The 67,463-nt window shown below is 43.3% G+C and overlaps 1 protein-coding gene across 2 annotated transcripts; it reads right to left on the bottom strand.

The window, feature by feature from the left end:
- Positions 1-8,654: 8,654 nt before the first annotated feature.
- On the bottom strand, positions 8,655-38,726 carry LOC147901424 (uncharacterized). Of its 2 annotated transcripts, XM_087375410.1 has the most exons (4): positions 38,618-38,726; positions 38,026-38,496; positions 9,583-9,818; positions 9,313-9,491 (listed from the first exon to the last, which is right to left on the bottom strand). In XM_087375410.1, exons 1-4 carry the CDS (start codon positions 38,652-38,654, stop codon positions 9,456-9,458), a joined length of 780 nt encoding a protein of 259 aa, XP_087231536.1. In that variant the 5' UTR covers positions 38,655-38,726; the 3' UTR covers positions 9,313-9,455. The 2 variants fall into 2 exon arrangements, with proteins under 2 accessions (XP_087231535.1, XP_087231536.1); XM_087375409.1 differs by having other exon boundaries at positions 8,655-9,818.
- Positions 38,727-67,463: the final 28,737 nt, after the last annotated feature.

Genomic DNA, 67,463 nt, shown 5'->3' with positions numbered 1-67,463 from the left:
GTGCCCATACTATTATAGTTGTGATGGCATTTAGACCGTTTCACAAATCCCTTCTCTGAAAGGCTGTGTCATCTTATGCGACGCCACCCAGGTTGCTGTCCAAGTTCATGGCCCTCATGTGGATGAGGTTCTTGGACTTCATTGTGCATTCTTAGAATTCCACAAACACAGCATTGTCGCAACACGATCCATGTTGCTTGAAAAAAGGCCCACAGGAGAGTTCACTATCAATAGTTTTGGTTCCGTGACAAAATTTGCTCTAAGAGTACATAGAGAAGATGCTTTCCTTAAGTGCTTACTGGTTGTAAATAGCTGCCTTGCTCTTGGGATTCCTTGCTTCCCTTGGTTTGTTTGCCATGCAGCCATTTTATGTTATTTCTATTCCATTCCACATACATATCCTCGCTTTGACCGGCATTATTGTATAGCCAACCACAGTCCTAAAAGCCTACCTCCACTGTGAAAAAATTCACCTATGGAAGTTTTTTTAGATACATTGTGTGCTACATTGGTTCTTTCTTGTGTTTCTATTTCTGTACTCTTTCATTGTTTATAAAAACATCAATCGCATGTATTTATTTTGAACAAAAGCTCCACTTCTTGTAGTTTGCATGTATGAGTTGCATTCTACAAAGGCCTTCTTTTGGACATGCATAAAACAATTTCATTGCTCTTTCCACCGTTGTATACAACATTTGAATATACTGGATTGTTTATACAAAGAACAAACCTTCATAAGACAAAACATCCACATTCTTAACAACCCACTATATACAATTTCTTGGCCCAAATGTGGACTCAAGAATTCCTTTGGGCTGTTAGAACGGCGCATGTAATGAATTCTTCATCAGAACAAATCCACAAGACATTGACTTGTTCTATTCTTTGGTGACTCTTGTTTGGCCTCCCTGCTCTTATGATTCCCTAGTCTCCTTGTTGTGTTTTTTATGCCAGTATTTCATGTTGTTTGTTTTCAACGTACACATCCTCACTCTGATTGACATATTGTGCAGCCAGCTGTACTTCTACAAGCCTACCTCCACACTGAATTTTTTTGCCTATGGAAGTTTTGGTGCATGCTTTCTATGATACATTGGTTCTTACTCATGTTTGTTATTCTATACTCTTTCCTTGTTTATTAAAATGTCGACCACATGTTTTTATTTTGAACAAAATCTATGCTTCTTGCAATCTCCATGCATGAGTTGCATTCTATCAACTCCTTCTTTTGCACTTGCATAAAAGAATTTTGTTACTATTTCCATCGCTACATAAAACATTCGAATATACTAGATTTTAATACGAATAAGAAACCTTCATAAGAGGAAGACATTTAGTTTTTCCACAACCCAATACAACTTATTAGCTCAAACATGGACTCAAACATTGCTTTAGAGTGCTACAATGCCACATGGAATGAAGTTTTTATCAAAAGAAATCGACAAAATACTGACTTGATCTCTTGTTTGGTGGCATCTTTCTTGCATACAACTACGACATGATCTTTGACATCCTCCAGAGCAATGCTACCAACTTTGACTACACTCACAACATGACATCCCATGTAAGGGAAACAATGCTCAAAATTGTTGACAATGGCAATACATCACATGTTGCCTTGATGCAAGCACTCCAAAATTGCGATAGTTGCCGTTCTTTGTTGTTTGACTACCTCACAACATTCTATCATGCATTTCATGATTCCTTCTCTGTCCTTTTATATGATGGTCACTCGGTTGCCCAGGTAATGGAATTCAATAATCCAACGCAAAAATAAAAGAGTATGTTGTTAATAAATGAGTCAACTTCTCCAGTAACAATTTGGCCACTCATCCCCAAAAAGAACAAAAGGACATACAATATTTGGACAGGAGAGGATGAGGCACAGTTGATGCAATGTCTACAACAAAACTCAAAATTGCCGACGAGGGCTGTGGCTGAGCTTTATAACAACACCCACCAATCCAACAACCACAATATTAAGGCAACATGCAATAATATTTACAAAATGAGAATGGCACCTTATCGGCCAAATGTTTTGAATAGAATTGAACATGAATTGGATTGTATAAAAAATACCGGCCTTTCTAATAGCAAGACCTCGGAAGAATTACTTTGTCATGACAATATAACCATTTAAAACAAAAAAGAGACATCTCAAAACCACAAAGAATATGCCTTTCCAAAATTAACGACACGCCGAGCTTCGCTTGCTCTTCCTGTGGATGCCTGACCTTTAGAACAAAAATGAAACAAATCAACATAGAGCCTCAAGTTGTTGTTGAAGACACAAACATGTTTGCACCAGTGCCGCCTGAAGGAAAAAGCTATGTATGTTCATTGTGTTATGGCCAAATTTGACTCAACAAAATACCCAGGTTCTCCAAGGAGAAAATGAAAATGTCTGCCACCTGAATAAATACATGCACCCTTAATATAATCGAAGAACACATCATTTCTGTGAGAATACCCTTTGCACAAATCAGATAGCTAACATATGAAGGACAAGTTGGTCTTCATGGTAGTGTCATCAACGTTTTTGCTGTCTTTGATAGGGCACAACAAGTACTCCCAAGATTTATTAGTGATAGTGCAATAGTTATGGTTATGATAAAGTGATGACTGCAATATGACCACAATTACATCAGCAGCTTGGTCTGCCCCACTGTGACAATGCATGCATTGCAGGAAATGCTAACACGCCGCTTTACTTAAAGAACAATGTTAGGTTGAACAACAAATGGCTTCAACACATGTTTGGACTTCTTTGTGATGACCAAGGGCCATAACAAAAGTCAGCTCTGAAAGAATACCATGACATACAATATGATCGTGATACATACACATTGGTTCATGGCCTATATACAAGACAACAAGTTTTAGGCTTTGAGAATAAGTCGATCAAGGTCTTCTTACAAGGAATAAAGTAAGCATGCTTGCTAAATCTATCGTTGTATAAAAGTACATGCATCATACATTGGTACATGTGCTACACCTACATTGTACAATAGTACCTACATCGTACATGCGTCGGACATGCATAGTAGATGTTCCGTACAGGTGTACCTACACACGGTGGTTGTTCCATACAGGTGTACCTGCACACGTACATACTTTTGTACAATTGTACATGCAAGCGTACCTATCTTTCAGACACATGTACTTGTAAATAGTTGTCCGTATAGCTTGTACCTACCCATACAGGATCTGCACGTGCGAACATCCAATAGATTGCCTACAGCCATTCAGGTTGTTTTGGCATTGGCTGTGAACCAATTTCTTGCTTGCTACAACCCATTTTGGGTTTCACTGTAGTCATCTACAGACATTTGTAGTTTTGGGGCTTTTGAAGGACATTGGCAAATTTGGGGCTTTCAGTTCTTTTCACTTCCTTTGGTTGCAATTTATTGCAAGACATTGGAGCTTTGGATTTTGGTTTGAAATTTCTTGGTCAGATTGCAGGACATTGAGTCACATTTATAGGACATTGGGTCAGATTGCAAGACATTGGGTCATATTTGCAAAATCTCAGCAAAATTTGGGGCTTTTTTGTATTTGCCCTCTTTTTGGCTTCTTTGCCCTCATTAAATTTGGGGCTTTTGCCAAATTTGTTGTTTTTTGTAGTGGACATTGCCTGACACAATTAGATTTGGGTCAAATTTGCATTTGCCCTTTGATTTGGGCTAGAAATTTGCAGGACATTCATATGCAGACATTTGCTCTCATTTTTTTGGACAGCCAGCTCTTTGTAGTGATAGCCTTGAGGCTTTTGTGTTTTCAGGTCTTTTCTTTTCAGAGTATCCCATTTGCAATGGCTGGCAACAATCATGATTTGTTTGGCATTCTTCGTGAAGATAAGTTGGATGGCACCAACTATCCGATGTGGTCTTATCTTATGAAACATATTCTTGTTGCAAGGCATTTTTTGAATATTGTTTCTGGGATTGATATGAGGCAAGCCAATGCTACAGTGGCTGCCCCTACTGCTGGTCCCTCTGCAGAGGGTACTCCTCCTGATGCTTATCCTCTAGCACTCCTGTTACTGCTCCTCCAATTCAGGAACAAACAAGATGGGATGTAAGAGATGCAAATGCACATTCCTGTATTGCTTTGTCATGTAAGAGAATCATTATTCCACACATCCGGTCATGCAGGACAGCAAAGGATGCTTGGGACAAATTGGCTTCTCTTTATCAGATTCTTAATGAGGCACGTGCTGCATATTTAAGAAGGCAATTGTAGGAAGTCAACATGAACGAAGGTGACGCTATGGATGCATACCTCACAAAGGTCAAGGACCTCATGGAACAACTTGCCAATATTAATGAGGTGGTGCCCAATTCTCAGCTTGTCAGTACCACATTGAATGGGTGATACATATCAAGGATTTGCTACAACCCTTCGATTAGTGGCCATGGGTAATCCTGATCACTAATCCTTTGATCAGCTAGTCACTTTGCTTTTGCAAGAAGAGCAAAGTCGTGCTAATAGGCAAGCTACAATTCCTGATCATGCATTTGCTTCACAGCTGACAGGAAAAGGCAAGGCTTTCAAGCCTATGGGCAAGCCTAAAGATGCGCCTAATAGTGGCAATTCCTCCAATGCATCTAAAAATACAGTAGATAAGTCAAAGAAGAAAAGATGCAACTATTGTCGCAAGCCAGGGCATGAAATTCTAGAATGCAGAAGCGCATTGCTTCGGAGAAAAAGAACGCAGGATTGACAATTAATGCCTCACATGCAATTGAATCCCACGAGCCAGTAGATGCCCCACATGCACATGCTCTCCAGGATGATTGGGCATGGCTTGTCCATTACTCCTTTGATCCTCCCTCCCAAGTTAATGCATTCTTTACTCCTAATGATGCTCAGTCTTGGTATTTTGATAGTGGTGCTTGCAAGCATGTCACATCTTGCAGACAGTTGTTTCTTCCTTAGCTAATGCACCTCGAGGGGGGACTGTCACATGTGCTAATAATGCTTCCTATGCTGTAAAAGGAATTGGAGATGTGCAGCTCACATCCATTTCAAGCCATCCTGTCACTTTGACAAATGTTCTTTTTGTGCCTGGAATTGAAGTCAACTTGATTTCAATTTCAGCAATTACCACTTCAGGTTTCAGAGTGATTTTTGATGGATACAGATTTTTGGTATATGATCTTCGTGATGACAATGCCATAGTTCAGCAAACAAGATCAACCTCTTGCTGCTCAGACAAGATCAGGGAATAGACAGATGCATAGTCACTTTCTTGAGTTTGCACTCCTTGCTACAGCTTGCAATGAAGAGCCTTTGTGCCATAAAGATGCTTTTGACAGCAAAGAGTGGATGGATGCAATGAGAGCTGAGCTACAATCTATTGCCAAAAATGACACATGGGAATTAGTAGATCTCCCTTCCAGCAAGCATGCCATTGGTACCCGGTGGAACTATAAGTTAAAAAGGAAATTTGATGGCAGCATAGATCGACACAAAGCCTGTCTTGTTGCAAAAGGGTGTGCTCAACAACAAGGCATTGACTTTGAGGAGACCTTTACTCCCACTTCCACGATTACTACTATTAGATCTTTTATTGCCATTGCAGCCCATCACCATTGGCAAGTGCACCAACTTGACATCAAGACTGCCTTTCTTCATGGGGATCTGTAGGAAGAAGTTTATGTGACACAACCTCCTGGGTTTGAGGTTGTTGATTCTGAAAACAAGGTATGCCAGCTAAGAAAAGCCCTTTATGGTTTGAAGCAGGCACCGAGGGCATGGTATGCTAAAATTCATGGACACTTACTATCCCTTGGTTTTCACAATAGCCCCACAGAGCCCACTCTTTATGTCTGTGGGAGTGGATTTGATTTTTTGTGCTGATTTTATATGTGGATGACATGCTGATCATAGGCCCTGATACTGAGCATATTGCAGCTTTCAAGGCTGATTTGCAGCAAGCTTTTGGAATGTCAGACATGGGACAACTGCACTATTATTTGGGCATTCAGTTTGCTCATGTTAAGGGGGGTATCATGATGTCACAGTCCAAATATATTGGATAGCTCCTTGATCATTTTTAGTTTGAGCCTTACAAGCCAATCTCTACGCCAGTGGACCCTAGCTTCAAATTTTCAGCTCATCATGGGAGCCCACCATGTGATATCACTCTTCACCAACAGGCAGTTGGATGTCTCACTTACTTATGCCACACCAGACTTGACTTGCAGTATGCAGTATCCCAGCTCTGCAGGTTCATGCACATGCCCAGTTCACAGCATTGGTAGGTAGTGAAGAGAGTCTTCAGATATCTCAGAGGCACTCAGGATTTAGCCCTCTTCTATGGTGATCAGGGTTCACTTACCATGCTTGCTTACACGGATAGTGACTGGGCAGGTTGTTCCGACACCAGAGTGTCACATACTGGCAATTGTTTTTTGCTTGGCAGTTCATGTATCTCTTGGCTCATCAAGAAGCAACCAGCAATTGCCACATCTAGCAGTGACGTTGAGTACAGGGCAGCCTTCACCGCTATAGTAGAGTGTGTTTGGCTTCGACAGTTACTTACAGATCTTGGTATTCACTAGATATCCTCCACTATGGTCTACACTAACAACCAGAGTGCTTTGGCCATTGCGCGTAATCCAATGTTTCTTCTATCCAGTTGACGTGACGGCCTTTGAGTCTCGACTCTTGTACCTGCTTCCACACTCACCGTACCTACAATTGTATCACAAGACCTCTGACAAGCTACCACATGTCGTAGACCATATCATTCATGTCATCCTTATCACCAAGGAGAGCCACCTTCCATTTGAGTTTGATAAAAACATGCATATTACTTGGCCTCCATTTCCACATTTCCCTGGAGACTATGCATTCCCAAAACAAGTGTAAGAGAGTCTCTTTAAATCTATTGCACAACGGGCAAAAAGGGTTAACTCTTGGGTTCCACTTAGATATTTTGGCTCTGACTGAAAGTTTTCCAACTATCACTCTCCACATCAAAAGATTGAGCTTGAAGGAAGGAGTTTCCTTCCAAACTCTTTTTACCGTCAAGAGTCCACACATCAAGCCTATCTCAAGGGGCATGAAGCCTCGATTACCAGCTCTAGAGTTGAGGATACTCACAAATCTTTAAAGTCTTTCAACTTAACTTTGAAAAGAGGTTTGCCAATCCTCCCGATAAAACCTCTAAAACCCACTTCTTCCTTGTACAGATACATGGTAGGCCAATTGTCTCTGGTAGACCTAAGAGAAATTTTGAAAACTGAATGTCATGGTTTCCATCAAGCAATTATTGGAACTCACTCCCCATTGCACAAACTTCTCTCACAATCCCTCAATCAATGAATGACATATAGCATGCAAAAGGCAAAACCATGCGTCAAATATCCTTTAAGAACAACATCCTTGACTCGATAATGATACAAAATTTAAATCTCCATTTTTTGTGAAAAGTCTTGCAGGTGTCTGATGTAATACACTATCTACAACTGCAAGAAAGATGTGACTACATTAACAAGAACCTTTAGCTACACACACAGCTTTATAGCTCTTTGAAAAGCTATGATTCAAAAAACCACTTGCTTTTCTTCTCTCTCCCCTTTAAAGCATAGCTATACCGTATGGTTCAGCAGATTGACTCTTCCTCCCTACTAGGTTGATACAAGAGCTGCATTCAGTCACTTGTCCGGTGCATGGTCAGTTTGATTTATGCTCTCAGCTTTTTTACTTCCCTCTTGTTTTTAAGCCCAATTTAAGTTCACATCTAGGGAAGAGAAGTAGAGCTACTGCTATCAACGACTAGATGGGCTTGGGCATTAACTGCATTGAATTTCAGAAAACAAGACATTGGTTAAAGGAGCACTAAGGTGCCTATTATTGCACTTAGAAGCCCCACACAATGATAGAACAGACTCACCTAATTTTGCAACATTGTCATGGACTTCTCACACTACTTGGCCAGATGCTCTTGATCAGAAAGAAAGTTTCCAAAGCTGAAAATAATGTGAAATATTACATTTTGAATGAGAAATATTACATTTTATACTATGGTCTACACCCACTGTTGGGCGCTGATGACGTCAGTGGGGATGTCATAGTAGCGAGTCCCTGCTATGCGTGATGGAACGTATGGTTTTCAATCTTATAAGTGACTGTCGTGAGATTGAAACTGCACTATTTTGTGTTTTTAGAGGATGAGTTTGGGATTGTTCCTGGATTCATCTAGGTATTTGCATGAGAAAAAATTGGAAAAGAAATGCTTGGAAAGAAAAATGAAACCACGTACAGTCTTGTGGACTTGTATATATACCTTTGTAAGACTAGAATAAGTCCAATCATACAAATTTAGAAATTTTGTTGTTCTAAAGATAAAAAATCTACAAAGAAAATAAAAGAGAAAATGAAAGAGAAGAAAAAAGAGGTAAACAAAAACTTTTATGAAAAGCAAAAGGAAGACATACTTAGCAAGCAAAGCAACACTTATGTCGTCATCAGTGCCCAAGCATAAGCAGCTATACTGGGTTTCTAAAGACCCGCGGAGTCTCTTGTGGACTTGTATGTTTAAGTATAAAACCCAGCCCTATCTCCTTTAGAATTTCAAAGCAGAGGATAATATCAAAAGAATAGATCCATGCACCATAGTTCATTCTCCAATTTTGGTATCCTGATTTAAACAATTTCAACCTTGCGAAGATAGATATTATTACATGCCTCTAAAAGAGGTTGCGAATCGCATACAAATGCATCATACAACCAAGATCAAAATTGATCTCTACACAGTTTTTCCAGTAGCAGGTTCTGATCCTCCCTCCAAACTACCAATGAAGTGTAAATGGTGCAGGCTGTGGATGCTTTACCAACTTGAATCCAGCCTAGATCTTTTTCACGACATAGCCAGGGAAATTTTTGAATGCAAGCTGTTAGCTAGAAGATCCAAATGCCAGTGCATCTCAAACTATGTATTACCATCTAAAAAAGGATGTGATTCTCAAGTAATACTCTACATCCCTTTGGAAAAGGTAGCAGTTTCACAGTCTCTGCAGCAACTTGGCTGCAACACTTCAATTCCAAAATCTGTAACTGTCTTGCAGATTCTGCAATGTTTGCAATGCTTGCATTTGTGATACCTGAGCAGTTGTTTAGCTTGAGAACTTTGACAGCAGTTGCAGATTCTCTCAATCCATCAAAACCCTCGTCTGTTAATCTGGAGCAACTCTCCAGGTTTAGTACTTCTAACAATGTACAATTTCTGAAAATCAGTTTGACTGCTTCATTAGATATGTTTCCTAACCAAGCCAGTTCTAAAACCTTAAGATTAGGACCACAACCCTGAGCAAGCACTTTAATCACTTCATCTGAGAGCATTCTACATCCATCAAGCGTCAGCAGCTCCAGATGTCTGCAGTTTCCAGCCAAACTTTTGACTGCATCATCTTTAACCTTCAAACAGCTACACAACTTCAAACTCCTCAGCTCAAAGCAAGCTTCAGCAATACTCTGGACGCCTGTGGTTCCAACTTTGGTACAATTACTCAGATCCAACATTTCCAGGCATCTACAACCCTGCGATAAAGACAATAAACCCAGGTCTCCTACCTTGACACAACCTCGTATATTCAAGGAGACCAAGTGTTTGCAGGTTCTTGAGAGAGCTTCTAGCCCTTTATCTGTGATTAGCTTGCAACCACTTAGATACAAACCCTGTAAACAAGGGCAGCCTTGGGCCAAAGCCTCCACACCTTTATCTGTTACTCGCTTACACTCTGATAAATCTATCCACAAAAGGGTAGGAAGGCCAGATCCCAATGCATTCAAGCCTATATCAGTGATTCCTGCAAAAATAAAACAATTCCTCAAATCTACAATAAGTTTAATACACAACACATGGCATGAAGGAAGAGGAGGGGAAGGGGGTAAAGAGAAGGTCTCATCTTAAACGGGCCATTCACAGCTACAACTAGAGAATGATAAATTCAATGATGATCTGCTATAAAAAAAGAAGAGCTTCATTGCTACTGCAAATTAATGCCCTCCCCCCAAAAAAAGGAAAACAACATGCATCTCCAAGCAGTGTCAAATAACATATCTGCACCTTCCTAGGAGGTTATGCCCAATCTTATATGTGGAAAACAATACTAGGTGGGACATGCTAGAGGTAAGACAAGACTTAAGAAATAAATAAAATGCACTCTAGGCAAAGTCACACAGTGTGTCATCGGTGTCTTGGTCAAAGGCCCTTGGAGCAGCCTGTGCACATTAGCATATTCCAGTAAGTCTCTCGTGGGCAGGGTTGTATATGGCCCAGAAGACTGTGATGTTGGCTGAAAGATCGTCCGAGAACAGCAACCTAATGACGATCCTGCAGCGGAATGTAGGTCGTGAAGGACCTTTTGTGAGAATAAAAGGGAGTAGGAAGCAAGAGCGAGCCAAAGCAAAACGTAGAGTGTGCAATAGAAAGATAAGATGAGTACAAGTGTGACGATAGTTTTGTCCAAGTGAAAAAACTATAATAACCCACTAATTGTGGTTAGGGGGAAAAACCTCCTAGTGAGGGAAAAGTGCCCCTAACTCATTAATTACATTGGCCACTGCCTAGAATATGCCAATAATTCTAACACCCCCCTGCAGTGCCAATGTGACGTACAAGGAAGTGATCAATCACCCAAAGGAGATAAGTTCAGGGCACTGTGAAATGCATCAAACTTCTCACGTGGAAGTGCTTTGGTGAAGATGTCTGCAACATTGTCATGTGTTGACACATAGATCATACTGATCTCCCCTGCATACAACTTCTCTCTGACATAATGATAATGAACCTCAATGTGCTTCGTGCGAGCATGAAACACAAGATTTTTTGCCACTGCTACAGCACTCTGACTATCAGTGAGAATTGGAAATGGACCCTCCAATAAGAGATGAAGATCAGCAAACAAACGACGCAGCCAAACACATTCAATTGTCGCTGTGAAAGCTGCCCTATACTCAGCTTCACATGAGGAAGTAGCCACTGTAGATTGTTTCTTGCTCAGCCAAGAAATGCAAGCTTTGCCCAAAAAGAAACAATTACCACTAGTGGACTGCCTGGTGTCATAGTCTCCAACCCAATCTGAGTGACTGTAAGCATGCATTTGCAAGTCACCCCCCTGGGAAACATCAAGCCATAAGACTTTGTGCCTTGCAAGTAACGGAAGATGCGTTTTACAGCCTGCCAATGTGTTGTCTTTGGGCTGTGCATATACTTGCTCACCTGATACTGCATACTGAATATCGGGCCGTGTATTGCACAAATAAATGAGGCATCCAACAACCTGGCTGTAAAGTGTGATATTCATTGATTCACCTGCATCATATATAGTAAGCTTCAGCCCCGGCCCCATGGGAGTGGCTATAGCCTTACAATCTTGCATGTTGAACCTATCCAAGAGCTTTTACACATACTTGGATTGAGACATAACAATGCCACGCTTGTTTTGTATGAACTGGATCCCTAAATAGAAATTTAACATGCCCAAATCTGTCATGTCAAATTCAGCTTTCAGTTCAGGCTTGAAATCTGCAATTATTTTCTCATTTGATCCTGTGAGCAGCATGTCATCTACATAAAGAATGATGGCCAAAATATCCTCCCCATCCTTCTTGATGTAGAGGGACTATTGTGTAACCCATTACTTGCCAGGAAGGTATCAATCTTGGCATACCATGCACGTGGGGTTGTTTTAGCCCATATACAGCTTTATTCAGCTTGCAAACTTGAAGTGCATTGCCCGAAAGTTCAAATCCAGGAGGTTGTTTGACATAAACCTCGTTCTGCAAGTCCCCATTAAGGAAATCTGTTTTACGTCCAATTGATGGACATTCCAAACAAAATTTGCAGCCATAGCAATAACTGACCTTATGGTGGTCATCCGAGATGTAGGAGCAAAAGTCTCCTCATAATCTATGCCCTTTTTCTGTGCATAGCCTTTGGCAATCAGCCGTGCCTTGTACCTATCAATGGACCCATCTAGCATCCTTTTCACTTTGAAAACCCATTTGGTACCAATGGCATGTTTCCCTGATGGCAAATCCACAACATCCCAAGTCTGATTTTTCTCAATGGACTGAATTCATTGTGCATGGCATGCATCCAATGCACATTATCCTTGGCTTCTTCAAAAGAGTTAGATCCTTCGTCATCAAGAAGAGTACCTGCATAAGTTGTCTCAATAGAAAGAACCCCCCCTGCATGCCTTACTGCACTACGAGTCCTGCCAGGCAAAGGTGCCTCAAGCCTACTCTCCTTGAGAGTCTGTAGCAACCAATTCGAAACTGTTTTGGCTGCATGTATCTCTTCAATCTATTGCCTCACAACTTCATCCACACCCTGTGGAGGAACAAAATCAGCATGTGGCTGAATCGGAGCATGTGGATCAGGAGGAAGTTGCTGTAAATTCTGATTTTCAGCATGAGCCTCAACTGGGGAACCAAAAGCTATAGGAAGCATCCCCTCAAAAACATCATCTGAAGAAGTTGGAAGAGTAAATTCAGCATGTGTATGTGCTGAATTCTATGAAAAGATAACATCTCTACTCACAAAAATCTTGCGAGAGGTAGGATTGTAGAGACGATAGCCTTTTCTTTGTGCACTATACCCAACAAAGATACACTTGAGTGCCTTATGTGACAACTTATGTCGAAACTCCACAGGCACATGGGCATATGCAACACAACCAAAAACTCTGAAGTGATCCACTGAAGGCTTTCTCCCATGCCAAGCCTCATAGGAAGTGATTGTCTTCAAAGCCTTTGTGGGAGCCCGATTCAAAACATAATTGGCACACATGAGGCCTTCGAGCCAAAATTTGTGAGGCAACTTCTTACTAGTAAGCATGCATCTATCCATCTCCATGAGAGTGCGATTTTTCCGCTCAACTTTGACATTTTGCTGAGGTGTAAGCCTCTCACTATAAGCTGATGTGTGATGCCTTTCTCCTTCCAAAATGCCTCAAATTCATGAGACATATACTCCCCCCCTCTGTTAGTGCAAAGTGTCTGCACCGAGTCCTATCTCATTGGCCACAAAGTGTTTGAAATGCATAAACACATCTGATTTTTTCTTCAGGCCATAAACCCAAGTATAATTGGTGTAGTCATCTATGAATGTAACATAATAGAGAACCACCAAAAGGAGGTGTCCTCATGGGACCGTAGACATCACTCTATATGAGCTGTAATTTGCGAATAGCTCTTACTGCACCATCCTTTTTAAAATGAAATCTATGCAGCTTACGAAGGATGCATCCCTCACATGCATGAGGAGGAGGTGACTCCAAAGGAGGCAATGCATCAACCATAGCATGCTTTTGAAGTATCATCAAGCTGCCATAGCTCATGTGCCCATATCACGCATGCCATGACTCCGCATTTTGCATCGCAGCAATGGGAGTGCTCACTGAAAGCGCAAGATCGGATCTTTTCTCATAAATGTCAAGCTGAAAAAGACCCTGATACAAAGTGCCAGACAACATCAAAGCATAGTCAATTTCTTTGTCTCAGACTGCACACTTAGCATCATCAAATATGACCTGAAATCCTCCTCAATTGAGAGAGGACACTGAAAGTAAATTCTTCTTTATACCTGGCACATAAAGAACATCAATAATTCTGAAATCTCTGCCATGCATGGAGGTGGATATGATGTCACCCACTCCACACACTGAATAAGAAGAATTGTTTGCACATGTCACCTTCTAGTTAGCAGGTGGTGCATTCAGAGATGCAAAAAGACTCTTCCTAGAAGTGATGTGCTTAGAAGCACCACTATTAAAATACCAAGTATTTAGTGTCTATTAACACTGAAAGAGCATGCATCCTTTAAAGGGTTATAGCTGCAAGTCAAGAAAGCATACGGGTCATCCTCAAGAGTGGCTGTAGTATCTAGACTAGCCACAGGAAAATCTGAAATGCAAGACAAAAAGGCATAATGCTCTAACATCCCCTCCATCGTGTGCATTAGGAGCTGATGTATCTGAGACAGCCAAACCTAAATCCCTTTAGCTATTCGTTTCTTGCATTCACCAATGTAATGACCTGGCTTCTTACAGTAGTGACAAATGCCCTTCCTCTTAGACTTCTCTGCATCACCTTTAGCCTTATGAGAGGACTGTCCTGAATCAGCTTTATGCTGATGTGTGGGCTGATTTCCATGTTGCTTTTGCTGCCCTTTCCCTTTGGGCTTGAACTTTGAAAGCATGGCATGCTCGCCAGCCCGTGTTGCCATGTTCTTTATAAGATAAAACTCAGGAAGAGAATTCAGAGTGGTGGTAATCATCTCTGAATCCGGAATGATCTCATCTATATTCAGCAATTGTTCCCTCAAATCCTGGAGTTTTGTGAGGTGAGCATTCATAGAATCTCCCTCATCCATATGTGTATGAGATAGCTCTCTCTTCAGCAAGGAAACTCTGGCATCATTTCTTGCTGCAAACATGCTCTCTAAAATCTCCCAAGCTGCCTTCGAGGTCTTGCAAGACCGAATGTGAGGAATGATAAACCTCTTAACAAAAAGAGAAATAAATGAAAGAGCTTGTGCATCTCGTGAATCCCATTTGCTGTGGGCCAGTCACCAAAGTAGCAGCTGCTGCTCCTACCACTTGTCCTGCATTTTGACCTCTACCCTGCCTCCACCTGTAGGAGTAACATGTGTACCACAGTTTCTAGCCTTGTCTCATCTCCATTGACATAATCCCAGAGATGTCTGCCAACCAAGATGTTGCAAACCATGAAACTCCACAAGGAGTAGTTGGTGCCATATGGACACTCAACGTTGTACGCATCAGCTGTACGAAATGTCCTACAGATGTACGGCGGTATAGATTGTTAGCACGTACGGATGCCGGGCAGAACATGTGTGGCGGTACAGACTGTCAGCTGGTACAAAAATGTATGGATGACGAGATGTTGTTGTACGGCCAGCTCCCACATGCGGGAGCTGTACGGATGGTGCTCCACGGACAACTGACTTCAGTCTGTAGAGTCGTACGGGCTGTACGGATGATGGTCACCCGACGGGAGCTGTACGGACTGCTTCGTGCTACTGTACGGACTGCGGCATTAGTAGGAGCATAGGCAGGAGGAGCTTGGGGGTGAGGATCAAGTCCGGGAACTGCCTGCTCTGATACCAAATGTGAGAATGAAAGGCAGCAGGAAGCAAGAATGAGCAAGAGCAAAATGTAGAGTGTGCAATAGAAAGATAAGATGAGTACAAGTGTGAGGATAGTTTTGTCTAAGTGAGAAAACTATACTAACCCACTAACTGTGGTTAGGGAAAAAAACCTATGCAATGAGGGGGTTCTGCGGTGGACAAGGAATCTCTCCTCCGGAGGGGCCTGAGGGATGTCCTGAGGTCGTTGTCTCCCTCTCCGGATCACATGATACCTATGGGCCTCCAATCAGATCTCCCTATGACTGTGTAGTTGTCTGTGCTCGCCTCTTACAGTTGGCACGATGTCGTTGATTCTTTTTGGCCCACTTGCTCCTCTTCTTTGCCCCCACCTTAGTCCATCTACCCTCCGAAGGTTCTAGCTAGGGGGTTTGCAACTCTAGCTACTGTCTCTGAGACTCCTACTGCGTCCGCCTAGGTGGTCTCCGAGTCCCCTCCCCTCTCATGTCACTATGCTGTCCCTGTGCCTCCTAGGGGGAGGGATGAGTCTGGTGCTGGCCGGCCGCATGTGCAATCACGAGCTAGGTGCCCCAACTGTCTACACCTCAAACACTAGCCCAGTAAGCTTGAAACCTCCAGGGGTTGACGAAGAGTACCCCCCTCTAAAGTCTCCAAGAGAATCACGTCTGGGAGTGTATCCGAGCTCTCTACCATGAGTCTGAGTCGAAGAACCCCATCATCTGTCACCACTTCCGCCTCCGACTCTGCAATTACCACGAGCGTTCTGGCGGTTGGGACCTTGGAACTATTTGGAGATTCTGGATTCTTACCCAATGCCCTTGGAGTTGACCATTCTGGTCTTGCAGCCCCATAAAGGCGGCATCAATGCGATAGGATCGTGCACCCACCCTGTTCGGATCCTCCATAAAGGCGGCATCAATGCGATAGGATCGTGCACCCACCCTGTTCGGAGAAGTGGACACCAGAGCTCTTCGACATGATGATGGAGCACCACATACACCTGATAATGAATGAGTGGATGGGACCTCAGGGGATAGACCTCTGGCTCGCTCACAAAGGTTCTACATAGTTCCAACTTGGCTTCTCTTCAGCGAAGCTAGGGTCGTGGATGTAGCAGTGATCCGCTTGCCAGCGGAGACGGTTCTCTCACAGTCTCACTACTGTGGACCCTTTAACAGTGCGCTGACCTCATCGGCGTAGATGTCTCCTTTATGCAATACTGGGCACGTAGGGTAGGGATCGAGCTAGTGGCGACTCTGGTCCGTCGGCACACGGACATAGAGTACTCTCCCTCCAAACCTCCGACAAAGTCACAGAAGTCAAGTTTCTTAGAGCAGGCTCCCACGCACAGGCGAGCCTTGTTCACTGCCGCCCCTTCCCCATGAGTTTGACCGTAGTGAATAAGAATGTGCATGTCCTTCATGATCGTGCGCACAGTCAGCCACAGTATGTGATGAGACTGTGAAAAAACTGATACAATGAGCTGTGGTAGTGGAGCTACTAAACGAGCATCCACACCAATGCAGAATGCCAAAAAATGCAAAATGGCAGTACTAATTCCTAAGTACAACATAGTCATATCTCGACTATATATATCAATCTCAGCATCATCGTCCACCTCATCATAACCATCATCAGCACCATCATCAGTAGCAGAACATCAGGATGGATGAGGCTATGGAAGTGGAGGCATGAGGTCAGCAATAGAGTGCTGTCACCCCCCCAAGGGTGCAGTCCTGGTACGTCTCCTGGTCGTAGCTCTGCGTCTAACTAGGGCCACTGTGACCCCCGTCGGTCGGGCTCCAACCCTAAACAAGGAGGGGATGTCCCCAAGTATGATTTGTGAGTTAACCCTCTATCTGAGCTGTCGAGTCACAGGCTTCGGGTCACTGTCATGTTGAGGTCTTGCCTCGTGGGGGTCTATGTGATCTGGCTGAAAGAACTCTGTGATAGAGCTCTGAGAGATATCAGTCGAGGAAGAAGTCTGCTCCTGTCTCCATGCTCGGAGTATCCTATCGCGGTGTCCGAGTTCCTCATGAATGAAACCAACCAAACATCGCTGGTCTGGGTAGGAGAGGAAACGGGCCAAAACTCCATAACTATCTCTGAAGAGGCAGTAGAAACGCCCTCGGATCTCATAGTAAACAGGACACCTGAAGATGAAATGCTCATCTGTCTCAACCTCTTGCATGTCACAAAGTGTGCATATGCGCTTCTCCCTGGGTAACCGCTCTGCTCTGCCGCTCTCGATACGAAGTCTGTGTGAAGAGACCCGAAACTGCCCAAGGGAGATCCTCAACGAGTGGGATAGGTGAATTTGCGTGTATCCTGGTGGATCAATGAAACCCTCCGCTATGATATGTAAGAAGTGATCTCTGTAGAAGCCCATCTTCACTGGAAGATCACTCGGGCCCAACCAAGTCTGGAATGTGTGTAGCTATAGTAGATCCTCACAGATAACCTGGTTGACCTCGTGTGATAGGAGGGGAGAGAAAGGAGCATCCATGCTATACTGAAAAGGAGGTAGTCTGTCCATGTGGAGCCCTAGTCCTACAAACCATCTCTTTGTGCATGCATACCAGCACCTCTTGTCTCCCCCTGCTGCAAGTGCCATAGAAGAGGACAGTGCTAGCCATGGTATCCTGCTATGCCTAGATGTGTAATCCCCGTACTCCCTGACTCGGTACAGATACATAATGACCTGAAATGCAGCATCTAGCTGTAATGGGGGTAACCCAAACTCCACTCGAATGATCTGGTGAGGGACAGATGGCTTACCACGGATCATCCGTGATAACATGAGAACCTATAGCGGCTCCACCCTTGCCCACTCTGTATCCAACAAGTCTGGCCCCCAGCATGGACTGCCATACAAGCGAGTGACCATCTCACATAGCTCTCAACGCTCTCTCTCTCTCTGCTCCCACGCTCACGCTCACGCTCTGCATCACCCAGCGCCCGTCTCTATGTAGCTCATCTATGTGTAGCCCGTTGCCCTGCATAGCCCAACGCCCGTCTCTGCATCGCCCATCTCTTTGTAGCCCGTCGCCCTACATAGCCCGTCCCCCTACATAGCTCTCTACTTCCCTCTCGTCTACTTTCTACTCTTCCCGCTAGCCTACGCTCTCAGCCATTGCTCTCCGCTAGTGTACGCTCCCCGCTAGCCTACCCACTCCCTAGCCTACGTTTCCCCACTAGCCATCGCTACTCACGCTCTCCCGCTGCTCTCCCACTTACCTGTGCTCCCCTGCACTCAACCTACACCCCTCGCTCAGGTCGACTAACTCTAGTGGTTAGATTAACCCTAGTCAACTAACTCTAGTTAGTAGGCTAGTTACAGGCTAACCAGACTAGAACCAATCAGTCTGGTTAGTGTAATCAGACAGTCACTCACCCAGTTACTGCTCACACTCCCCCCCCCAAAAAAAAGAAAAGAAAAGAAAAAGTGCGTCACTTGTCATTTTCTGTTTGTTGAAGACATTCTATACCTGTTAGAAAACAACAGAAAAATCAGAAAATCAGACAAAATCTTTCCTCCGCCCCAACCTACAGCTTCGCCTCTTGCCCCTCCATTGAGCTCTCCCACTTCCCGCCTTCTTTCAGCCCCTGGGGGTACCTCGCGTCATGGAGGGGGGGCTCATGCTCCCACTCCCACTCCCGCTCCTGCACTAAGACCTGCACCGAACACGGGTCTATCAAACAAAATGGGGAAAGGTGGCAAAGATACGGATAAAGCTGCCAAGAAAGATGACAACAAAGCCAAGAAACAAACACAGCTGAAACTCGAGGATGTGAACACACGCTACAACCGCAGTGGACTTGGAGTTGACAACAAAGCAAAGGCGGGGTCCACCTCCGCCTCAGCTTCAGTTCCAGTTCCAGCTTCAGTCTCAGTTTCGGTCTCAGCTACATCCTCATCCTCACCTTCAGCGCCAGCCTCAGCATCAGCTCTAGTTCCAGTTTCAGCTCCACTTCCATCCACAGCCTCTAAAGCTACAACTACTGGCTATGATATACCCCTACCCATGACATCGATTGCTCCACCCTCCCCTAAGATAGAGGGGTTGTCAGTGACACCATCTCTCCCTTCTTCTCTCGCTACAGTTCCCTCTCCGATTATGAACCTACTTTGGAGGGGTCATACATTGTTCCGCACTACTAGACCTTTTTCTCCCCTCTGCATCTCAGTCAGCCCACGTTCCCACACCTTGCTGGGATCGCCTCCTCCAGGCCACTATAATCTCCATACCGCACCCATCTCACCCAGTTCATCACCCAGCCTCCAGTCTCATCCACACACTTTCTGAAACCTTTTCGCTCTCATTTCTCTATGAAATCTTACTCGTAAAGGACAGCAAAGACACTCTCTTTTCTCTCCCTCTCTCCCTCTCTCAAAAGAGACACTAGGGCCCAAGACAATCGTCGGGCTGGACCCCCCCGAAGGTTTTTATTCATCAGAGAGAAATCAAGTACATGAGTTCAGCGTAGAAGCTGTACATACATATATCCAAATGTAACAAAATGAATCATTACATGAGCTCTTAGGCTCCCTTTCTTGGCAACAAGCCACTCGTCAAATTCTACTTTACTTTCCTAATTACATGCCACTAAGGGCAACTCTGGCGTCTTCGAATCACTTGGTCACGCAAACCACCTCCTAGACTCTTGTTAGGCTCCCGTAGCACTTAGGAAAATAACTCTTCCTAGTACTTGCAACAATCAATTAAAGCGCACCACCATGGCACTGTTAGCGCTTTGCATGCAAATAACACATTGTGGACTAATTCTAGTCACGGTGGGCATCCCCACTGCACACATGTGCACACATAACAAATATTAAAAAATATATTTATTCTCTGGTTGACCAAAGTCAACGCTCTTGATCATAATTAAGGGGCTTTGACCAAGAGTCGAGGCACCTTAATTATAGTCAAGTCTCTCCAACCGAAGTTGGCACATCTTGGTTAGCCGTAGTTAACCCTCTTGGCATATGCCAAGTCTCGTTGACTGAAGTCAACACTCTCTGACCATAGTCAGCTCTGTAGTTCTCTGGTTAACCGCAGTTAACCCTCTTGGTAATAAACCAAGTTTCCTGACCGAAGTCAGGCTTACTTGACTGAAGTCAAGTATCTTTGACCGTAGTCAATTCTTTGACCAATAAAAGAACTCTTTGACCATAATTAACACAGATGGAAAACTCTTTAATTATGATCAAATAAATGGTCAGCTGTACTTTGACTTAGAATATTTACATTGTGGTGACATCCCCTCGGCTTCTATTCAGTTGACTCAACTGAAAAGCTTCCTTGTAAACATCCAAAAGCTGTAGATGATCGGACAACATGTCTTCATCCATCCACTTGGCATCTAATGCCGTATAATTCTTGAATTTTACAAGATACCTATAAAACTCTTTGCCTTGAGGGCCTTTGCATACAGTATGGTACATAATCTGCTCGGACTGAAGGACCTCCTCCAGCTCATCCACTTCTGGTGGATCCTCTGATACTAGCTCTGTAGGCTCTGGCCCTTGGAATTTCTTTAAAAGACTCACATGGAAGGCATTGTGAATCCTCCAATGCTCTGGCAATGCTAACCTATATGCAACCTCATTTATGGGAAGGTGATTCTGCCACCTATCCTAAGGACCAAGGACGAAATATTTGCAGCTGATCAGTTTGTGAGAGACCTCCAGACAGCTTACAGCCAAGTCCAGACAGCAATAGAAAGGTCTCAAGAGAAGCATAAAAGAGCTGGAGATCAGCATAGGAGACAGCTAGATCTCAAGGAAATACGCCTAGCATCATGTGGATTTCTGCACCCACGACTGGACGCGCATCAAGTCCATACAATGGATAGAGTTTTCTGCTCTTCACAATGCATATGAATCTCAAAATGATTCAGCGTATGGTGCCTTCATCAAACACGATCATTTCCTACAGCTTCTCAGTGCGCCTTCACGCAAAAGTGCAGTCTGCCTCAAATTTTCTGTTTGCTAGTAATCCATGAAGGAATCCCTTTGAAGTCAACTGGACAATCTGAGCGTCGATTAACATCCGGGCTTTCCTGCGTTCACAGGCTTCGAACTTTGCGTTCTTACTCTCTTGCTGGGTCGTCACAGCCTGAGAAGGCTATGAGCCTTGGCTCTGATACCAATGAAACCTTTTCGCTCTTATTTCTCTATGAAATCTTACTCGTAAAGGACAGCAAAGACACTCTTTTCTCTCCCTCTCTCCCTCTCTCAACAGAGACACTAGGGCCCAGGACAATCGTCGTGCTGGACCCCCCCGAAGGTTTTTATTCATCAAAGAGAAACCGAGTACATGAGTTCAACGTAGAAGCTGTACATGAGTTCAGTGTAGAAGCTGTACATACATATATCCAAACGTAACAAAATGAATCATTACATGAGCTCTTAGGCTCCCTTTCTTGGCAACAAGCCACTTGTCAAATTCTACTTTACTTTCCTAATTACATGCCACTAAGGGCAACTCTGGAGTTTTCGAAGCACTTGGTCACGCGAACCGCCTCCTAGACTCTTGTTAGGCTCACGTAGCACTTAGGAAAATAACTCTTCCTAGTACCTGCAACAATCAATTAAAGCGCACCACCATGGCACCCATTAATTGTTAGCGCTTTGCATGCAAATAACACATTGTGGACTAATTCTAGTCACGGTGGGCATCCCCCCACTGAACACATGTGCATACTTAACAAATATAAAAATATATATTTATTCTCTAGTTGACCGAAGCCAACGCTCTTGACCATAATCAAGGGGCTTTGACCAAGGGTCGAGACGCCTTAATTATAGTCAATCTCTCTGTTGGAAAGGTCACCTCCCCATCTGTAAGCCCCCAAATGAGGAGTGCGTGGGGGAGGGAGACCTAGGGCAGGATGTGCCCAAGAGAGAAGAAAGAGAGGGGGCTGCCACATGGGCAGCACCTCACAGGATTGGAACCTGCAGATGGCGTCAGCATGGCGAGGGTAGTGGGCAGGTGAAGTGCCTGCAACAGACCCTGATGATGGCGCAGTACAGGCGGGTCAGGACAGCAGGATGTACAGGAGTACGGCACAGGACACGTGGCTGGGAAGAGGCCCTGGCAGATATGGCAGGATGTGCAGGCCCAGATATGCAGCAGCAAATATGGCTGTCAGTGGGCAGAAGGCAGGCCTTATATAGGCTGGATCCCTACCTTGAATGGAGGGCCAAAGGGCCCTGGAAGTTTGGGCCAAAAGCCCTGGGGTGTGTGCCCTTTTAGGGCTGGACCAGCCACAGACTGGTCGGCCAGTCTGGTCGGCCAGTCTGTAACAGGCTGGTCGGTTTTTTGTCAGCCCCCTTAGAAGGCATTTTCTTGGGCCTCATCTTGGAGGTGAAGGAGAGTAGAAGGTGTGCTGCACACTCAGCTCTCAAGGGCTGAATCTTGGCTGTCTCTCAGGGCAGCAAGGTGTTGTGATCTGGACGGAAAGTCTACAGAAGCTCCAGGTGGAGCACGCGGGCTCGAGTCTAGAGATACCCAGCAAGTAGGAGAAGGACCTTGTGGTAAGATCAGAGGACCACATCATTGGTGGGACTCTGGATCTGTCTCTTTTGTATTGTGTCCATATTTGTGGACGGAAATATATATTTTGGTGGTTTCTCTATCTGGTTGGTGCATTGTCTATTGATGAGTCTGCACACCTATTGTATGGACATAAGTAAAGAAGTCTGTGATTCCACACCCACACCGCACACTGTGTGAGCTCCTGGGCATTACTATAAGTCTTCCGCTATGTGTACCCTCTATTGGGTCTTTTCTAACATGGTATCAGAGCCCAAGTAGGAGGCTCACAGGTGTGGGAGCCTGAAGGCAGGGACCTTGCTGAAGGACGACCCTGATTCAGAAGCTCTAGGGAATCAACTTCCGCGACTGGAGGATTGTGCCTTTGCGAGAAGGAGGGTGACTCAGGTTCAGTCAAGTGCGTTCAGAGTTCTCGTTTACTGAAATTGAGTTTGGTTGACTTTGCTGTGTGGTATAAACAGCAGAGATGTCGACCTCTATAGCCTCTTCAGCCCCTGCTTTCCCTTCCTCCTCCCCCAGTTTTCTCTCTTTCACTATCCCTAATTTTGGAGAGTCTGGGAACCTGGACGGGACTAATTACCCGATCTGGAAAGTGAAGATCTGGAGTCATTTAGTGGCTTGAAAGTTGTGGAAGCTGACCACGGGAGAGGAGTCGAAGCCGGAGGACATGGTGGACAGTAAAGGGGAGGTACTCATGGCAGTAGACAGAGAGGAGCTTGAAGCTTGGGAAGAAAGAGATGCCCATGTCCTGGCAATAATCATAGGGACTACGGCGGACTCCGTTCTTCCGCATATCCAATTGGCCGAGACGTCAGTAGAGGCGTGGGCCACCCTAAAAGATCTGTACGAAACAGAGAACACCTCCCGGATTGTGCTTCTTCAGCATCAACTCTACAATCTTGATATGGAAGGAGATACGGTACATAGCCATTTGACGAAGGTCAAGGTGGTGAGGGATCAGCTGGCAGCAATTGGTCAGAAGACAGACTCATGCCATCTGGCCTTGATGGTACTAAGGAGACTGCCTCGGAGTTTCAAGAGCTTTGTTACAGCTGTGACAGCAGGACAGAGGACCAAACCTCTGACGTTTGAGGAGTTGTGTCCATTACTGCTACAGGAGGAAGCTCAGGAGAAGCTCTACAGCGAGCATAAACATGACAAGGCGATGCTGGTGAAGGATTCCGCTGGCAAAGGAAAGGGCAAGCCTAACAGTGGCAAGTCCAATAAAGACGACTCTGACGACGAGGGGACTTCGAAGATAAAGCACAAGAAGAAGTGTTTCTATTGTGATACGCCCGGACATTTTGCAAAGGACTGCAGAAAGAAAAAGGCCGATCTGAAAAACAAACAGGAGTCTGACTCAGATTCAGAGGGAAAGGCCAAAGCAAATGTGGTAATCGAAGAGTTGTTCCTGGTGACATCACCGAGTGTTACCCAGGTCAGATATGTTGATCCAGAAATCACAGTAAGGATGTCTGACATAGAGATGTGGGTTGACGAGGAGTCAGATGCCTTTGTGAAGGTGAAGGACAGCATGGAGCGCTTGGTACCTTCCAGGTGTGTAGCCGTTGACACTGACACGAGGGTGGATTCCATGGAAGGCCCTGGGGTCTCATGGTCAGATGGATGCTGGAGTTCAGAAGGGGACAGTACAGGATTACACAAGCGCTTGGTGGGTGCCTCAATGAGAGTTTGCTTTCAGAGCGAACATTCAGGCAGCACAACAGTCTGGTATGTATTTGATATTCTGCATTTGAGCCTTTATAGCATGCTGTGGAGAGACTCTGCTCTTCATTTGTCTCAGGTGATAAGAGATTGGAAGGAATTGGCCTTCTGGGAAGAGGACCTGGCAGATATGGCAGGATGTGCAGGCCCATATATGCAGCAGCAAATATGGCTGTCAGTGGGCAGAAGGCAGGCCTTATATAGGCTGGATCCCTGCCTTGAATGGAGGGCCAAAGGGCCCTGGAAGTTTGGGCCAAAAGCCCTGGGGTGTGTGCCCTTTTAGGGCTGGACCAGCCACAGACTGGTCGGCCAGTCTGTAACAGGCTGGTCGGTTTTTTGTCAGCCCCCTTGGGGCCTATAAAAGGAGAGGCCCTGGGCCTCATTTTATATCCAACAGTTCAGCAGAACCAGCAGCAGACAGGAGCAGCCAGAAGGCATTTTCTTGGGCCTCGTCTTGGAGGTGAAGGAGAGTAGAAGGTGTGCTGCAGACTCAGCTCTCAAGGGCTGAACCTTGGCTGTCTCTCAGGGCAGCAAGGTGTTGTGATCTGGACAGAAAGTCTACAGAAGCTCCAGATGGAGCACGCGGGCTCGAGTCTAGAGATAGCCAGCAAGTAGGAGAAGGACCTTGTGGTAAGATCAGAGGACCACATCATTGGTGGGACTCTGGATCTGTCTCTTTTGTATTGTGTCCATATTTGTAGACGGAAATATATATTTTGGTGGTTTCTCTATCTGGTTGGTTCATTGTCTATTGATGAGTCTGCACACCTATTGTATGCACATAAGTAAAGAAGTCTGTGATTCCACACCCACACCGCACACTGTGTGAGCTCCTGGGCATTATTATAAGTCTTCCGCTATGTGTACCCTCTGTTGGGTCTTTTCTAACACTCTCCAACCGAAGTCGGCACATCTTGGTTAGCCGTAGTTAATCCTCTTGGCATATGCCAAGTCTTGTTGACCGAAGTCAACACTCTCTAACCGTAGTCAGCTCTGTAGTTCTCTGGTTAACCGCAGCTAACCCTCTTGGTAATAAACCAAGTCTTCCTAACCAAAGTCAGGCTTACTTGACTGAAGTCAAGTATCTCCAAATAAACGGTCAACTGTACTTTGACTCAGGATATATACATTGTAATGACACTTTCATGCCATAGTCCTTTGCTAGAGCACGAACGAGCTGCCCCATCAGAGACTTGGGAGAACTTGCTGATGGAGGTTTATGGCATCCGAGAGCATGAGAGGGAGTTGTGACGCTTCGCACGGGAGCATACACGCTTCACCTAGGAGCAGACACGTCTCATACAAGAGCAGTCTCACGCTATCCGACACCAAGAAGATCTTATTCAGGGGCTCAGACTGAAGATCTCGCAGCTCCAACATGAGGTCACTGCTATACGTACAGTCCCAAGGAGCACCCCCGTTGTGGAGGCACAGATTGCGAGCATGCAATCTGCCATCGAGGAGACGTCCAGATGGATCGACATAGCCAAACGGGAACTTGCAAGGGTAACCGTTTCGGCTACCCTCCTGGAGCAGCAACAGAGAGCCAGACCGGCTCTCAACATCAGAATACGTGGGACCCCATGCACTGAGGCTTCACCATTGGTAGATGCGACCGCCTTGGTAGCCACTACTTAGAGCAGCAGGACAGGCCAGTTTCAGGCGCAATCATGGGACCATGGAGCACATTCTTGCGCTCAAATGTATCATCGAGGAGGCGAGGGTATAGAAGCAGAGGGTTTATTGTTGCTTTGTGGATTTCCGCAAGGCATTTGACATGATCTTCTGAAAGAATACATCAATCCTTTGGTACCAAGCTCTGGGGGCCTGTTTCAGCCCGTATAGTACCTTCTTCAACCTGCAGACCTTTAATGGGGACCCTGGATCTTGAAAGCCCGGTGGCTGCTCTACGTATACCTCCTCCTCCAGGATTCCATTAAGGAATGCAGACTTCACGTCCATTTGATAAATAGGCCATTGGAATTGGGCAGCAAGGGCAATCACTGTCTGGATAGTAACCATGCGAGCTGTGGGAGCAAAAGTTTCATCAAAATCCATGCCTTCAGTTTGAGCAAAACCTTTGACCACTAACCTTGCTTTATACTTATTCAAGCTGCCGTCTGATTTGTATTTAAGTTTGTATACCCACTTAGTGCCGATGACTTTCCGTCGCGGGGGCTTGGCCACTAAGTCCCAGGTATTGTTCTTCAGGATAGCATCCATCTCTGCCTCCATGGCAGCCTACCATTCTGGATGGTCCTTCGCCTCCTCGAAGGTCCTTGGCTCTTCAAGCTGAGCCACCAACGCAAAATTCACGGATGGGGTCTTCTGAAGACGTTGAGACCGTCGCAATCCGGAATTGCTACTCTTAGGTATTTCGGTGACCTGAGAGTCTTCCAATGTCCGTAGGTACCATTGGGGCAACCTCTTCTGCTTCTCAGTGGGAGGAGGAACTGGAACTACTTCTGGAACATCCTGCTCTTCCTCAGTACCTTGTGGAACATCAGCTTTTGATTTCGCCACCTCTTGGATGGTCAACCTGGGGCGGGGTGGGTTCGGGGATTGAACAATCTACTCCTCCTCAATCTGAGGTTCCTTTTCCTCAAAGACAACATCCCGACTGATAAGAATCTGCTTCTTTACTGGGTTGAAGAGTTGATAGGCCTTGGATTCTTTGCTATACCCAACAAAGATACATTTTCTGCTCCCGGAATCAAGCTTGGTCCTGTCTTCCTTGTGCACATGCACCCACGCGTTAGAACCAAAAATACAAAGATGAGTGATAGAGGGCTTCTTACCAAAAAATGCCTCATATGGAGTCTTGTCCTTGACGGCCTTCGTCTTGGTCCTGTTGAGAATGTGTACGGCTGTATTGATAGTTTCACTCCAATAGGCTTTAGAAAGGTTCCTACCTCGGAGCATAGCAAGCCCTGTCTCCGTGGTGGTTCTATGCTTCCTCTCGACTACCCCGTTTTGCTGAGAAGTATGTGCTGTGGTGAGTTGTCGCTTGATCCCATGCTTGTGACAAAATGTGTTGAGCTCATTTGAGGTGAATTCTCCCCCCTTGTCTGTACGGAACGTCTTGACATCCTCCCCTGTCTCCTTTTCAACTCTGGCCTTCTAGTCCTTGAACTTCTCGAAAATCTGTGACTTTTTGGCCAAGCAATACACCCAGGTCATTCTACTGAAATCATCCACAAAGAGAAGTGAGTACCTGGATCCTGCCCAAGATGCTGTAGACATTGGGCCACAAATGTCGGCATGAACCAACTCAAGAGGTTTGCTGGGCCTTGTGGGAACTTGTCCCTGTGCTGCTTGCCTTCTAGACAAGCCCTACAGACACCATCCTTGCCTGTAATTGGTGGAAGTCCATCCACCATCTTCGACTTTGACATTTCAGCCAAGGTTCCATAGCTGACATGACCGAAGCGCTCATGCCAAAGTTTGGACTTTCCGTTGTCTTCATGAACCAACATTGCACTAAGGCGGTATAGTCCGTTCTCTTCAACTCCTTGAGCCACCATCTGTCCATTTGCTTTGGATGTCACGGTGACCTTGCCATCTTGAAAGAGAACTGCCATGTTGTTTTTGTCCATCTGACTAACAAACAGTAAGTTCTTGCAAAGGTTGGGTACATAAAGTACTCCAGAGATATCCTTCTCCTCACCCGTGGTTGTAATGAAAGGAATGCTACCGATGCCCTTTACAGGACACGTCCGGCTATCCCCAACAGAAACTTTGGAATCCGGATGTGTACTTTCCATGGTTTTGAACCAAGTCTTTCTGTTAGACATGTGCTTTGAAGCACCACTGTCAACATACCAACCCTCTTTTCCTTCACTGATTGCATATGCTGAACAATGTTCATTGATTTAAAACAACTGTGCAGTCGTCACATTGGCAGAATCATTCTTAGGCTCTTCTTTGTTCCTGGCTTCTCTCTTCCACTCACTAATGCCTTCTCGTCGGTTTGTGTAAAGAGTTTCTCTCGAGCCTCCTCCTGAAGCAGGAGTGGGCCAAGCTCCTCAAAGGTGATTGGCTTAGTCCGTTGACCCGCAGTGACCGTAGTCACAAAACTTTTGAAACTCCGTGGCAACTTGTGGAGTGCGAGCAACGCCAATTGACTCGAGTCCACCTTCTGATCAACCACTGCGAGCTGGTCCCGCACGACTTTCACCTTTGTTAGATGGTCATGCACACTATCATCCTCATTCATATCAAGATTATAAAGCTGATGCTAAAGAGTAATGATACGGGCTGTATTATCGGTTTCATACAGCTCCTTCAGTATGGCCCGCGCCTCTGAAGACGTCTCTGCCAACTGGATATGAGGAATCACAGCATCTGCTGTCATGCCAATCAGCATTGCTAAGGCTTGAGCATCCCTCTCCTCCCATGCACCGAGTTCATCTGCATCTGCTTCAAATAAAACTTCACCTCTTTTGTCCACAATGTCCTTCGGCTTCTCCTCGGTCCCAATCACTATCTTCCATAGCTTCCGTGCCAACAGATGGCTTTGGATCTTGACTTTCCAGATTGGATAGTTCGTCCCATCGAGCTTTCCAGCTTCACCAAAATTGGGAATAAATGAAGAAGGAAGATGACTGGAGAAGGAGGAAGGACCAGCAGTGGGTGTAGAGGCTTCTAAACGCTGATCCATCTTGGTGAATAGCAAACTGAAAAACTGAAGCAAAAAAGATGTACTGACCTCCTGTGCTAGCCTAAGCTGAAAACAGAATCGCCTTTCTGCCAAGGGACTCCTTCCTTCAGAGAGTGCTTTGATGAAGAAGAGTTGAGAACCTATGGCTCTGATACCATGTTAGAAATCAACAGGGAATGAATCACTCAAACCTCCACCCAAGATCTCTCCAACTCTTACACACTCAACTCCGATAGATGATCACAGATGCAACAAACACTCTCTCAGAAATAAATATGGATGGAAAGAGAGAGAGAGAGTATATTCATCCACCGGATGGTGGGCAGAAAAATAGCTCCAAGGGAGCAGTACAAAACACAGCAAAGTACTGGAGAATATTGATGAACTCTCTCTCTCTCAAACTGCTCCAGATCTGAGTGCTGAACACAGCCTTGGAAAGGGGCTTTCAGTCTTGCACTGGATGCTGGAATGAATGGAGGAGTGGGCCTTCTATAGGCACTGCCCAGGCCCCTTGAGTTGACCGACCAGCAGGGTCGGTACCCTGTCTGGTGGCCGACCACATGGGCCCTAGAAAACCGACCAGGGTTGGCCCTGGTTGGGCCAACTTGGCCTGCCACAGGCCCCTATATAAGGGTGCCCTGTGCAGCCAGTCTGCGCTGCTGCAGGAGCCTCCATGTGAGGCCTAAAGCCCTGTTTTACCTGCTGTTGCAGGCTGCAACCAGCCCGTGTGCTGGTTGCCTATGATGCCGGCCTGAGTCTCTCTCTCTCTCCCCAGCCCTCCTACCTCTCACTGCCCCTTGTCCCCTCAAATCGGGGGCTCACAGGTGGGCATAGTGAGTTTCTAACAGGTAGACCATCACTCGTCACCCCCCTTACTCTGAACTGGGTGGTCAAAACAATCATACCAAAGTAGTAAAAGACAATACAATCATTTTTGGGGGACAACCTAGGGCAGAGTACCCCTATTGACTCCAAATACAATCATTTTAGAGAGACCACTCAAGGCAGAGAACCTTTATTGACTCAACTCAAAAACACACATCATATAGAACCTAGAAATCCCAAGAATCCCAGTCATATTCTTCTGCGAGAGAGAGAGGCCGTGAACCTCAACAGTGGCTGCATGTATCTCCTCAGAGGGCTCTGCAGGTTCGGCTTGGTCTTCAGCAATGAGATTGGCACGGTGCGTCTCTTGTTCTTGTTCCTTCTTTTTGAAGCAATTAGCCTCAACATGTCGTTTTCTTTTACAAAATATGCCAATAAGTAGAGCCACCATATCATCAAACGTGGTAGTGGTAAGTCGTAGAACCTCAAGGGTCTACTCAAAATGAGGTATCCCTTGCTAAATGAGCACTCGACTCTTCATTCTCTTCCATCTTTAATCATAGAGTTTTAGTTTCAAAAAGACTTAGAGTTGGTGATTTTGTTACAAAATAAGCTCTCGAGACGATCCCAAATCTCCTTAGCGGTTGACTTGAACTTCACATGGTGGATGAGGGAGTCAGCAAAACAAAGATCTTGCATTCTTCCGCTTCTATACTTTGCGTTGTTGCTTATCAGTTGTATAAAAGTGGTCTTCCTCAACGATGTCCCAAACTCCTTCGCGCATAAGAAGCAATTGCATCTTTGTTTGCCAAGTTGGGAATCCTTCCCCCTTGAACTTCTCCATGAGTAGGGAGCTTGAAGACAAGGAAGTCATGATGGAAGAGGACTTTGTGAAGGCAGGCAACAACCTGAGGTGACAAGCTCGCAGCCGGAAATGAAGAACTAGCAAATAAGTCAGCTGGTCTAGGGCTCCGAAGTGCAGGAGCACGCTCCACGTGTGCAAGGCGGCTGATGCCGGTGCTCTTGTAGGCATTGCAGCAGCTAGTTGGTGGCTTTAGGTGCTCCAAAATGCTAACCCTGGTCAAAACACAGCACTTGTAGACGTTGGAACTGCTCGAGGGTAGTTGTCTATGCAGCAGCACCACCAAAACACTGAGTTTCACAATGGCCTCATGTGACCACACCTACAAGCCCGCCTTGAGAAATGTGCCGACCAGCAAACCAAGAAACCGCCAAGGGAACCAAGAGGGCTTGAGGTGGCTGGAAATGGAGCCTAGAGGTTTAGGTTTCGGGCTGATGAGGGAGATGGCATGGTAGGACAGGTTAGGGCAGGGCCGACCTGCTCTGATACCATGTTAGAAACATGATGTTGAGGAAGAGAGACGGTGAGAGGTAATGATACTCAAATGAAAACATAACGAAAATGAAATGACAAAGTACTCACACGACTAAAAGAGCTTGAGGCTTGATTTCATTGATGTGACATGAGAAGTACAAGGTACAAGCCTTTAGAAAATAGGCAAACACACTCATAGTTCCAAATGTATATGGGATAACTCCCAAAGTGACATGTGGCACTCACACATAGAACTACTACTAGAACTCCTAGTAAAACACACTGAAGCACACTCTTTGGCTACGATGAAGCATCACACAGCGGATTCCTCCTGTTGTTCCCACAGCACACCCATCTCCCTGGAGATCATGTTCCATCCAGAGCTGAGAGGGGTGTAAGAGGTCAACATCTCCTAATGTCAAATGGTTAGGTTAGGAAGGGAGAGAGGGCCTTGCTCATGCTATGGGCTGGCCAGCAGCAGTCCTTGTGCCGTGTGACAGCTCTCTTGGAGGTGCCTATGTAGCCCATTGTGGTGTGCCTGTGTGGCAACGTTTGAGGCAGCATACCTGCAGTTATCCAGCCCCGAGCCTGTTTGTAGGCAAAGGTGGGCCGACCTGCTGGTCGGCCACCTAGTCTGCCTGATTGGACTCTGTAGGGCAGGTGGTCAGCCCCTATTGGCTGCGTGGCAGCCCTTTATAGGGCATGAGGCTGAGGTGGCCTAGTTGGCCCGTTTCTTGCAAGAGGGGAGCCCCTTGATAGGGCTGTGTGGCAGCCCCTATAGGCTGTAGGGTGGGTTCGGCCCTAAGGTAAGTGAGTCGACCGGCCCACCTCAGGCCTGCTAGTCAGCCTAGTAGACCAGCCGACTTTTTTTTTCTTTTTTTTTTTTTTTGGGGGGGGGGGGGGTCCCTCCCTCACTGGTGGCATCTCAGTGTGGAGCACAGTTGTGCCTATATAGCAGAGGTTTCCCCCTGCAGTAGTGGAGTTTTGTCCTGAGATTCCTTGTAGTCTCTCGTCTCTCTCTCTCTCTCCTTTCCAGTTCAGTTTGTGAGTGGTTGGCTCTCTCTCTCTCCATTTCTGTTCAGATCCGCTCTACTTCTCACAACTTGTTCTAGTTAACCGAAATCAACTTTCTTTGACCAAGTACAAATTCGTGACAGCACCCACCCTTCTCTCCTGATCCTTTTTCTAGAAAAAAGATGCATCAATATGTGCAGTCCCCTCACATCCATCTCCTCCAGATGGTGTGGCAATCTTCTGTTAGAGCATGGCTAGGCTAGTAGGCAGACCATTGGTTAAGAGCCCTCATGGAAGGGAAAGAGGTGAGCCTGAGTCATCTTTTCACATTCTTGCTTGAGTTTCAAAAACTTTATTGAGTAATGAAGTTAAAGCTTTAATTGTGATATCTAGACTATTAAGCTCAACCTGACGAAGTTCATTGTAAAGAATATCATACATGTCATTATTAATTTCAGGCTCCCCTTCAGCAAGTTTAAAACTATAAGCTTGAGAAGAAGCCATAAATACATTTTGCTCTACATCCACAATTAGCCTCGCTCATAAAAAGCTTGCTTAGCACTAACTCTAAATACATGAGAGGATTCCATGATTAAATGAAGCAGATATCATAGGATACTAACCCAAGTCATAAGATTCAAACTATATGAAATTTACAACTTTAACTTTACTTGCCAATTTTCCTGTCTTGACTATAGAAAGATGCCGAAATTTTGAATTCAAAATGAGCAAGCCCACATCAATGATCTGAATAAATAGCAGCATATATAAATACCTACTACGTCTAATACTATCCAAATTGAGTTTAAAATATGCCCAAATACTTGTATGGTCGATGCAATTACTCCATCAAATAAAGGCCTTCGTCGACCTGCTAAATGTATAGGTACTTACCCGTAACGATCTGTGGTGTAAAAGCAATTATCCATTTTCTGCGCTCCACATAGGCAAACTACTTTGATAATCTCCCTTCTTTGGGTAGACAACCCATCGTAAGGCACCACACAGTTGTGTGTGATTCACAATTGCATAACATGTGACAATATTTTACTTGCAAAATTACATCAGACGATCCGTGCCCCTAGTAATTGATCTTCCACTTGGCTCGCCACTGGGACTCCTTCACAACCGAGAAGCCACACTGGCCAACACAGCCATGCTCGTACTATTAAAGTGATGCACGGTCGCATTGAAGGAGACACCCCCAGCTAATCAACACCCAATCATTTATTCATCTTGATAATCTATCAAGTAGGTGGCCACGTTACACAGATTGTCGACGATCATAAGGATTTGTCAAACAATCACCCGCTCCTTTACCACCGGCTGCAATCTATGCCCATGTTACGCACAGACAGCCTACCTCAATCATCGTCGCATGAAGCAAGCTCACACTTCACACAAGCGGCATGCCCAGTTCACAGTTACGTATTGCAGTCCCAATTCGCCATCACATGACTAATGGCACTTGTATGCATATCAATTCGTAGCAAACACAATGCACGCTCCACCGTGTCACAACTTTACACATATAACCAACTCCCCAAGGTCCCTGCTTGATGCTCTCATACTAGTGTAACAACCGCACAACTAGCATTGGATAAGATGACTAAATATGTGAACAATGGACTCGACACCCTACCTCGGCAGTTCACCTAGTGAGACACTACTAGAACCCACCAATGCACCATCTACAACCCCTAAACCCAATGGCCATTTACCAAATAGGTCCTAGCACAATTAGCACCTCTAGTTAATACTTACTACACAGATTGTCCCTTATTCCACTAATTGCCCCATTTCAGCATTATTAGCCTCTTAAGCCACTTAGGCCTACTCAATTTATGACTACTCTCTTAAGCTCCTAGTTTCCTAATCCTCCCCTTGGGGTAATTTCATACCATACTATTATTATGTAACAATAAACTCCTTGTATGGGGCTCATCTAGTTGGCTCCTTGCGAGCCGGCCCTATTCTGGAGGGGGGGATCCCTATCCCTCCAGCCCTATAAATAGAGGGCTTTCGGCAGACTCTACCTATTTCCAAGCAACACAGGAGAAGTGATTGAGCATCTAGGCTCCCTGTAGATCTCAGCAATACAATCACATCTTATTGTGGTTCTCTTTGGATACTATGTTCCGATTCAAGCGGAGACCAGGATACTCGGCATTCCATGACTACCTATTGTTTTCTACTAAAGTCAGAAGTCATTTCTTGGCTCAGTAAGAAACAGCAAATGGTTGCTCTTTCATCTATGGAGGTGGAGTACAAAGTGGCTTGCATGGCATTATGTGAGTCCTTATGGCTCAGGCAGATCCTTAAACATCATGGAGGTCCTACAAGAAGAAGTAGAGGAGATCTTTAACGACACAATCAAAGTTGCATTGCGATTGCAAAGAACCCGGTGTTTCACGCACGGATGAAACACATTGAAGTTCACTATCACTTCCTCAAAGAGCGATAATGGACGAACTGATCGAGTTCACCTATTGCCCACCAAAAGAAAATTTCACAGAGACAATGCTACAGACCTATTCACCAAGGCTCTTTCTCGTAATCAGATGGAGCATCACATTCAACGCATGGGGGTCTGCCCACATTGAGTCAATGAGAGGGGCTGTTAGAGATTACTGGCCCACTTGTGAGCCCATATGAGGAGAATGAATGGGTAGTAGATCTATAGGTTAGGCAAGAATGGTGAATAACTACTGCAATCCTCAAATAGAGGTGACTAGCAGCAAATTAGGGGTTGCAGGTCACAACTAGTAGACATGTGCCTCGAAGGCATGTAGGACTGACCTGTTCATGCAACAAAATTGCAGGTAGGGTCAGCCAGATGGTTGGGAGATCTAGTCAGCTGGTTAAATGAAAGTGGTTGGCGAGATTTAGGGCTGGAAGAGGCTCTTGCATCAATTTATGCATCCCACTGGAGTCCTCTTCACCAAGGCATGCAGGAGCACACACAGGCAACAGCTGCTAGTAGCCTTCCTCTTCTAAGAGCTGAATCCAAAATCTAGGTTAGACTGCACCCTAACCCCAATCCAAGCCTGGATCATAGACCTTCGCAAAGTGGATTGCCCCTTCAAGTGTCTCGAGTTTTTTACGCTTGATCTCGTTCTGGTAGTCTTTTGAGTGGCCTACAAACGAGGAAAAAGACAAAGTGTCTCAAAAAATATAACCGTGACCTTCTTTATAAAGGAGACCAAGGACTTTCCACTCTTATTCAGAATATATTATCAAACGTCTGGCTTGAGAAGGGCCTCACACCACTCGTTCCAAGTTGTAGGAGCGGAGGGCTTTTCCTTTAAATCCAGCTACCATGAAAAGAGCTTCCCTCGGAGATATGTCTCTAAAAAAGTAGCACGGACATGATCAAGATAGCAATTGTTCGCAAAATGTGCCTCACCCCTACTCAACCAAAAGTGCACATATTCTAGTGCAATTTTCCTCTTTTCACCTCAATATTATATATCTTAGTCGAAAAGTTTGGCATCCCATTATCTAAATGATAGGACCCATGACTTTGGTGCAGCAAGAAAACCTGTTGATACGTAGTCTGCATCAACTGGAATAGATTCTATAGCACCTAGGCATTGATCTAGACAACTTGCACCTGAGGTTGCGCAGAAGGTCCAGGGACATCTAAAGATATGCTCCCTCTCAAAGATTCATATTGATGTTTATAAGCTGTTGTTTTGAGATTGTACGGCTGTTTTGTTGGGTGACGGATTTGGACAGTCCTTCGCTTGGTGTAACATACTGCAACTGTTTGTCAACAGCTGCATTGTAGCACTGCTAGCAGGGGACAATGATGCACTTCTGGTTGTTTTGGCTGGTGCAGCAGCAGACTGTGGCTGTCTGCATTGTTCTGGTGTAGCAGTGTCAGTTTCACACAGAGAATTGTAGCAAGCAACGGATTGGATTTGCATTGGCCGTTGGCAGGGGCTATCATTTCTTATGGCTGTTAGAAATCAACTAACAGAGGGTACGCACAGCGGAAGACTGATAATAGCCCAGGAGATCACACAGTGTGTGTGTGGGAGTGGAATCACAAACTTCTTAACTTAATGTGCATCACATAGATGTGCAGACTCATCAATAGACAATGAACCAGCCAGATATAGAAACCACCAAAATAATATATTTCCATCCAAAGCTATGGACACAATACAAAAGAGATGGATCCAGAGTCCCACGAATGGTGTGGTCCTCTGATCTTACCACAAGGTACTTCTACTATCTGCTGGATATCTCTAGACTCGAGTCCACGTGCTTCACCTCGAGCATCTGTAGACTTTCTGTCCATATCCTTCTACCTTACTGCCTATGTACAGCCCAGGTAGGCAGCCCTCTGTGAGCTAAGTCTGCAGCTCCTCAGCCCAGTTCACTTCTGATCATAGCGCCAACTGGTGCTGCTCTGCTGCTCCTTCCTGCTCCCTCAAGTGCTGCTGCAAAAGATAATGAATGAGGGCCTGGAGGCCCTCCTTTTATAGCCCCCAAGGGCTGCTGCAAAAACAGACCAGGCAGGCTGCCTATGGCCGACCAGGGCCTGCCCTGGTCTGCCTATAAATGCCCCTGTGGGGCTCTCTTTTCTAGGGCCTTAAGCCCACACTCCAAGGGCTTTAGCCCTCCTTTCAAGGCAGGGTCCCAGCCCCCTTTGTCTGCCTATATAAGGTCTGGTTGGCTGGCTCCAACCAGCCCAACCAGCTCCTCCATGTGGCCGACCCCACTGCTGATCTGCCGCACCCTGTTTTGCGCCTCTGCCATGGCTCTTTTGCAGGCCCATAGCCTGCCTTTTTCCGGCACCTTTTGGCCTGCCATGCTGCGTCATGTGCCAGTTCTTTTCTGCCTCCTGTGCGCCTCTATCAGGGGCCTGTTCCAGCCCGCATATCCATGCCATGCTGCGCATCTGCCAGGCTGCTGTGTGCTCTTACCTTTTCTCTTGGGCACATGCCCTAGGTCTCCCACCCCCACTCTCCTCATATGGGGGCTTACAGATGGGGAGGTGACCTTTCCAACAATGGCTTCATGGAGGATTGTGGGGTCTCGACTCTACGACTACCCTAACAATACCAAGGGTACTTTACATGACCCTAGTTAACCTGACCTCCATAACACTAGCCACACGTTATGTCCAGACGTGGACAACAATTATGGTGTCCATTCAACATTGTGTTTTGGGGCAGGCCTTAAGGTTAAGCTACACATCACAACGAGTGGGAGTGAGCTTTAGAGGGCGTCTTGAGGACAAGCTTATATATAGTCAACTCAGTTCCTTCTTCCGTATTATACCAGCCTTGAGTATGGACCAGTACACCAGAAACCAAATTCAAAGTAAAAACCCACTCTGCCTACATATTCTTTCCTAGCGACAGTACAAGGAGCGGCACATTACTACCTTTCAGCTATGCTTCATCTCATCCACCTAGGCAGTGGCAAAAATCTGGTCCCCTTAAAAGTCCCCTTACGTTCATTGCAAAGGATGCATGCCCAAGTAGAAAGCGTGATTTAGGTTTTCTTTGTGGCCACTGTTACCAAATTGTCCGTGGACTTCCCGCAGAGGGATAGGACGCAAAGGTTCATCAACACAGGATTCTCAAGGTTTTACATTGTAATTCCAAATATTTCAGGATTGGATTCACCTGACAGCAGTTTCATTTCCCACCTAACAACCGTCTGTCATTCTGCATTGCCTGCAGAAGCATGCTAGTGCGAAAGAGGGGGAATTGAAGTACTATAATAAAAAAGGACCTACCTTTACAATGCTGTAGACTGAGCCTTTCTAGAAATCTGAAGTTCTTGCTGATGATGAGCAGATCCCCGTCGCCAACGCCTGGATAGAAAGACCTCGATACGGATTGTGCAAAGTCTAGATCCAGCACATGACTGAAGCGAGCAGCAAGGCGCTCTAACATCAAAGGGCCAGCGCGTGCTCCAAGGCGCTGCCTTTCGCTGCTCTGTAGAGTCAACCATCGCTTGCAAACAAGACCGTAATTATCCTTCTCACTCTGCGTCTGCAATTTTGCTAAAATTGCCATGAGGCTGTCATCCGTGAGCACATCATTGATACAGACATCGGCTGCGTCTGTATTAGAATCGGGACTACCAAGAACCCCATCTTCGCAGGTATCCGGATGAGTGGCGCTAGAGGACTGCCGGAGAGAAGGAACTTGAAACACGGCAGAGTTTGCTGCTGAATGCTCACAACTGCAATCCGTTCGAGAGCCTGCAGCTCCAAATATCAGGAGTTCTTAACTGTAATTTGCATTGCACAAGCAGACGACTGTTGCCATTTTAAACCTGCTTTTCTGAGCTTACCAAGCTTGTGGCAGTTGCTACAAACGTACCCGTGTCCGATGCAAGGAGCTGATGATGATCTTTCATCCTCGCGAAGAATCCCGGCTGCTTGGAGGGTAGAAGGGCACTTTCTTATTACTAGCTATGAAAGTATTGAACTCGAGCTGCTGTCTTTGGTAATGGATTTGTATCTAAAACAATGTTTGCGATCTTGTCACTTTAGAATGGACGACACGTGTAAGAGAATTGTCCACGTGTGTAAGGCCACTTACACACCGGGGCCCTAGTCAGCCAACCACATGGTGTGGCAGCGTTGGTCGTGTTATTTTCGAGCTTCGCTTAGCTTTGGGGGGCGAGATGGCCCACCCAAGGGCTTGGGCAAGGGCTTTCTTCTTGCCCATGACAAAACTCGAGCCCAAGATGTGCTGCCACGTACGTGAAAGCCACCAGGCATGGCGGTGTATCACTACTCCACCTGCTAGCAACATTTTTAATAAGGCATGGGCAGGCGGGGTTTCGATGTGTAACCACCCTAAGACAATTGTGTAATTGATGTTGTCGATCTCCAGGCCATGGGTTGTGATCAGTATGGACTTCATCATGCCTCTTTCAAAATCTCACGGCTATCCATTATGGTAGTCGACTACTTTTTCTAAACAAGCGCCACTCATTCCAGCCAAGGAACCAATGCCAAGGAAGCTAATGGCTAAGTTGTAATTTCAACATATCTTTAAGTATATCGGACCTCCCTTAGCCATTGTGTTAGACCAGGGCCCAAGGTTATTGAGTGACATATGGCAAGAATTGTTCAAGATCTCATAAACACAGATTATGTTCTCATGATCCGAACATTTGGAGATAGTCTTCACATAGATATCTTGGAGGTTTATTACAACAACTAGATTCATAGTAGCAGTACGGACTTCACTCCCAATAGGTTAGGAAGTTATCACCCCAACAACTCTAGCTTTTGGAGTAAAAAAATTTGATGGCTAATGCAGAAGAGTTATTGAATCGGTGGTTGAAAAGAATGAAGATAACAAAAGAGAGCCTATTTCAAACTAAGGTCATAATGGCAAAGTATCACAATCGCAAACACGGAAAGGTCGAGTTCTTATGGTGTTGGTAAGTGCCCGAAATGTCAAACTTCCAAAGAGCATGATGCTAAAGTCCAATCACATGTCTTATGGACCATACAAGGTACTCTATGTCATCAATGATCAGTATGGACTTTATCATGCCTCTTTCAAAATCCCATGGCTTCACAGCTATCTATTATGGTAGTCGTCTACTTTTTCTAAACAAGGTGGGGCTCCCACTAAGGCCCTGCCTTATGGAATGTTATTGGAGGTGTAAGTGTTAGTGTTTATTATGTGCAAATGTATGCAATGGAATGGTTTATCCCCAGAATATGCGAATGAGGTACGTGCTTACAGTCAAGGTTCTTTGAAAGTAGTCCATCATGGTGTGTAGATTTGTTGATTGTGGTGTTCTTTGAGAGGTATCTATGCTCAAGTCGCCATTATGGCCTCTCTTTCAACAAGGTAGCACAATCACTAAGTCCCCATTTAGAGAAAATAGCTTGAATAAATATTACAAAATTTTTTCCTAGTAACTTGTAAAAGGGAAACGAAAGGTGTAAATTGGAAGGAAAGGAAAATAGAAAAATGCAAGTGAAGGTGACTGAATAAAGATGAGAGGAGAGAAAAGAGATAAAAGAGGGGATGGACCATTAAATATGAGTGGGGACTTGGCCATTTTGGTGATATTATCACATGCAAGCTAAATGACAAAACAATTCACCACCCAGGTCCCACACAAAGTGATATGATTTAGGATCTTCAAAAAGAGACAAAAACTTGAACCTAAGATTCACTTGGATGACATCGTGTCGCACACAACTGCTTTGCATTCGTTCTGCCCCTTGCCTCTCTTAGCCCTTAGTCAATCCTCTCTCCACACCCTTTCCCTCTCTTAGCCCTCACTCAGCCCTCTCTCAGCTCTTCTTATCCTTGAATCACCAAGTGATAATAAAAAAGTGGTGATTTAAGAATTCAAAGTAGTAGGTCTCCATGATCCTCAAAAAGTGGCGATCTAAGAATTCAAAGGAGGTGGTCTCCAAGGTTCTTAACTTTCCTCCCGAAAACAATTTGGTGATTAAAAAAAGGCAAAGACCACAAGCATATTTGCCTTATCTTTGGAAAAAAAAGGATCAAATTTTGGAGGGGCATTAATTTTTGCTCAAGAATCCAAATTTAGAGCTTTTTGAACCCACATCATGCTCTTGATTTTGTATTTCTAAATTGGCTTTTTTGGTGGGCAATGGGAGTGGAAGCCCAACTATCAATGTGCACAAGTGCTTGAGTCATCACCAAGATGACATCAGTGGTGGCAAAATTTAATGCGCTACTAAATTGCTCATTAGTCAACACAAAATAGCTGAAGCCAGAGTGTAGTTTCTCCATTTAGGAACCCTGCGGGGACTTATCATGAGTAGATTGGAAATATGGAAGGGAGATATTAAGTGGAAGGGTGGCTCTATCTTATTGGTTAGGGTGCTCATCTATCCTTCCTATACCAACTCCAACTGCTGTCATGGATGACCTTTTCAGAACTCTTAAGGTTAGATGGAAGCTGAAGGATAGTAGAGATGCATGGTATGCCATGGTTTGACAAATTATGGGTTAAACAAGTTTCAGAGAAGATGTCTTGTCTTGCATGGCTTATACTTCACAAATCACTTTGGACTAATGCTAGAGGACTCGGCATAGGGAAGGGAGATGGAAAGTGTAACAAATGCTTTGACACTATGGAGGCCTTAGGGTGGTGGTGATTACGAGAGGTAGAGTTATCAACTCTAGCGAATTGGTAAGCCTATTGATCCAAGAGGAGGATAGGAGAAAAGGATAAATGGAAGACCACATTGATGGTGCACTACTGGCTAGAAGACCTTGAGTTTTTGAATGATGTTGAATGGGTAATCCATAGTTTACCCCCATCTTTGAGAGCCACAGGGTGGGGTGATTGCTAGAGGTAGAGTTATCAACTCTAGTGAATTGGTAAGCCTATTGATCCAAGAGGAGGATAGGAGAAAAGGAGGCTTCTTGCCTTTGAACTAGCTATTGCACATCCTTGAAAGACTATTGCCTCAAAAAATGCACAACATGGCGAAAGTTCTTAGTCTCAACCATAGTCAACAAAGACAATAGTCTTTCACTAAGCAAAGCCCATTTGCAAAGAGATGCGAGAACATGGTCAATGGACTCCCATACTCAAAGAGGGAGATTTTTATGAAGGATGCATTTATGGGGAAGCAACATAAAGAATCTTTTCCCAAGGATTAGGCCACAAGAGCTAAGAGAACATTGGAGCTGGTGCACAGTGATATTGTAGGCTATATGACCAATATGCCATCACTAGTTGGTAGTAAATATTTTGTTACCTTTATTGATGACTATACTAGAAAGGTATTTGTCTATACCATGAAGTAAATGTCTAAAATACTTGAAAAGGTTAAGGAGTTTCCTACGGAAGAAACTCATTCTAATTGTCGAATCAAATGTCTTCAAATTGACAATAGGTGAGAATATGTCTCTAAATAATTTACTAGGTGTCGCAAGTAATGGATGATTTTTCCTTTTCTAAAGCATAGTAATAGAATGGAGTAGAAAAAAGGAAGAACCACACCATTGTTGAGTGTGCAAGGGGCATGATGCAAATAGAGGACGTGCCTGATAAGTTTTGGGTAGAAGCAGTTTGCACAGTGGTGAGACTATACTATGAAATATATTTGTCTACATCATAAAGGAAATTCTAAACTACTTGAAAAGTTAAAAGATTTCAAGATTAGCACAAAAAATAAGTCTAGTTTCCAAATCAAATGTCTTCGATTTGACAATGGTGGGATAATACGTCTCTAAAGATTTATTGGGATTCACACATAATGGGGTACATAGAGATTTTTTTTTGCTTACAACATGGCAACAAGATGGAGTAGCCAAAGGGACAAATCGCACCATTATTTAGTGCGAAAGGAGTATGATGCAAATAAAAAAGTGCTTGACAAGTTTTTAGTAGAAGTAGTTTGGACAATGGTTCCCTACTTATGCTTATGTGATATGACACCATAGGAAGCATGGATTGGAAATAAGCCAAATTTCTAGCATCTTAATTTTTTTGGATCAACTACCTATGCTCATGTGTCAAAGGATAAGAAGGGTGAGTTTGATTTCAAGGGTGAGAAGTGCATTTTGGTTATGTATAGAAACATAAAGCTTATAAGCTATACAATCTTGCAACTCATATAATGTTTACTTCTTGTGATGTGTTGTTTAATGAGAAGGTAAAACAAGGTACTTGCCATCATGCTTATGAGGAGCCAAATGGAAGAGCAGACAAAGAAGTGGTTAACAATGCTATAAATGTAGATTTGCAAGACATTTAGAGAATATGGAATATTTAATGATATGTAACCTAGCATGAGTAAGATCATTCAATGGAATGGGGTGGAATCTCCTAGACATTATATAAATTCTCAGCCAAAGATTCATCTCATGGTCACCTCATCCAAGGAGCGAATAAGTTAGTGGACGAAGTAGTTAGAGAACACTGTCAAGGACATGAAACCTAGAAGATTGCAAACAACTTATAGGTGTTGCATGGCACATGCCAAAGATCTTGTCAACTTCTAAGAGGCAATAGATCCAAGGAATGGGCTGATGCCATGAACGAAGAGTATAATGGAATTCTGGAAAATGAAGCTTGGGAGTTGATGGAACCATTGAAGGGAAAGAATGTGATTATTGCAAATGTGTCTAAAAGGTCAAGCCTAAAGCTAACAAGCATGTGGACAAGCATAAGGCAAGATTGGTGGCAAAAAGATATGCTTGACAGGAGGACATTTACTATGAGGAGACTTTTGCCGGGTGAAGCCTTATTTTTTCTTATGCTTGTAGTATGGGATTATGCTTGCATCAGATGGATGCCAAGCCTACATTCCTTAATGGAGAACTACAATAAGAGGTGTATAAGCATTAACCAAAAGGATTTGTGGAAAAGGGCCTGAGCATTTAGTGTGCAAGTTAAAGGAGGCACTTTGTGGTAGTCCACGGGTACAGCAAGATTGATACTTATTGCAAGCAACAAGGGTTCACAAGAAATGAAATTCATCATGGAGTTATGCAAAGAGAAATGTAGATTCTCTCACAATTATTGCAATTTATGTGGATGACCTCATTATAGCAAGAAGTAAAATAAGTTGATTAAGGAGGTCAACGTTAATCTTTGCAAATAGTTTGAAATGGATGATTTGGGATTCTTGCAGTATGTTTTGTGTGCTGGGATAGAACAAATAGAGGAAGGCACATTTTTGAGGCAAAAAAGATACATTGACTCCATGTTGGATTAGTTTGGAATGTTGGATGCCATACTTCTAAGTATACCTATTGAGACTAGGCACAAGATGCAGAAGTTGAAAAGTGCAACATCAATTGTTGAGACTGGGCATAATGTAAAGAAGTTGGAAAGTTCAATATTCTCAAATCCTACATTATACCAAGAAGCGATTATAAGTTCATCTACTTGATGACACCAGCATGGGTTGATATTTTCTATGTAGTAGGGCTAGTAAGCTAGCTCATGGAAAAGCCATGTGTCCACCATTGGAATGGAATGAAGTAGGTTTCTAGATACCTTAGTGGGACAACCAATAATAGGCTGGCATATTTCAAAGAGAGCATATATGGAAAACCACAACTAGAGGGGTTCTATGGTGCAAACTTGGGAGGAGGCCCCAAATTCAAATCTATTTTAGGATACACTTTTATGCTGAATGCTCATTGTGTGTCTTGGTCTAGCAAAAAATCAAGCAACCATGGCATTGTCTACACAAGAGGCTACGTACATATCTCTTACATGTTGCACATGTGAAGCCATTTGGATTTGGAGGCTCTTGGCCCCCGCCATCCAAGATGATGCTATCATGATCTTTTGTGATAAACCAGAGTGCCTTTGCCTTGGCAAAGATTCCAAAGAGTATGAAAGGTCAAAGCACATTGACATCTTCTACCATTTAATATAGCATTAGCTAGAGGAAGGAACTATTCAACCAATTCACTATTTGTCTAAGAACAAGGCAAGAGATTTGTTCACAAAAGCCTTGTGGATCATGAGAAGTTTTGTCATCACCCAATGTATATATGGTGGGTCACATAGTAATATGTTGTATACACGGGGAACTCTAGAAGCGATTTTAAGTCACAATGTGAATAGTCTTTATGGACTTTGGGTACCCCACATTAGGGTCAATATATATTGTATCATATGTATCTTTATGCTAAGAGAAAATAAAAAATAGTGTACATTTTCTGTAGCTAATAGGTTGGTGTCTTCTCTCCTCATCACTGTGTGTTTTGAGTATGTGAGCTATGTGTTCACTTCTAACACAAATGAAATCTAGGAAAAGATATTGTACATGCATCATCTCCTTACCCAATGAAATTTAAGAGGGATTATCAAGGATGATGTAAATTGCACCCCACCATAAGGTCATAGGTTGAAGACCTAATCCTAACTCGTTAAGTGGTTCATGTATATATTCACTTTGTGCTCAATAAAACATAGTGTAGAATTAGCTATCTTGTGCACTCTACTCTCTCCCCCCCCTACTCTAACAAGAATTGGTTGCAAATATTAATAGTTGGGGAAAAATGACTCATGCCACAAGAAGATGGAGGCTGAATGAATCCCACAATTCTAGACATGTCAAGATCTTATTGGTTTCATTAGTCATAAGGTCTTCAATTAGTAGCATTTGGCATAGATCAATACAATGACCATCTGAGCAACCTTCTAGTTAAAGTGCAACACATGGCTATCGAGTTCATATGAGAATAACATACAAGTGTTGCAAAAGTCTATTTGTTGAAGATGGCCAAAGCAAAAAATGTATCAACAAACTCCTACTTTTGTTGCATTGCATAGACACCTTTGAATAATTAATATAGAAATCTATTGAGAGAAGTCAAAAGAAACGGTGTGGCCCCTTGGAGTAAATAAAAGACTTTTTATAGATCATTGGTAGCTTTAAGGACCTTCAAGTTTAGATGAATACTAGGTTGAAGAAGAACTAGCAATTACCACAAAAGAAAGCAAGAGAAATACAAAAGAGGTGGGATTGACTTGGAGGTGTATGAAAAAGTGCCTCTCAGTGTGAATCATCCATGACTCCATATGAGGAAGACATCTTGAGGGACTACTTCTATTCCCCAAAGGCAAAAGATCCAAATGAGGAAGACATCTTGAGGGACTACTTCTATTCCCCAAAGGCCAAAGATCTTGAGCACCCTCTCTCACCTTGAATTAATCCCAACTTTGAATCTCCCCCAGCCTAGCTAAAAGTTGGAACAATTTTGCCCAAACAAGGCCGAAATGCCATAAAAAGCAATGGTTCAAGGGTTCCAAGTAGCCAGTTCAAGACAATGAGGCAGAATTATTGTTTGAGATGTCTTTGCCCATTATATCTCAATATGCCCATCAATTGTAGAACAACCCATAGAGTAAAAGAAATAAAGGAAGAGCCCTATAGGCAATAGGAAGCTACATTAACCAATGTGATTATCAAATAGATGAACTTTTAAGATCGATCGAGGAAGCTACTAGTGATTCCAAAAGAGAGAATCAATCAATGCAATAACTAGAAATGGAACTAGTGGAGAATCACAAGTCATGTCCTCTAGTGGTGCAACAAGTTCCTTGTTTAAATTAGGATGGCCTAGGAAGCTGAAGATTGTTACTTGAACAATTGGAAAGAAACGTTTGCATTTGTGAGCACCTAGGCAATGTATGCAAATGTTGTTTTCCACTTGTTCAAGTAGCAAACTTCAACTTCCTAGTTTAAACAAGGAACTTGTTGCACCACTTAGAGGACATAACTTGTGATTACTACACCACTTCCTATTACTACACCACTTCCTTTTCTAGTTGGTGCATTGATTGAGTCTCTCTTTTGGAAGAACTAGTAGCTTCCTTGATTGATCTTAAAAGTTCATCTATTTGATAATCACATCGGTTAATGTAGCTTCCTACTACCTACAGGGATCTTCCTTACATACATACATACATATACATGTGTATGTATGTATGTATGTATTGAACCATTGAGGGGAGGTTACCAGAGGCTAGAAGAGGAGTTGGGGTACTATGGCATTTGCATTTGAGCTATTGAGGGAAAAAATAATCAAGACGAGAATTCAAAGCGACATTGGATCAAATGCATATTGACCTCAAAGCTTGTAGAAGAGATCTAAAGGAGTCAAGGGCCAAAATTTGAGATATTGAAGAATTCATCATCAACTTTCAAAAGTCCCAAAGGGAATGCAAGTTTGATATATCAATGTTCTCTATAAAAAAATAGCAGGGTGTGGTTTTTAGAGAATAGCTAAAGCAAAAACCATTCTTCCATAGTAACAACACATCGGCATCTCTTTTCTTTTAGCTTCCTTCATTATATCAGCAACTACTTGCTGTGTTTCTTGAGAATCATCCCTTCGAGTTCACAATAGGCTAGGAAGTGATCACCCCAACAACTCTAGCTTTTGGAGTAAAACAAATTGATGACCTCATGTAGAAGAGTTATTGAATCAATGGTTGAAAAGAATGAAGATAGCAAAAGAGATCCTAATTTCAAAGTAAGGATAGAATGGCAAAGTCTCACAGTCAAAAACAGAGGAAGGTTGAGTACTTCAAAGACAACTTGGTGTTTGTAAGTGCCCAAAATGTCAAACTTCCAAAGAGCATTTTGCTATAGCCCAATCACAAGTATTATGCACCATACAAGGTACTCTATGCCATCAACAATGTGACTTACAGACTTGTACTAATTCCCAAGGTCATGATTCAAAACGCCTTTTAAGTACAACTTCTAAAGTGTTTCTATGTACATAATGGATTTGGTAGGAAAGTCCCCTCATCACTCTCTTATTAGCCCGCCATATAAATTGGAGGCAATTGTGGAGTTGAGAATGCTATAGGGTAGATTAGAGTTCCATGAAAATTTTCAAGGCTGCCTATGACAAAATGTAGAGATGGCTTGCAAAGGTATTTGTGATAGAAAAAGCACTTTCGATTGTAATTGAGTATTGTAATTGAGTACTACGATACACCTTGATGTAACTCCAAACTTCAAACAAAGTTCAAGCTCATGTGCTTGAGGCAGCAGATGCCCAACATCATACATTCTCTCTATCTAAATAAAATCTATTGTGTATTTTATACTCGCGTCCATTTGTGGGTTACCTTTTCTAAGAGTACACTTGCATGCATGAGCAAGATGGGATAGGAATAGAAAGCATGTATATGAGGAGGAGGGGAATGGAAGCCGATCACAGGTGGAGCTACCCCTCACCTGCATGTGCACTGAGGGCCCTAAGTGAGGATGTTCAAACTCCCATTAGGGACCCATAACTGTAAGTGATGGACTTTAAGAGACCCGTAACTTTTGTGTTTAGACTCCAATTAGGACGTTATTGGACCGATGCCCCAAGTTGTCAAGCTTAACATGTTGGGGTTGTTGGTTGACCCTTGTTGATTTGTAAGTGTTATTTGTTGGGAAAGCATAACAAGGAATGCCATGAGTCCAATTGTTGGGGATGTTCATTAGCTATGAACCATTTATGTTTCACTTGTCATATATAGGTCATGACTGATTTCTTTAGTAGACAAAATATATGGCCATGGATCTATTATTGGCATGTGCCCTTGCTTATGCGACCCCGCAATGCATATCATCATCATCATCTACTCTTCGCTTTTGACTACATCCAACTTGCCACGATACCTCTTCCAAATCCCATTGAAAATTTTTGGTACCTTGTCTTCCTTCACTATCACCAACATCTGACATCGTTGTTTAACAACCCACAACCTCTTTGCCTCACAGGTAATTAGGGCTTAGGGTGCTTAGCAATCAACTACCACGTTAGCCCTAACCACATCAACAACCACATCACCACCAATAAGACACATCATCAATAACCACATCATCTACCCAATCAACCCTAAGTGCAACATCATTACAATTGTCATGACATTAGGATAAATCATCATTTGCCTGATCATTAGCATAGCCACATCATGATTGTGCCTCTGAGGCAAACAACGGTTCATAATGGGAGGCATCATCAACAATGTTGGTAAGATTAAGGGATTGAGAACCGTAAGCAAGAGTTTCGATAATCCTTCAATATAGGAAACACTACCACCATTAGTTTTGATAAGACCCCATCCAAAACAAGCATCACTATAAACAACATAGATAAGACTCAACATGAAGCACCATTAGAATCAGTAAGCCTCTAGAACCATGAGAGAATTGGAAAGATGGTTTGACAATATACCAATTCAAAAAGAAGGACATGTAGATAGTCTAGTAGCTCCATTAGGATTTGATGTTATGCAAGCTCCACTTATTGGCACACTCTACTAGTTCCATATATTCTATCAAATGTTAAGAAATTAAAAGACATAGAGAAGAAACTGGAAGGATACTCAAAGAATTATTGAAAGACATGTAGATAGTCTAGTAGCTCCATTAGGATTTGATGTTATGCAAGCTCCAATTATTGGCAAACTCTACTAGTTCCACATATTCTATCAAATGTTAAGAAATTAAAAGACATAGAGAAGAAACTAGAAGGATACTCAAAGAATTATTGGAAGGAAAAGAAGAAATATAACGTCACAACACATTCTTTAACAATTCATTGGAAGTATTAGACACTAGAAAATTGTTCACTTCACCTATAGAAGAATTTGCAAGCTCGCATCAGATTGTGGATTTGTCCCATGATGAATTCTTAGAGAAGTGTTCTAAGAACAAGCATGGGACAATGTAAAAGTTTGAAAAATACATCAAAGTAGGCCAAGTATAATGTCTAATGAAACCCTAATATTGCAAATATAATGTGTGACATGATAGAAAAGTCATAATTTTACAAGATACACATATTGACTTTTGTCTCTCTCCACAGGCCATGTTTTGACTCAAACAAGTTGATTGCAAGCATGGACATCAATTGAAACCTATTTTAACAATAGTTTTAGAGTTACCCAAGACCCAAAATTAAATGTGTCAATGTGTGTATTTTAAAAGGCTATCTTTGAAATGGAAAAGACATGACCTTTCTCTACCTTCCAAGAGGCATTCCACGTTTCTCCATAAACATAGTTTTGATAGATGTTCAATTTGCAATAGCTTCCTTGGCCATGAATTCACAAAATTAGACATTGCCAATAGCATGCATCAACTCATTCAACATCTCCAAGAATTTAGTTTGTGCCACTATGTACTCTATCTTTCTTTCACATATAGCTATTGTTTGCAAATCTTGCAATGGTTTTAAAAGCCAATGAAAATGACCAAATGTTCCTATAGGTTGAATCCATTTTCACCTAGGGTCATAGATATGGGCACCCAATATGGTCCATCATTGCACTCGTCTAACATGGTTAAAACATGTCCAAGCATTACTCAAATATCCTTTAGGTTTCATGCACTTCACCAAATCAACTCTAGAGGTTGGACCAATATTTTCTATAGAAAGGCCTTCAATCTAGGTCTTCAATTCTTTACCGTTAGGGAGAGGAATTTTAGTTTTACCCTTGAGGGATCTCTCTTAGCTCCTAAAGATCTGAGAGTATCTAGTAGGCTAACAAGTAGAGTTGACTAAGCATTTCAGCGTGCATCTCTGAGGATGAAGGCCATTCGGCTCTTGGGCTACTCCATTATTGTGGCTTCTAGCGTTTGCAAGGTGATAACAATCCCATTAGATAAGGTACTGCTTGTCATATTGACTAAGATCAGACCAAGAAGCAACTCATGCTGAATTCAAACAATTGCCGCCGTCAAGCTATCGATGCTCATGATCCTCATCCCGACCATCAACCCAAGAGATTCTGTCGATCTTCTTGGATTTTTGTCACTGCAGTCGATGAAGGAGTCGGTGGTGCTTGGGCTACATTTGCACATGGTCAACTATTGTGTATCATTGGTAGATGGTCACTCAATTGTTTGCTTGCACGTGGAGGTTGATGTAGCTTTGCAAATACCGAGGGCCGTTGTCTGTTCCGTCACCTCTAAGCGTCAGCTTTGCTATTGGAGGTGTGTGTGTAGTAGTGTGATATTCTAATTCATATGTCATGCTTAGTTGTTGTTACATTGCCCATTGGTTACTGCAATCTAGTTGTGTTGGTTGAGCTTGATGTCCATGATTGTTGGAGCAGCGCCTTGGCATTGAGTCATGTAGCTTGGGCTGAAGTCGTTGATGGTTGAGTGGAGGTCATTTTTGAAGCTCTTAGTCATTGTCTTGCCATAGAGTGCTACCAATTCACCTTAGAGCTCCCTATGGATTATCATTTCCTTATGTTGTTATTGAGAGTGCTCTCAATGGAAGCAAGAACGGAAGAGGGAGAGAGAGAAACAAAGAGCCACACAAGTTTTGGTGGGTGCAGAACCACCCTAATCTTCTTTTTCATTCATTTATATATGTGTTTGAGTATTGTACATAACCGGGGTAAAGGCACAGTGACCTTTAACCCCCACAACCTCCCACTTAAAGGACAATGTGCCTTTAAGGGAGAACAACCAGTGAGCATACTATCCAATGCCCATCAATACATGACAATACTCAAACCGCTGACTAGGTAGACTCTTCGTCAGCGTATCTTCAGGGTTATCATCTGTATGAACCTTAACAAGCTCTATGCGCTTGTCCTCAAGTACCTCCCTGATGAAATGGTACCTGACCTCAATGTGTTTGGTCTTTGCATGAAAGACCGGATTCCGTGCTAGCTGAACATCACTCATGGAATCACTATGCAATGTCGGTACACCTGTATGAATCCCCAAATCTCCCACTAGCCGATCAAGCCATATAGCCTCCTTGCAACCCTCTGTGGCTGCAACATACTCAGCCTCTGTGGTAGACAAAGCAACGCACTTCTGTGCACGAGACATCCACGACACTGCACCACCTGCAAAGGTGAACTGGATCTCCTACTATCCACATGCCCTGCATAGTCTGAATCTGTGTACCCAAGTACACGCATGTCTCCTCTACCAAAGTAGATGCACATCTCCTTAGTACCCTTCATGTACCTCATGATGCACTTAACTGCCTCCCAATGCCTCTTTCCTGGATTAGCCATATACCGGCTAACAACTCCCACTGCAAGTGCAATGTCTGGTCTAGTAGCTATCATAGCATACATAAGACTCCCAACTGCTGATGCATAAGGAACCTTGGCCATCATGGCCCTCTCCTCATCTGATTTAGGACTATTTGTGTGACTCAGTTTCACAAATGGAGGCAATGGAGTACTCACTGCCTTCCCCCCCTCCATATTGAAACGCTGCAATACTTTTGTAACATACTCTTTTTGTGAAAGCCAAAGGAGTTTCCTACTCCGATCACGCATGATGCGCATACCAAGAATATGACCTGCAAATCCCAAATCCTTCATATCAAAGGCCTCATGCAACTTGGCCTTTAATGCATCTAGCTCATAAGTATTCTTGCTAGCCAATAGCATATCATCCACATATAGTGCCAAGATTATCAGGCTATTATCCTTAGCCCTTTTAGTGTAGAGGCAGTGATCAATTTCACTCCTTCTAAAACCTTGGGACCGAATGAAAGCATCAAACTTCTAATACCATTCTCTAGGCGCTTGCTTAAGACCATAGTAACTCTTCTTTCAGCTTGCAAACTAAATGCTCTTTGCCCTTTTCTTCAAAGCCTTCCAACTGAACCATGTAAATTTCCTCATGCAAATCCCCATGTAAGAAAGCTGTCTTGACATCCATCTGCATAAGCTCCATATCCTCTGATGCCACTAGTCCAAGCATGCATCTAATTGTGGTCATCTTCACAACTGGAGAGAATATCTCATCAAAGTCCACACCCTTCTCTTGCTTGAACCCTTTCGTGACCAAACGGGCCTTGTACCTAGGCATATCAACACCTGTGACCTTCATTTTGTAGACCCATTTACATGGCAATGCTTTCTTTCCATGTGGCAAAGAAACCAAGTCCCAAGTCTTATTCTTCATAAGTGAACTCATCTCTGATTGCATAGCATACTACCACTTGCGTTGATCGTCACGCATCATAGCCTCTCTGTAACAAGAAGGCTCCCCGCAATCAGTAAGCATCACATAGTCTACCCCTGGAACAAACCTATCAGGTGGTCTAGACACTCTAGATGATCTTCTCAAGGGCATTTTAGCTTGTTGTCCCACCTGCATATCAGCCACATTTGGCTCATCATTTCCACCAATAGATGATCCATCATCTACCCTTGATTGTATACCTGTGAGTACTTGGTGGCACCATTTCTTGCACATTTGTGCATGGACAGCTCGCTATCTATCAACATATGCAGGTGGATTCACATCTTGGAAAGTGATTCTCCTCATTTCCACATCCCTCATGGGTGCCTTATGCATCTTCTTCTCATTGAAGACTACATCATGGCTGCGTATGATCTTCTTTGCTTCTCGATCCCAGAGACGATAGCCCATCTCTCCACTTTCACCATAACCTAGAAAGATGCATTTCCTAGACTTAGAATCTAGCTTCTTTCGAAGCTCTTTTGGCACATGTGCATATGCCTCACACCCAAATATGCGCAAATGAGAGTAACGGAATACCACCATCCAAACTCTTACTAGGTGATCTATTGATCACATGCACTGCAGTCTTCATTGCCTCAGCCCAAAAACCATCAGAAAGACTTGCATTGGAAAGCATGCATTGCAACCTTTCTTGAATGGTACGGTTCATCTTTTTTGCAACTGGATTTTGCTCTGGGGTACGAGGGGATGTGAGCTTCCTCTTAATCCCATGTGTATCACAGAAATGCTGAAAGTCATGAGAGAGATACTCTCCACCATTGTTAGTCCGTAGGCATTTAAGCGTTCTACCTGACTGATTCTCAACTAAGGCTAGCCATTTCTAAAATACCTGGAACACATCACTCTTCCGAGCTATAGCATAAGCCCACACTTTCCTAGTTGCATCATCAATGAATGTCACATAGTATTCAGCCCCGCCTAATGACCGTGTAGGCATGGGACCACGTACGTCTGAATGCACCAAATCAAGCTTTTCAAAATCTTTCTTTCCCCTTCTTTTATGGGCTGATTTAGTCTGCTTCCCATAGAGACAATGCTCACAAAATTCAAAATCAGAGAAACTCAAATGCGGTACATAACCCAAACGATGGGCTGATTTAGTCTGCTTCCCATGGAGACAATGCTCACAAAATTCAAAATCAGAGAAACTCAAATGCGGTACATAACCCAAACGACATAAGAGTTTCATTTCATTCTGGCTCATGTGCCCCAACCTGCAATGCCACAAAGAAGTGCTTGGCTGCTCGGTTATTGCAACAACATGATCAAATACCCCTGATACATGTAAGGGATACAAAGTCCCACACTTGGCACCCCTAGCCAAAAGCATAGAGCCCTTCTGAATTTTCCAACTCTGAAAGCCAAAAGTGGTGTGAAAACCAGCATCATCTAGCTGACCCACTGAAATAAGACTCTTGGTCAGCTTAGGCACATGTCTCACATGTTTCAAAACAAATGCAGACCCATTTGCAAAAGAAAACTTTATGTCACCTGCTCCCACTATGTCACATGCATAGTCATTTCCAAGATGCACACAACCTGTCTTTCCATTGTCATAAGTGGAGAACCATTCCCTATGGGGAGTAACATGGAATGAAGCACCAGAATCCAAAATCCAATCCTAGGAATATGCATCATCTGAAGTGGTAAGCAACTCTGCAGATAAACTAGACATGAAGAGAACGTCATTGTCACTATCCTGTGTGACTGCATTAATCTCCTCGATCTTCACTTTTCCTTTGTCCTCCCTTGGACTCTCTTCCTTTTGATTTGCACCCTAATTTGCATTCTTTTTCTTATCCTTTTGCTCTCTTTTCAGCTTATAGCAATCCTTTTTCATATGGCCCTTCTTGCCACAGTGGTAACACTCAATGTTCCGTACCGTGGATTTGCTATGAGACTTCCCTCTTTCTTGGGACTTCCCCTTGAACTGTGATCTGCCCCTTTGAACATTTAAGGCTGCATCCTGCTTGTTGCCATCCATAGACTTCCGTCTAATCTCCTCGGCCAACAAGCTACCCACAACATCATCAAATTTCAGTACTCCACCAGGTGCAGAGTTACTGACAGCTATACGAAAGGTATCCCATGAGGATGGCAATGAACATAAGAGAAATATTGCCTTAATCTCCGCATCAAAATTCATTTTTTGAGCTTGAAGCTGGCTGAAAATAATATTGAATTCATTCAAGTGAGAAGCAATGGAGACCCCTTCCTTCACCTGCAGCTCAAACAACCTCTTCATGAGGTAAACTTTATTAGAGGCAGTTTCCTTTTCATAAGTGGCACACAGTTTCTTCCACAAATCTTCCGTAGTCTGCTCATTTACTACTGTGAAATAAACTGACTCTACAAGATGAAGTCTAATAGTAGACTTTGCTAATGCATCCAACTCATTCCAATCATCCTCAGACATATTTGCAGGCTTCGCTTCAATCCCTACCAAGGGTTTAATATGCTTCTTTTGAATAAGCACATCCCTTATTTGTTCTTTCCACAAAGAAAAGTTTGTCCCATCAAACTTTTTAATGCTGAAAAACTCCTTTTCAGACATGGAAGAGGATGCCATGATGCAAATGAAACAAAATCCCAAATGCTAGTACCTGCAAGAGAGAATCACACCAAATACCAGGTGCACCCAAATGTGTATGCCACAATAGAGTGAAATATCACCAAAACTCAAAGCTCAAAGCATCAAAAGATGCATCTGACTCATGTGCATATACTATGCATCCATATGAGCAAATCTGGCCCAAAAGAAAATGCCAATAAGTGCCAAATGACTCAAGCATAAACACCGTCCACTGGCATATGCATCAATAATATCTCATCCAAGAGAGCATAGCACTATCAGTGCATCACCTGCAATGTGTCAAAGCTGTCCCTCAGCATAAAATAGCATCCATGTGCAAAGCGTCCATAAAAAATAGCATCCCACAAGGCAATTTGGGCCTATCAGCGCATCCAATAAGGACCGTAATGCATCCAAATGGCCTATAAATCATCCACTGCAACCCAATGCACACCACGAATGAGCGCACACTGCTCAAACTGCAACCAGAGTGATCTGCATAAGGTATGCTCAAGAAATCATAGTCCCACGGTAATGACCGCTACTGAAAATAGAACCTGAGATGCCTCAAAACATGGGCGCCATTGCATAATCGGACTCAGCAAGAAAATCTGCAAATATCTCTCTTCTGCCAGAACTCCAAAATCCCAACCGATGAGTGAGAAATAGGAGTCAACACTTATCCACTGCCATGTGGCATAAATCTAAGGTTTCAAAACCTTAGAATGAAAAATGCATAACAGAGAGACGAAATCGAATACACAGAGATCTATAACTCTGAAAATCCTCCACCGAATTGCGCAAGAACTGACAGGTAGGGGTTTTTGGGCGCTCGGAACGCAATGGGACAGATGGGTCCAACACACGGACTGAAAAATATTTTTGGAAACAGAGCTATTTGTAAACTCCACCGGAGTGCGAATGATGAGCAACATAGAAGTTTTAGGACCTCCTGAGTCCACCGGAACTGACAGATCTGCAAATGGTTGCTCCAAACTTGAGTTCCAACACCCGGGCAAAAAATGCAGAAACTGACACAGTGAGTCAGAAATCCAATGAAATGATCCCAGATTCAAGAATGAAGGTGTTTCCAAGCTCCTGAAGTGAAGTGGACACCAAAAGCAAGCAATAGTTGCCTCTACAGGTCAATACGGAGTCTCTGTCATTGAACGGAACAGGGAAAAGCTCAAAAAATGACTTTTTCTTTGAAAACACTTAACAGGCTCTCAAAACCACTTCGCAAAACCAAAGTGACTTTTCCAAAGGTTCCTCCAAGGTCTCTACACACTCGGATGCAAGTAAAGTCACCCACAAAGCTTCCCACAGAGCTTCTCCTTCCTCCCACAGAGCTACTGAGCTTCAAGCATTCACACGCGCTCAGCTAGATCACCCGGGCTCTGATACCAGTTGAGAGTGCTCTCAACGAAAGCAAGAACGGAAGAGGGAGAGAGAGAAACAGAGAGCCACACAAGTTTTGGTGGGTGCAGAACCACCCTAATCTTCTTTTTCATTCATTTATATATGTGTTTGAGTATTGTACATAACCGGGGTAAAGGCACAGTGACCTTTAACCCCCACAATTATTACCACTTAACTACACCCATCATTATAGGTGTCTAAGTGCTATGGATAGTCAGTAGTCCCTGTCTTGCAAATCGTCTTATTGGTTGTGCTTCTTGAGCATCACCTCAGCTCATGCTACTCATTGCGTTGTCGCAATCATATAAGATGTTTCATGTTATGGGTCGTTGAGGTAGGGTGCTTGCTTAGGAGGTGGATGGCACTCAGTTTAGTGGCTGCTAGGTCATAGGCGCTCTGTGTTGTGCTGTTGTGAACAGAGGCGGCTTGCTTAAGGTCAATGCATTGAAAATTCAACTAGATGCCTTGGAACGATCCGCCAACTTCTACAAGAAGAGTCATGAGATGTATGAGTAGATCATGTCGAAAGATTCGGCTAAGGAAAGTGACAAAAGAACTACCACAATTAGGGCCTTAGCACATGGATGGGGCTAGCATGGGAATATTTTTGTCATCATTACTCCCATCCTACTTGGTTACACCAAGTGGTCTAGGATGGATTTAGAATGGGAGTAACCACTTTTTCTCCCATCCTGGACCATGGCCTCTTAACCCTGGCAGCCAGAATGGGTTCCCATTTTTTAGGGATTCAAAAACATGGAAGGACGACATGTGTCCTTGTCCCCACAAGGTCCCCACTTCTTAAACACATGAAATGATGCCATGTGTCCTCTTCCTCCTAAACCCATCCCTAGTTCTTTTTTTGTTAGCACATGGTGGGATGGGAATAGGATAGAAATATGCATGGGACCACTTGGGACCACCTTTTCCCATTCCCATCCTATTTCTTCCCATGTGCTAAGCCCCTTAGCTTAAGCCTTCTAAGCTATGCATGCTACTTTGGATTGAAGAGCAAAGTGGAGCTTAGTGACTGTAGACTGACAGTTGGTACGGAGAGTCATGCCTGACAAGCGTCGCGCACTGTGAAGAGATGCGAAAGGCCTTGAAGCTCTCGTCGGGGAATTGTACTGAGGCTGAAGTGACACCAACATAGTTCCTTTGCAGATGCTGCTAGATCGTGTTCTCTGCGTATTCATCCGATTGATCTTGCTTGTCTAGAGAATGACCTTCAGAAGATCAATATCAGGAAACGACAAAGTTTCCAACGTGAAGATAATGAAAGTAGGCGAATATTGCTATAAAGACTGCAATAGATTGCAGGACTCTGGTGTATTTATGTTATTCTTGGGCAGAGTAGCACGGGAGAACAAATTTGAAAGGTGGTTCAATTAAACTTATCAGCTCAAATGTGGACTGGTGGACTTTCGGTTTATTGGCAAGGCTTTTTATCAAGTTACACTCAAGGTAGCTGGTGAAAGAGGCTGGCTGGTTTCAAGTTCGGTCGGCTATCGAGGTGATTTGGTTTATACAATCCCATGGATTGCTGAGTTCACACAGAAGGAGATGTTGCATTATGAATGCCTGGTTTGGGTACATTTTCCGAATATCAATGAGCCACTGGTGGTGGAGTTCGAGAAAGTTGTAGCCTCTTTTGGGAGGGCCTTGTATATCCCACCGGTTAGATCAAGAAGGCATCACCAAAGGCATGTGTGCTCTGGGATAGGCGAAAAGAGCTGCATGGAGGGCTTGAGTTGGTTCTTTCGAAAGGGTGGTGTATTTTCGTTGAAGTCAGGTTCGGTAGCTTCCTGACACTTGCTATGTCTGCATATCGGTTGGTCATTTCGCAAAGGATTGCCCACCTAGACATTCAGAATTGTTGGACCAGCTGCCTGCTTTGGAAGAAGTCGACATGCAGAAGCAGAAAGGTGACATGCGTGAAGAGAAAGTACAAGACTCGAAAGATAAAACGAAGGTGGAAGATAAAGCGAAGACCTTGAGAGTTGGTGGAGAAGGAATTCGTGTTGAGATTCAAAAAAGAAAGTAATGAGCATGTCACACTGGCACAGCCGACTGATAATAAGGAGTTCCCCTCTTCTTCGAGGGATAATGAGAGGATTTCTGATGGTGGATTGGGACGATGGTCATGAATAACGCTAGCATCGTAGCAAGTAGGATAGTGGGCATGTCTTAGAATGTGAGATGGGCGTGCTCAGCTCGGAAGGAACTGTCATTTTAGGAGATTACTAAATAGGAACAGTCCGACCTTTCTTGCCTTGCAAGAGTTGAAGGTGGGCAATAGCATCAAGGAAATTGTTCAATTGCCGGGTTATCAGATGTTTTCTAACAGCCCACATGCAGGGAGAGGAGGAATGGCGATTCTATTAAAAACAGTTTGCATAGTTGGCACAGTTACTATGCATGAAGAGGGAATGTTTCTTATCATTGAATGTAGTTATTTGGGTGAATATTTTTGCATTTATTCGGTTTATGCATCCAACAGCTATGTGCAAAGAGCTTGGTTATGGTAGAGACTTAGACGTGAGTTGGTTGGTAAGCATATGATATGCCTTGGAGACTGGAATGGTGTAGTCAAACATGATGATAGATCTCATGCAAGAACCTTTATGCCTAGACAAGAGTTGCAAGAGTGGGAATACCTAGTGGAGACCTGTGGACTTGTGGGCTGGGTGCAGTATGAGGCATTGAAGCTTTACAAGATGTTTACCTGGCACAATAGACATGGAGACTGCAATTGGAGGGCAGCAAGACTTGATTGCATCCACTTCTCGGAAGGAGGGTGGTGGGTTTGATCGAAAATGGAGGGTAGAATGCTTACGAAAATGGTTTCATCAGATCGCTTCCCATTATATGTCAAGTTTAGATTGGCGGTTGCTGCTACAACTATGAGGGCCCTATTCCTTACAAGTTTAATTCTCCTTTTTTAGGAATTGAGGAATTCGATAGGGTGTTGATCTCTATCTGGAAAAACGAAGCCCATTTTCATTACTCACTGCGACACAGGTAGTATGAGTAAAGTTGCAGAGTATGCCAAGAGCTATGGCCATCAAAGAGTCAAAAGAATGAGAAAACAAGAGCAGGAGGTAGGAGGTAGTTTGAATTCGTTGTTGTCTGTTAATTGCTTTAGCCGATGCACTGCGAGATTGGTCACTGCCTCCTCTACTAGAAGCTATTGAATATTTTTTAGGTCGTGTGAGCATGCCAAGTTAGCTGTAGCAAAAATCCCTCAAAAATCCAAGTGGGGATGAGGTGGATGAAAAAGGGTGATCAGTGTTAAGCATACTTTTTAAAGGTAGTTAAGGAGAGGATGTTAAAGGAAAATATAAGCATATTAAGGAAATGTGATTTATCAGGAAGATAAGATAGCTGAAGTCTTTATGAAACATTTGGCAAGTGCTGCTGGTACAAAACCTGTGGAGTTTCAGAATTATGAGGAGAGACTTAATGCCTTCTTTTGCAACATATAGAGGACTGTACATCCCCTTATGAAGCATTACAACTACATAGACTATTTTCTGCTGATGAGATGAAGTTCACGGTTTTTCCCATGGCTAAGGGGAACTCGCCAGGAATGGATGGTATGCCTATTGAATTTTTTAAACATTATTGGGACATATGCCGTGTAGAAATGATAAGATTAATTAATTGGTGCTTTAAACAAGGAGAACTACCTCATAGCTTGAATACAATTATGTTAAAACTCATTTCAAAAGGACAAAATAGAAATATGCCTAGTCATTGGAGTAACCGTGTCTATAAAGTCGTGGCCAAAATGGAATATGCTAGCTAATAAAGCCAAGTTCTTGTTAGCTAGAATTGTGCATTCTGAGCAGTATGTCTTTGTGTGTGGAAGAAATATTTAGGATGCAATCATGAATATACTACTAGCCATAGATAATGCTGTGCTGGAGAATGAGAGATTTGTTTTACTTAATCTAGATTTGGAGAAAGCATATGACTGGTCTTTTACTCTGAATGCCTTGGAGAGATTGGGATTTGGGATTTGTGATTAGCTGGTCTTTTATTCTGAATGCCTTGGAGAGATTGGGATTTTGCAGAATGGCCAAGGTTCTGTTTTAAATGCTTATGCAAGATTGTCGTTAAATGGCTACTTGTGGCAATCTTTTGCTCTTGAAAGGTCCATAAGGCAGGGGTGCCCCTTGGCACCCTTACTTTTTGTAGTAGTGACTGAACCACTAATGTGCCGATTGGACTATTATCACAACGTGGATGGGTCTACATTCTGCACACATTTTTTGTTGTGGGGAAAATATAAGACATTTCTTGGATATTTTCTAGGAATTTGCTACTCTTTCAGATTCTCGAATAAATCAGGATAAAACAACTGCTATGTGGCTAACTTGGAGATGGATGCCTGATTGGGCTAGAAATTTCCCATTTAAATGGATCAAATTTGGTATGATCATTAGGTATCTGGGTCGCCCCACACTAAAGGAAAAGTTTGATTGGGCTATTAGCAGAATTCAGAGTAAATTCGGGCGATGGGAGAATGCCAGACTGTCAATGGCTAGAAGGATTTTTGTGGTCAAGCATGTGCTTTCTTCATTGACTGTTTATGTGTTGTCCATGTTGCCATTCTCTGCTAATTTACTGAAGAAAGTTGATAAAAACGATAAGAGACTTTATTTGGAAGTCTCAATGGCGTGCATTTGACTGGAAATTTGATAGTTTATGTGTTGTCCATATTGCCATTCTCTACTAATTTACTGAAGAAAGTTGATAAAATAATAAGAGACTTTATTTGGAAGTCTCAATGGCATGCATTTGACTGGAAATTTGTTATTGCTAGCAATAATGAAGGTGGGATTGGACTGGAGAATATGTATGTCAAGTGTGAAAGACCATGCATTAAATGGTTGTTAAAATTGGACTCAAAGCAACCTTGGGCAGTTTTAGCCAGGTATTGGATTGGCATAAATGGCCCTCAAGGGGTTGCTGGAAGGATATTTTGCTTTCTAATGTCAGTGAAAATTCAGGAATTTGAAACCACTAGCAAAATAATTGTATGGAGGAAGCAATTTGCTGGTTAAGTCAGCTGGGCTAGTAATCACTCTTTTCAGGGGGATACATATCTGTCAAGATCCATTTGGCTGTCTAATTGGGCCTATAGAGAGGGTTTTTATCCTTTGGAGAATGCTAGAAGATAGGTGAAGAGACTATGCTCAAAAGGGTTGATTGCCTTTAGGAATATATGGGACTCGGGGGGAAGTAAGTGGCTAGATGTGGAAATGTTGCAGAGTAAATTCAAGTTGAATAGAAAGCAGTTTAGGATTGTGTGCTTTGATTAACAATATCAAGGATGATTGGCCTACCAACACTGTTTGGGTTCATAGAAATGATTTCAAGGGGTTTGTAAATGGAAATGGTGGTAAGCCTTTGCTAAAATGTGGGCTAAAAGATTTTACGATCTCTGAGGGATTGGATTCCATGATTGAGTCATAAAAAATGGAGTGATGTGGCACCAAGGGATAGATTTGAAGTTTGGTCAAGTCTCGGACTATGGACACTTTGGTCAGCCACTCCTTTTTTCAAATACAACAAAGTTGCTATTGCTGAAGTGTCAGGGAGCAATAGGATTGCTAAGTGGAATCCACGTGTATCAACAAAGAGTGTCTTCTATAAGATTTGTAATGAAACGCAGTTTCACCTAATATGGGACTGTATTGCTAGTGAAGAGGGTGCTTAGCTAGTTTGATAGAATGCAACTGGTCTTTAAAATGAAGTAGAAAGTTGCCTTTCTTGGAGACAAAGGTCTCTTGAATGATGCTTTGTGGGAGGTTTGGAAAATTGTGAGAGCTTTGGTACTGCATTGCATTTGGAAGACTAGACATGCCATGATCTTCAGGGATAAACAAAGGAACTTTCCTTGGTACAAAGAGTTGGAAGACTCCTTTTACTGCATGTGGGATAAGAACGAGATGTTTAGGTTGATATATCTAAAGATGGCAAGTTTTTGTGAGCCTTTGTAATTTACGTTAGAATGATGTGTCTCTATTTTTTTTTAGTAATAGAGTTATATGTTTGTGCCCCAAAAAAAAAACATATCAAATGTGTATCTCAAAATCATATTTGATCTCATTCATGAATGATTGCAAGTTATAATGACAACCGCCATCACTAGGGGGGTTGTTTTTTTATGAGTTTTTTTGTAGCAAGTTTGAGAGTCTTTTTCACTTTTTAGAGTCAAACATCATTTGTGATAGCAATTTCAACCATCAAACTTGAGTATGGTTCAAGGTGCAAGTTCAAATGAATTCCATGTGCATTCATGCGCCACCATTAATTTCTTTGATCTGATTGATAGATACAATCCAAAACTTACGACCACATAGCATTTACTGTCAAAGGTTAAAGACATCCAAAACTTATGTGAATTGTCAATCCTAAGGCATAGCTAGTGTAATTAAAATAGCTCCATGATATCAAGCTAAGTTTTGCTGGTTTTCACATAAACCCTTGAAGAGATAAATAGTTGGAAGACCTCTGTTGATGTGAGGCATGGCTGGTGCATCATCGTGTAGTCCATATTTTGTCCCAACACAAGAATGTAGACAAGGTACACGAATAAACCTTATGACATATGTTGTTCGCAATTGCATGTTGGTTCATACAAATTTGTATTGTACATGTTTCTCCAATAGGGTTGGAACGAAAACTTGTGACCAAGAACTCTTCATCAACATCCAACTGTTGTACCAATCCAATGGTCATCAAAGCTGGCAACCTGAATGAGCAATCAATGCATTTTGCACAAGCTTTTGAAATGGAAGAACATCGCTTCATTTTGTGATGATTCAGATTCATATGCATCTATTGTACCTACCCTATTTGTTGTGGCATCAAAACCTACATTGATGTTATAAAGATCATGGACTTAAAAGAGTGAATCTTGATGCATGCAATTTTGTTGCCTCAAGAGATGCCAAGTTTACTTTCCTTTGCACTAGCCATGTGATAAATGCTGGTGGTGCACCAATGATTGTATTGCTTGGTGACCATACATGGGAGACATCATCTCCACAAAACCAAACTAAATTTGAACTTTTGACCCTGATTGTGCTCCATTCTTCCTTTAAGGAATGGCGCCATATTTTGCACATGTTGATTGTCATTAATTAGCTTTCCACACTTGCAACCAATATGTGAGAGCCAGGCTTGACAATGCACCTTGCTTCCACTTTCTACCGTGCATATGGTCTAGAATACATCTCCTATATCTTGTTCATGCACCATATTGTTCGAATGTTGGAGGTGGAGGCCTTTCTAGACTGGCGAAGGATTCTACTCGGGTAGCAAATTCTACATGTTCTCTTTATGGGATGCACCATATACTCATAGTCATGTCGATGGCTATTGTTAATTCTTGACCCTTCACCCACTACTTTTTTCTTTTGTATACTTTCAAGATCACTAGGGAGATATGTAGGGTCATTGCCAACCCCTACAACACCAACTGCAAAATTTGCAAATTTGATTTTCAGATGTGGGATAATATAACTTGAGCTGGTTTGACTAATCCCATGCAAAAGATTTTCCAAAGAGGGACCTGATCCAATATGCATTCCTCTTTCATGTTGCTCACATTGTGCAATTTGCAGCAATGCAATAGTCATGTCCCCAACACAAGCATCATACAATGATATTTGTATTATGTAACCCTCCAATGCCAACCAACTTCCATGTTTAGTTTCTGACTAGTTTGTCTTTATAGTGTTGGCACATCCTTGGAGTCCATCACCTACAAAAGAAGCACATTGCAAGCCAAAAGAAGACAAAGCTCACATGCAAATTTATGTTGAACCATGAAGTTAAACCAATGAGCTATCCTATCCTCCCACCAAGACATCCACTTGTCCAAGAATGGAATGTCACTTGATTGGGTGTGGTTGTATCTCCACCATGCTCTACAATATGTGATTGTTCTATTGCCTCCTCCCTGGTTTTTGCATTTGTCTAAGCTTTTAAATGTTGCAAGTGTGTATGCCAATGTATTTGGTATATATATTTGCTTGTGACTCTTTGCAATCCTTGCTCTCAATGTAAAACACATGATCATTCTTATTTTTCAAGGGCGTTTGTTGTCCCTCCATTATACATAGTCCGCACTGCCCACCAAACCGTGAAATTGCGGTGCATTGCATCCAAGTTTTTGAACAACTTCATTTGACGGTATGCCAAAAAAACACTTGCGAGTCTATGTCCTCTTTCTTGAACTCAAATTTGCTAATTGTTAGTAACTCTCACACACTACAAATGAGAAGTTCATCAATTGGAAGATCTTGCAATGCTCAAGCAAGGTAGCAACACTATTTAATAGTTTAGCCTCATCCCTCGGGTCATAAACATAGGCTGCCATTGTAGTCCATCCACACACCTATCGAACATGGTCAAGAGTGCACCCATGATTTTTCCAAGTCATTTCTTTGACGCATCATTCTATTCACAAGATTGAGTCCTAATCCTTTTTCCTTGGTTGACATTTTCATAACATAATATCATCGAGAGACATCAAGGGCTTGGCCAGTGAATAAACATCCTTGGAAGAAACCATACTGCAAATGTTCTTTCAAGTAAATAATGGCATCCAATGATTCCCTCCTTGCATGCAATGAATCTAATGCTTCACAAATCCAATGCCTAAAGTTGACAACATTGTATTTGCTAATCAATAAATATTTTCACTAGTAAGAGATTAACATCACATTAGAATCACATGATGCAAACTTACCTCATTAGTTGATGCTCATACTTGATGGAAAATGTCCTCTCACATTTCTGTAGACATTGGATTGGATTATTTATCAATCCTTATATCATATAATAAATTCTTAGAGAGAATCATTTCCTTGGCCAACTCCTCTGCTAATTTTTTTGCCCCAAGATTAGGCATTTCCAACAGCTTTCATTGACCAATTTTCTTGCATTTGCCAATTCCTATCTGCTCTCCACTATAGCAATTGGATGTTCATGCTATCCAACATGAATTGCCAACCTTGTGGATCTAATATCTATTGGCTCACAATAATATATATTTGCCTGACATCAACCTACACAGGATGGCTGCTCTCCAAAATACATGCACTCTTACAATTCTCTCAAGTGCCACAATTGAAGTAGAATTTGTTCTAGACCAAGTATGATGATCACACATGTGTTGCGTACCATTCATCCCACTCATGTTAACATCAACTAGTGGCAATTCAAATAAAATATTTCTGTTAAAGTAATTGGGCAGCTCATTTATGTAATGATGCTCATCTACTTTTGCAATGTGGTTGGAAATAATAGAAACATATGCAAGTTTAAGAACTTTCTCCCTTCGACTATTCTCCTTGATGTTTGCAAACCTTGGTTTCTCAATATCCTCAACTTCATTAGAAAGGTTTAGATTCATTTCCATCTTCTTCTACATTGTTTGTTCCACACGTTCTTCTATTTCTATTCTTTTCTTTCACTTAGCATGACAATTGTGACAAAGCAACCATAGCGCGCATCAACATAGAAAATGTTGGAGGTGATGGCCTTCACCCTCTGTACATGGAAAAATACAAAGGAGGGGGGAATCCCCTGCACTACCGACACGTGTACATGAGGGGAGTTGTATCCCATAAAGCACTTGTCACCTGGAAGACCTTGGATATAATGGCCTCTTGAGCCCTCCATAGCTATCCCCTCTCGGGACTTTTCGAGGGGCTATGGAGCTTTGTGGGCGGCTATGGGATGGGTTTGGGGACCCCACACCTAGCTCACATCCAGGTGCCACGTGGCTCACTCTCTACACATCTACATGGTATCAGAGTAGGTTTTGGCAGTGGCGACTGTTGTTTCTATTGACACGTAGCAGGCTGCGTAAGTTTCTGGAGTCTCGGACACTTGGTCTGTGTGCTATGCAGAGATGTCATGATCTGCAAAGTGGGCATTTAAAAGTGTGGCGGTCGTGATTCATGTTGTGATTTGTAGTGCGACATTATTATGGTGGGCAACTACATACACCGGCTATTGTCTGTCGGCTTACGTGGTCTTGATTTGTCCACGTAACAGTTTGATGTGTTGGTCTTGATTTGGCCAGTGCCTTTAATGGTGCTTGGATTTAATGCTTCGGGGTTTGTCCATAGTGGAGGTGATGGCCTTCACCCTCATGTACATGGAAAAATACAAAGGAGGGGGGAAGCGCCTGCGCTTCTGACACGTGTACATGAGGGGAGTCGGATCCCATAAAGCACTTATCTCCTTGTAAGACCTTGGATATAATGGGCTCTTGAGCCTTCCACAGCTATCCCCTCCCGAGACTTTTTGGGGGGTAGGGGAGCTTTGTGGGCAGCTATGGGATAGGTCTAGGGACCCTGCACCCAGCTCACATCCAGGTGCCACATGGCTCACTCTTTGTACGTCTACAGAAAATCCACTCACCAGTAAATAACATTGTCATTTGCACTTTTCTATCCTTTATGTAGTTTTGGCCTTCAATAATCATTAGGAAAATCTGAAACTCGCCATGGGAAAGGCCAACGTGATGACACAGTTTTGCCTCTGGCACAATGCAATGTCCATCACAAATTTTTAGTTGCAATCTCTCCTCAAAACTTTTACCAAAGACTGTGATGTAGCTAGAAGACATAGGTGGAATCAAGTCCATACTTGAGTCAAGAAGCTTGGTAAACTACGTGCAATGCCT

This window comes from Dipteris shenzhenensis, chromosome 6 (genome assembly GCF_047967505.1).
Source record: "Dipteris shenzhenensis isolate YYH24624 ecotype China chromosome 6, Dip_SZ_1.0, whole genome shotgun sequence".
Lineage (NCBI taxonomy): Eukaryota > Viridiplantae > Streptophyta > Polypodiopsida > Gleicheniales > Dipteridaceae > Dipteris > Dipteris shenzhenensis.
Note: the sequence above shows the minus strand (reverse complement) of the source record. Positions and strands in the feature narration are given on the sequence as shown.

Coding starts and splice junctions, on each gene's coding strand:
- LOC147901424 (XM_087375409.1), bottom strand. CDS start 38,654: ATGAAAGATCATCATCAGCTCCTTGCATCGGACACGG. Junction 38,497..38,617: donor GCTCCTTGCATCGGACACGG/GTACGTTTGTAG, acceptor TTGGAGCTGCAG/GCTCTCGAACGGATTGCAGT. Junction 9,819..38,025: donor CAGTCTACAGCATTGTAAAG/GTAGGTCCTTTT, acceptor TTATTTTTGCAG/GAATCACTGATATAGGCTTG.